The sequence below is a fragment of the Hesperophylax consimilis genome, chromosome 22 (assembly GCF_061612785.1).
Source record: "Hesperophylax consimilis isolate HC1 chromosome 22, BYU_Hcon_1.0, whole genome shotgun sequence".
NCBI classification, from domain to species: Eukaryota; Metazoa; Arthropoda; class Insecta; order Trichoptera; family Limnephilidae; genus Hesperophylax; species Hesperophylax consimilis.
In genome coordinates, this window is record NC_142857.1 from 308171 (window position 1) to 380259 (window position 72089).

Sequence of the window (72089 nt, forward strand, 5' to 3'; positions counted from 1 at the left end):
GATTCTTATCGCAATTCCAAAATTTCAGCTTGTTTGGTTCATAGAGCCTGAGAAAACTGCTTCTAAAGTTCGAACCCAAGTCTGAAATTAGCGTCCATAAAAATCATGATTTTTCTCAAAATCCAACTTAATGGAAATTTTGTGACTGAATTTGATTAGTACCACGATTCTTATCGCAATTCCAAAATTTCAGCCTGTTTGGTTCATAGAGCCTGAGAAAACTGCTTCTAAAGTTCGAACCCAAGTCTGAAATTAGCGTCCATAAAAATCATGATTTTTCTAAGAATCAAACTTTTTGGAGATTTTATGACTGATTTCGATTTAAAGCATGATTCTTATCGCTGTTCCAAAATTTCAGCCCGTATGGTCTTATAGAGCCTGAGAAAACTGCTTCCAAAGTTCGAACCCAAGTCTGAAATTAGCGTCCATAAAAATCATGATTTTTCTAAAAATCCAACTTTATGGAAATTTTGTTACTGAATTTGATTAGTACCAATCGTGGTAAGTAAGAATCGTCTTATCGCTATTCCAAAATTTCAACCCGTTTGGTCCCATAGAGCCTGAGAAAACTGCTTCCAAAGTTCGAACCCAAGTCTGAAATTAGCGTCCATAAAAATCATGATTTTTCTTAAAATCCAACTTTATGGAAATTTTGTGACTGAATTTGATTAGTACCACGATTCTTATCGCAATTTCAAAATTTCAGCCTGTTTGGTTCATAGAGCCTGAGAAAACTGCTTCTAAAGTTCGAACCCAAGTCTGAAATTAGCGTCCATAAAAATCATGATTTTTCTAAGAATCAAACTTTTTGGAGATTTTATGACTGATTTCGATTAAAAGCATGATTCTTATCTCTGTTCCAAAATTTCGGCCCGTATGGTCTTATATAGCCTGAGAAAACTGCTTCCAAAGTTCGAACCCAAGTCTGAAATTAGCGTCAATAAAAATCATGATTTTTCAAAAAATCCAACTTTATGGAAATTTTGTGACTGAATTTGATTTGTACTACGATTCTTACCGCTATTCCGAAATTTCAGCCTGTTTGGTCCCATACAGCCTGAGAAAACTGCTTCCAAAGTTCGAACCCAAGTGTAAAATTAGCGTCCATAAAAATCATGATTTTTCTAAGAATCAAACTTTTTGGAGATTTTATGACTGATTTCTATTTAAAGCATGATTCTTATCCCTGTTCCAAAATTTCAGCCCGTATGGTCTTATAGAGCCTGAGAAAACTGCTTCCAAAGTTCGAACCCAAGTCTGAAATTAGCGTCCATAAAAATCATGATTTTTCTAAAAATCCAACTCTATGGAAATTTTGTGACTGATTTCGATTTTTAAGCATGATTCTAATCGCTGTTCCAAAATTTCAGCCCAAATGGTCTTATAGAGCCTGAGAAAACTGCTTCCAAAGTTCGAACCCAAGTCTGAAATTAGCGTCCATAAAAATCATGATTTTTCTAAAAATCTAACTTTATGGAAATTTTGTGACTGAATTTGATCAGTACCACGATTCTTATCGCAATTCCAAAATTTCAGCCTGTTTGGTTCATAGAGCCTGAGAAAACTGCTTCTAAAGTTCGAACCCAAGTCTGAAATTAACGTCCATAAAAATCATGATTTTTCTAAGAATCAAACTTTTTGGAGATTTTATGACTGATTTCGATTAAAAGCATGATTCTAATCTCTGTTCCAAAATTTCAGCCCGTATGGTCTTATAGAGCCTGAGAAAACTGCTTCCAAAGTTCGAACCCTAGTCTGAAATTAGCGTCCATAAAAATCATGATTTTTCTAAAAATCAAACTTTTTGGAGATTTTATGACTGATTTCGATTAAAAGCATGATTCTTATCTCTCTTCCAAAATTTCAGCCCGTATGGTCTTATAGAGCCTGAGAAAACTGCTTCCAAAGTTCGAACCCAAGTCTGAAATTAGCGTCCATAAAAATCATGATTTTTCTAAAAATCCAACTCTATGGAAATTTTGTGACTGATTTCGATTTTTAAGCATGATTCTAATCGCTGTTCCAAAATTTCAGCCTGTTTGGTCCCATAGAGCCTGAGAAAACTGCTTCCAAAGTTTGAACCCAAAACCGAAATTAGCGTCCATAAAAATCATGATTTTTCTAAGAATAAAGTTCGAACCCAAGTCTGAAATTAGCGTCCTTAAAAATCATGATTTTTCTAAAAATCCAACTTAATGGAGATTTTATGACTGATTTCGATTTAAAGCATGATTCTTATCGCTGTTCCAAAATTTCAGCCCGTATGGTCTTATAGAGCCTGAGAAAACTGCTTCCAAAGTTCGAACCCAAGTCTGAAATTAGCGTCCATAAAAATCATGATTTTTCTAAAAATCCAACTTTATGGAAATTTTGTGACTGAATTTGATTTGTTCCACGATTATTATCGCTATTCAAAAATTTCAGCCCGTTCGGTCCTATAGAGCCTCAGAAAACTGCTTCCAAAGTTCGAACCCAAGTCTGAAATTAGCGTCAATAAAAATCATGATTTTTCAAAAAATCCAACTTTATTGAAATTTTGTGACTGAATTTGATTTGTACTACGATTCTTACCGCTATTCCGAAATTTCAGCCTGTTTGGTCCCATACAGCCTGAGAAAACTGCTTCCAAAGTTCGAACCCAAGTGTAAAATTAGCGTCCATAAAAATCATGATTTTTCTAAGAATTAAACTTTTTGGAGATTTTATGACTGATTTCGATTAAAAGCATGATTCTTATCTCTCTTCCAAAATTTCAGCCCGTATGGTCTTATAGAGCCTGAGAAAACTGCTTCCAAAGTTCGAACCCGAGTCTGAAATTAGCGTCCATAAAAATCATGATTTTTCTAAAAATCCAACTTAATGGAAATTTTGTGACTGAATTTGATTAGTACCACGATTCTTATCGCAATTCCAAAATTTCAGCCTGTTTGGTTCATAGAGCCTGAGAAAACTGCTTCTAAAGTTCGAACCCAAGTCTGAAATTAGCGTCCATAAAAATCATGATTTTTCTAAGAATCAAACTTTTTGGAGATTTTATGACTGATTTCGATTAAAAGCACGATTCTTATCGCTATTCCAAAATTTCAGCCCGTTTGGTCACATAGAGCCTGAGAAAACTGCTTCCAAAGTTAGAACCCAAGTCTGAAATTAGCGTCCATAAAAATCATGATTTATCTAAGAATCAAACTTAAAGGAGATTTTATGACTGATTTCGATTAAAAGCACGATTCTTATCGCTATTCCAAAATTTCAGCCCGTTTGGTCACATAGAGCCTGAGAAAACTGCTTCCAAAGTTAGAACCCAAGTCTGAAATTAGCGTCCATAAAAATCATGATTTATCTAAGAATCAAACTTAAAGGAGATTTTATGACTGATTTCGATTTAAAGCATGATTCTAATCTCTGTTCCAAAATTTCAGCCCGTATGGTCTTATAGAGCCTGAGAAAACTGCTTCCAAAGTTCGAACACAAGTCTGAAATTAGCGTCCATAAAAATCATGATTTTTCAAAAAATCCACATTTATGGAAATTTTGTGACTGAATTTGATTAGTACCACGATTCTCACCGCTATTCCAAAATTTCAGCCTGTTTGGTCCCATAGAGCCTGAGAAAACTGCTTCCAAAGTTTGAACCCAAAACCGAAATTAGCGTCCATAAAAATCATGATTTTTCTAAGAATCAACTTTATGGAGATTTTATGACTGATTTTGATTTAAAACATGATTCTGATCACTGTTCCGAAATTTCAGCCCGTTTGGTCCTATAGAGCCTGAGAAAACTGCTTCCAAAGTTCGAACCCAAGTATAAAATTAGCGTCCATAAAAATCATGATTTTTCAAAAAATCCACATTTATGGAAATTTTGTGACTGAATTTGATTAGTACCACGATTCTTACCGCTATTCCAAAATTTCAGCCTGTTTGGTCCCATAGAGCCTGAGAAAACTGCTTCCAAAGTTTGAACCCAAAACCGAAATTAGCGTCCATAAAAATCATGATTTTTCTAAGAATAAAGTTCGAACCCAAGTCTGAAATTAGCGTCCTTAAAAATCATGATTTTTCTAAAAATCCAACTTTATTTATTTTATTTATTTATTTATTTATTTATTAGATACAAATAATTACACACATATTAAGGAAGCTTTGGCTGTCCAACTAGGAAATTTTCCCGTTTTAGGACAGCCAAATTGCCTGGTTTAGTTAACATTTGTACACGCTGCTGTTATGAATTATATTTCCTTACTTAACATTAATAGTTACGCTAGTAATATAGTCTATACACATATATATACACATATATACACGCTATTCCAAAATTTCAACCCGTTTGGTCCCATAGAGCCTGATAAAACTGCTTCCAAAGTTCGAACCCAAGTCTGAAATTAGCGTCCATAAAAATCATGATTTTTCTTAAAATCCAACTTAATGGAAATTTTGTGACTGAATTTGATTAGTACCACGATTCTTATCGCAATTCCAAAATTTCAGCCTGTTTGGTTCATAGAGCCTGAGAAAACTGCTTCTAAAGTTCGAACCCAAGTCTGAAATTAGCGTCCATAAAAATCATGATTTTTCTAAGAATCAAACTTTTTGGAGATTTTATGACTGATTTCGATTTAAAGCATGATTCTTATCTCTGTTCCAAAATTTCGGCCCGTATGGTCTTATATAGCCTGAGAAAACTGCTTCCAAAGTTCGAACCCAAGTCTGAAATTAGCGTCAATAAAAATCATGATTTTTCAAAAAATCCAACTTTATGGAAATTTTGTGACTGAATTTGATTTGTACCACGATTCTTACCGCTATTCCGAAATTTCAGCCTGTTTGGTCCCATACAGCCTGAGAAAACTGCTTCCAAAGTTCGAACCCAAGTGTAAAATTAGCGTCCATAAAAATCATGATTTTTCTAAGAATCAAACTTTTTGGAGATTTTATGACTGATTTCTATTTAAAGCATGATTCTTATCCCTGTTCCAAAATTTCAGCCCGTATGGTCTTATAGAGCCTGAGAAAACTGCTTCCAAAGTTCGAACCCAAGTCTGAAATTAGCGTCCATAAAAATCATGATTTTTCTAAAAATCCAACTCTATGGAAATTTTGTGACTGAATTTGATTAGTACCACGATTCTTACCGCTATTCCAAAATTTCAGCCTGTTTGGTCCCATAGAGCCTGAGAAAACTGCTTCCAAAGTTTGAACCCAAAACCGAAATTAGCGTCCATAAAAATCATGATTTTTCTAAGAATAAAGTTCGAACCCAAGTCTGAAATTAGCGTCCTTAAAAATCATGATTTTTCTAAAAATCCAACTTTATTTATTTTATTTATTTATTTATTTATTTATTAGATACAAATAATTACACACATATTAAGGAAGCTTTGGCTGTCCAACTAGGAAATTTTCCCGTTTTAGGACAGCCAAATTGCCTGGTTTAGTTAACATTTGTACACGCTGCTGTTATGAATTATATTTCCTTACTTAACATTAATAGTTACGCTAGTAATATAGTCTATACACATATATATACACATATATACACGCTATTCCAAAATTTCAACCCGTTTGGTCCCATAGAGCCTGATAAAACTGCTTCCAAAGTTCGAACCCAAGTCTGAAATTAGCGTCCATAAAAATCATGATTTTTCTTAAAATCCAACTTAATGGAAATTTTGTGACTGAATTTGATTAGTACCACGATTCTTATCGCAATTCCAAAATTTCAGCCTGTTTGGTTCATAGAGCCTGAGAAAACTGCTTCTAAAGTTCGAACCCAAGTCTGAAATTAGCGTCCATAAAAATCATGATTTTTCTAAGAATCAAACTTTTTGGAGATTTTATGACTGATTTCGATTAAAAGCATGATTCTTATCTCTGTTCCAAAATTTCGGCCCGTATGGTCTTATATAGCCTGAGAAAACTGCTTCCAAAGTTCGAACCCAAGTCTGAAATTAGCGTCAATAAAAATCATGATTTTTCAAAAAATCCAACTTTATGGAAATTTTGTGACTGAATTTGATTTGTACCACGATTCTTACCGCTATTCCGAAATTTCAGCCTGTTTGGTCCCATACAGCCTGAGAAAACTGCTTCCAAAGTTCGAACCCAAGTGTAAAATTAGCGTCCATAAAAATCATGATTTTTCTAAGAATCAAACTTTTTGGAGATTTTATGACTGATTTCTATTTAAAGCATGATTCTTATCCCTGTTCCAAAATTTCAGCCCGTATGGTCTTATAGAGCCTGAGAAAACTGCTTCCAAAGTTCGAACCCAAGTCTGAAATTAGCGTCCATAAAAATCATGATTTTTCTAAAAATCCAACTCTATGGAAATTTTGTGACTGAATTTGATTAGTACCACGATTCTTACCGCTATTCCAAAATTTCAGCCTGTTTGGTCCCATAGAGCCTGAGAAAACTGCTTCCAAAGTTTGAACCCAAAACCGAAATTAGCGTCCATAAAAATCATGATTTTTCTAAGAATAAAGTTCGAACCCAAGTCTGAAATTAGCGTCCTTAAAAATCATGATTTTTCTAAAAATCCAACTTAATGGAGATTTTATGACTGATTTCGATTTAAAGCATGATTCTAATCGCTGTTCCAAAATTTCAGCCCGTATGGTCTTATAGAGCCTGAGAAAATTGCTTCCAAAGTTCGAACCCAAGTCTGAAATTAGCGTCCATAAAAATCATGATTTTTCTAAGAATCAAACTTTATGGAGATTTTATGACTGATTTTGATTTAAAACATGATTCTGATCACTGTTCCGAAATTTCAGCCCGTTTGGTCCTATAGAGCCTGAGAAAACTGCTTCCAAAGTTCGAACCCAAGTATAAAATTAGCGTCCATAAAAATCATGATTTTTCAAAAAATCCACATTTATGGAAATTTTGTGACTGAATTTGATTAGTACCACGATTCTTACCGCTATTCCAAAATTTCAGCCTGTTTGGTCCCATAGAGCCTGAGAAAACTGCTTCCAAAGTTTGAACCCAAAACCGAAATTAGCGTCCATAAAAATCATGATTTTTCTAAGAATAAAGTTCGAACCCAAGTCTGAAATTAGCGTCCTTAAAAATCATGATTTTTCTAAAAATCCAACTTAATGGAGATTTTATGACTGATTTCGATTTAAAGCATGATTCTAATCGCTGTTCCAAAATTTCAGCCCGTATGGTCTTATAGAGCCTGAGAAAATTGCTTCCAAAGTTCGAACCCAAGTCTGAAATTAGCGTCCATAAAAATCATGATTTTTCTAAAAATCCAACTTTATGGAAATTTTGTGACTGAATTTGAAAAGTACCAATCGTGGTAAGTAAGAATCGTCTTATCGCTATTCCAAAATTTCAACCCGTTTGGTCCCATAGAGCCTGAGAAAACTGCTTCCAAAGTTCGAACCCAAGTCTGAAATTAGCGTCCATAAAAATCATGATTTTTCTTAAAATCCAACTTTATGGAAATTTTGTGACTGAATTTGATTAGTACCACGATTCTTATCGCAATTCCAAAATTTCAGCCTGTTTGGTTCATAGAGCCTGAGAAAACTGCTTCTAAAGTTCGAACCCAAGTCTGAAATTAGCGTCCATAAAAATCATGATTTTTCTAAGAATCAAACTTTTTGGAGATTTTATGACTGATTTCGATTAAAAGCATGATTCTTATCTCTGTTCCAAAATTTCGGCCCGTATGGTCTTATATAGCCTGAGAAAACTGCTTCCAAAGTTCGAACCCAAGTCTGAAATTAGCGTCCATAAAAATCATGATTTTTCTAAAAATCCAACTTTATGGAAATTTTGTGACTGAATTTGATTAGTACCAATCGTGGTAAGTAAGAATCGTCTTATCGCTATTCCAAAATTTCAACCCGTTTGGTCCCATAGAGCCTGATAAAACTGCTTCCAAAGTTCGAACCCAAGTCTGAAATTAGCGTCCATAAAAATCATGATTTTTCTTAAAATCCAACTTTATGGAAATTTTGTGACTGAATTTGATTAGTACCACGATTCTTATCGCAATTCCAAAATTTCAGCCTGTTTGGTTCATAGAGCCTGAGAAAACTGCTTCTAAAGTTCGAACCCAAGTCTGAAATTAGCGTCCATAAAAATCATGATTTTTCTAAGAATCAAACTTTTTGGAGATTTTATGACTGATTTCGATTAAAAGCATGATTCTTATCTCTGTTCCAAAATTTCGGCCCGTATGGTCTTATATAGCCTGAGAAAACTGCTTCCAAAGTTCGAACCCAAGTCTGAAATTAGCGTCAATAAAAATCATGATTTTTCAAAAAATCCAACTTTATGGAAATTTTGTGACTGAATTTGATTTGTACCACGATTCTTACCGCTATTCCGAAATTTCAGCCTGTTTGGTCCCATACAGCCTGAGAAAACTGCTTCCAAAGTTCGAACCCAAGTGTAAAATTAGCGTCCATAAAAATCATGATTTTTCTAAGAATCAAACTTTTTGGAGATTTTATGACTGATTTCTATTTAAAGCATGATTCTTATCCCTGTTCCAAAATTTCAGCCCGTATGGTCTTATAGAGCCTGAGAAAACTGCTTCCAAAGTTCGAACCCAAGTCTGAAATTAGCGTCCATAAAAATCATGATTTTTCTAAAAATCCAACTCTATGGAAATTTTGTGACTGAATTTGATTAGTACCACGATTCTTACCGCTATTCCAAAATTTCAGCCCGTTTGGTCCCATAGAGCCTGAGAAAACTGCTTCCAAAGTTCGAACCCAAGTCTGAAATTAGCGTCCATAAAAATCATGATTTATCTAAGAATCAAACTTTAAGAAGATTTAATAACTGATTTCTATTATAAGCATGATTCTGATCACTGTTCCAAAATTTCAGCCCGTTTGCTCCCATAGAGCCTGAGACAACTGCCTCCAAAGTTCGAATCCAAGTCTGAAATTAGCGTCCAAAAAAATCATGATTTTTCTAAGAATCAATCTTTTTGGAGATTTTATGACTGATTTTGATTTAAAGCATGATTCTTATCACTGTTCCAAAATTAAAGTCTGTTTGGTTCATAGAGCCTGAGAAAACTGCTTCTAAAGTTCGAACCCAAGTCTGAAATTAGCGTCCATAAAAATCATGATTTTTCTAAGAATCAAACTTTTTGGAGATTTTATGACTGATTTCGATTAAAAGCATGATTCTTATCTCTGTTCCAAAATTTCGGCCCGTATGGTCTTATATAGCCTGAGAAAACTGCTTCCAAAGTTCGAACCCAAGTCTGAAATTAGCGTCCATAAAAATCATGATTTTTCTAAAAATCCAACTTTATGGAAATTTTGTGACTGAATTTGATTAGTACCAATCGTGGTAAGTAAGAATCGTCTTATCGCTATTCCAAAATTTCAACCCGTTTGGTCCCATAGAGCCTGAGAAAACTGCTTCCAAAAATCGAACCCAAGTCTGAAATAAGCGTCCATAAAAATCAAGACTTTTCAAAAAATCCAACTTTATGGAGATTTTGTGACTGAATTTGATTAGTACCACGATTCTTACCGCTATTCCAAAATTTCAGCCCGTTTGGTCCTATAGAGCCTGAGAAAACTGCTTCTAAAGTTCGAACCCAAGTGTAAAATTAGCGTCCAAAAAAATCATGATTTTTCTAAGAATCAATATTTTTGGAGATTTTATGACTGATTTTGATTTAAAGCATGATTCTCATCAATGTTCCAAAATTAAAGCCCGTTTGGTCCCATAGAGCCTGAGAAAACTGCTTCTAAAGTTCGAACCCAAGTGTAAAATTAGCGTCCATAAAAATCATGATTTTTCTAAGAATCAATCTTTATGGAGATTTTATGACTGATTTCGATTTAAAGCATGATTCTTATCACTGTTCCAAAATTTCAGCCCGTATGGTCTTATAGAGCCTGAGAAAACTGCTTCCAAAGTTCGAACCCAAGTCTGAAATAAGCGTCCATAAAAATCAAGATTTTTCAAAAAATCCAACTTTATGGAGATTTTGTGACTGAATTTGATAAGTACCACGATTCTTACCGCTATCCCAAAATTTCAGCCCGTTTGGTCCCATAGATCCTGAGAAAACTGCTTCCAAAGTTCGAACCCAAGTCTGAAATTAGCGTCCATAAAAATCATGATTTATATAAGAATCAAACTTTAAGAAGATTTAATAACTGATTTCTATTATAAGCATGATTCTTATCACTGTTCCAAAATTAAAGCCCGTTTGGTCCCATAGAGCCTGAGAAAACTGCTTCTAAAGTTCGAACCCAAGTGTAAAATTAGCGTCCATAAAAATCATGATTTTTCTAAGAATCAATCTTTATGGAGATTTTATGACTGATTTCGATTTAAAGCATGATTCTTATCACTGTTCCAAAATTTCAGCCCGTATGGTCTTATAGAGCCTGAGAAAACTGCTTCCAAAGTTCGAACCCAAGTCTGAAATAAGCGTCCATAAAAATCAAGACTTTTCAAAAAATCCAACTTTATGGAGATTTTGTGACTGAATTTGATTAGTACCACGATTCTTACCGCTATTCCAAAATTTCAGCCCGTTTGGTCCTATAGAGCCTCAGAAAACTGCTTCCAAAGTTCGAACCCAAGTCTGAAATTAGCGTCCATAAAAATCATGATTTTTCTAAAAATCCAACTTTATGGAAATTTTGTGACTGAATTTGATTTGTACCACGATTCTTATCGCTATTCAAAAATTTCAGCCGTTTGGTCCTATAGAGCCTCAGAAAACTGCTTCCAAAGTTCGAACCCAAGTCTGAAATTAGCGTCCATAAAAATCATGATTTTTCTTAAAATCCAACTTTATGGAAATTTTGTGACTGAATTTGATTAGTACCACGATTCTTATCGCAATTCCAAAATTTCAGCCTGTTTGGTTCATAGAGCCTGAGAAAACTGCTTCTAAAGTTCGAACCCAAGTCTGAAATTAGCGTCCATAAAAATCATGATTTTTCTAAGAATCAAACTTTTTGGAGATTTTATGACTGATTTCGATTTAAAGCATGATTCTAATCGCTGTTCCAAAATTTCAGCCCGTATGGTCTTATAGAGCCTGAGAAAATTGCTTCCAAAGTTCGAACCCAAGTCTGAAATTAGCGTCCATAAAAATCATGATTTTTCTAAAAATCCAACTTTATGGAAATTTTGTGACTGGTTTCGATTTAAAGCATGATTCTAATCGCTGTTCCAAAATTTCAGCCCAAATGGTCTTATAGAGCCTGAGAAAACTGCTTCCAAAGTTCGAACCCAAGTCTGAAATTAGCGTCCATAAAAATCATGATTTTTCTAAAAATCTAACTTTATGGAAATTTTGTGACTGAATTTGATTAGTACCACGATTCTTATCGCAATTCCAAAATTTCAGCCTGTTTGGTTCATAGAGCCTGAGAAAACTGCTTCTAAAGTTCGAACCCAAGTCTGAAATTAGCGTCCATAAAAATCATGATTTTTCTAAGAATCAAACGTTTTGGAGATTTTATGACTGATTTCGATTAAAAGCATGATTCTAATCTCTGTTCCAAAATTTCAGCCCGTATGGTCTTATAGAGCCTGAGAAAACTGCTTCCAAAGTTCGAACCCAAGTCTGAAATTAGCGTCCATAAAAATCATGATTATTCAAAAAATCCAACTTTATGGAAATTTTGTGACTGAATTTGATTAGTACCACGATTCTTATCGCTATTCCAAAATTTCAGCCCGTTTTGTCACATAGAGCCTGAGAAAACTGCTTCCAAATTCGAAACCAAGTCTGAAATCAGCGTCCATAAAAATCATAATTTTTCTAAGAATCAAACTTTTTGGAGATTTTTGACTGATTTATTGTTGTTGTTATACGCCCATAGGGGCTTTTACATAGATTATAAATAAGTTTTACATAAGTTATCGAGTTAGAATTTATACTAAGAGTTATAAAAGTGAAGAATTTTAAAAAAATATACAAGTAGTTTTTGAAGAATATGGCGTAAAGAAACATTTTAAACAACATAATATTTAACAATAACAAAGAACAAAATATAATATAAAACATTACAATAACATATCTAATCGTTAAATCTATTACAATAATTTGTATGATTCCACAAAGTGTTGGTTTAATTTGAATTTAAGATTATAAAGGGAATCATGGAATATATCTATAATACCACCAAACTTGTTGCCCAAATCATGCATCCTATTGGTAAGTGAGTTTGACTGATAGTTGGTTTTATATGTGTCGCAAAAGAATGTTGTATTTTGTCTAGTATTTCTTGTCGGTACATAGAGTTTAATAGCAGCAACGATGGCAGGGCTGTCAATAAGGTTGTTCATGACTCTGTATAATAAAATTAGGTCTGAAATGGTTCTTCTGTCAGACAGCGTAATTAAATTAAGTCCATTCATCAAATTTACATAATTAATGTATTCTATTGGAATTTTAAGCTTGAAATTTAAGTACCTAAGAAATTTGTGTTGAACCCGTTCTAATTTGTTAGAGTGTACTTTATAGAAAGGAGACCAAATAGGTGAATTATATTCCACTTGGCTTCTAACTAGTGAAATGTAGAGTGTTTTCATGCAATCCAATGACTTAAAATCAGTTAGGGTTCTACAAAGGAAGCCAAGAATCTTTAAAGCCTTATTAGTTATATCATCTATATGCGCTGTGAATGTTAAGTTTGATTCGAATATAACTCCCAAGTCACGAATTTGTGATACTGGTGTTAATTTAACATTATTTAAATTATATTCATGTAAGATATGAGAATGAGTTCTGGAAAATCGTATTACTTGACATTTCTCAATGTTCAAAAATAACATATTTTGTTCGCACCATTTAAAAAATTTATCTAAATTAGCTTGTAAAATTAGGCAATCATATATATTTCGTATTCTTTTAAACAATTTTAGATCATCTGCAAAAAGTAGGACTTGTACATCTTTAAATATGTTTACAATGTCATTAATGAATATTAAGAATAATATTGGGCCAAGGTGGGACCCTTGCGGGACACCACTTGTGGCCTCGAATACATAGGATTCTATAAAATTAATCCTGACACAAAGAACTCTATTACTGAGGTAACTAATAATCCATGTCAATAAACTACATTTGATGCCTAACAGTCGGAGTTTGGATATAAGAATATGATGTCGAACCTTATCAAATGCTTTACTGAAATCGGTGTATATAGAATCCACTTGTTGTTTCAGACTGAGCGATTCAGATATGTAATTATTGTAGATAGTTAAATTACTTAAGGTAGATCGACCTCTGATAAAGCCATGTTGGTTAGGAACAATAATATTGTTGATAGGTTTTACAATGGTATCTAATACTAATGACTCGAAAAGTTTGGGTAAAGCAGACATAATACAAATAGGTCTGTAGTTAGATATATCGCTTTTGTCGCCTTTTTTATGAATGGGCGTTAAATAACTCTTTTTCCACAGAGCCGGAAAACAGCCAGACGCTAAGGATTTGTTAAAAAGTTTATGTAAGGGATATATCAAACTATCAATGCAAGTTATTAAAAATATGGGAGGAATACCATCCGGTCCAGCAGATTTATTACTATCTAGTGCTTTTATGCTTCTTTCTATGGAATCTAATTTTATGAAACATTGACTTAGGTTTAATGACTCTTCCACTGACGTACTGGAGACTGCTTTGATGGGAATATCTTTGTCGTAGACACTTTTAAATGAGTCAGCAAAAAGATTAACTATACCCTCAATACTGTCGGCACATTTTTCTTTAAAGAACATGCTATTAGGATATCCACAGTTGTCTTTTCGTTGAGATTTAAAGCATGATTCTCATCCCTGTTCCAAAATTTCAGTCCGTATGGTCTTATAGAGCCTGAGAAAACTGCTTCCAAAGTTCGAACCCAAGTCTGAAATAAGCGTCCATAAAAATCATGATTTCTACAATTTTTGGGGTAAAACGACGAATAAACACATAATTTCGGTTTTCATACAACTTTTGAGGATTTATGACGTTTTCACACATTTTTCATGGTTTTTCAATAAATTTCTGTGTTTTACGACGATTTACGATGTTTTAGACAAATTCTCATGTTTTGCGGTATTTAAACACAAAAATAAGGTTTTTCGACAATTTTTCAGGTGAAACGACGACTGTTCACATAATTTCGGTTTTTCTACAATTTTTGAGGTAAAACGACTAATAAACGCATAATTTCGGTTTTCATTCAACTTTTGAGGTTTTTATACGTTTTCACAAATTTTGCATGTTTTTCAATGAATTTCTGTGTTTTACGACGTTTTACGATGTTTTACACAATTTCTCATGTTTTGCGGTATTTTAACACATAAATAAGGTTTTTCGACAATTTTTCATGTGAAACGACGATTGTACACATAATTTCGGTTTTTCTACAATTTTTGGGGTAAAACGTCGAATAAACACATAATTTCGGTTTTCATACAACTTTTGAGGATTTATGACGTTTTCACACATTTTGCATGGTTTTTCAATAAATTTCTGTGTTTTTCGACGATCTACGATGTTTTAGACAAATTCTCATGTTTTTCGGCAGTTTAACACAAAAATAAGGTTTTTCGACAATCTTTCAGGTAAAACGACGATTATACACATAATTTCGTTTTTTCTACAATTTTTGAGGTTAAATGACGTTTTTACACATAATGCATGGTTTTTCAATGAATTTCTGTGTTTCACGACGTTTTACGATGTTTTAAACAATTTCTCATGCTTTGCGGTATTTCAACACAAAAATTAGATTTTTCGACAATTTTTCAGGTGAAACGACGATTGTACACATAATTTCGGTTTTTCTACAATTTTTGAGGTAAAACGACGATTGTACACATAATTTCGGTTTTTCTACAATTTTTGAGGTAAAACGACGAATAAACGCATAATTTCGGTTTTCATTCAACTTTTGAGGTTTTATGACGTTTTCACACATTTTGCATGGTTTTTCAATAAATTTCTGTGTTTTACGACGATTTACGATGTTTTAGACAAATTCTCATGTTTTGCGGTATTTAAACACAAAAATAAGGTTTTTCGACAATTTTTCAGGTGAAACGACGACTGTTCACATAATTTCGGTTTTTCTACAATTTTTGAGGTAAAACGACTAATAAACGCATAATTTCGGTTTTCATTCAACTTTTGAGGTTTTTATACGTTTTCACACATTTTGCATGTTTTTCAATGAATTTCTGTGTTTTACGACGTTTTACGATGTTTTACACAATTTCTCATGTTTTGCGGTATTTTAACACATAAATAAGGTTTTTCGACAATTTTTCATGTGAAACGACGATTGTACACATAATTTCGGTTTTTCTACAATTTTTGGGGTAAAACGTCGAATAAACACATAATTTCGGTTTTCATACAACTTTTGAGGATTTATGACGTTTTCACACATTTTGCATGGTTTTTCAATAAATTTCTGTGTTTTTCGACGATCTACGATGTTTTAGACAAATTCTCATGTTTTTCGGCAGTTTAACACAAAAATAAGGTTTTTCGACAATCTTTCAGGTAAAACGACGATTATACACATAATTTCGTTTTTTCTACAATTTTTGAGGTTAAATGACGTTTTTACACATAATGCATGGTTTTTCAATGAATTTCTGTGTTTCACGACGTTTTACGATGTTTTAAACAATTTCTCATGCTTTGCGGTATTTCAACACAAAAATTAGATTTTTCGACAATTTTTCAGGTGAAACGACGATTGTACACATAATTTCGGTTTTTCTACAATTTTTGAGGTAAAACGACGATTGTACACATAATTTCGGTTTTTCTACAATTTTTGAGGTAAAACGACGAATAAACGCATAATTTCGGTTTTCATTCAACTTTTGAGGTTTTATGACGTTTTCACACATTTTGCATGGTTTTTCAATAAATTTCTGTGTTTTACGACGATTTACGATGTTTTAGACAAATTCTCATGTTTTGCGGTATTTAAACACAAAAATAAGGTTTTTCGACAATTTTTCAGGTGAAACGACGACTGTTCACATAATTTCGGTTTTTCTACAATTTTTGAGGTAAAACGACTAATAAACGCATAATTTCGGTTTTCATTCAACTTTTGAGGTTTTTATACGTTTTCACACATTTTGCATGTTTTTCAATGAATTTCTGTGTTTTACGACGTTTTACGATGTTTTAAACAATTTCTCATGTTTTGCGGTATTTTAAAACATAAATAAGGTTTTTCGACAATTTTTCATGTGAAACGACGATTGTACACATAATTTCGGTTTTTCTACAATTTTTGGGGTAAAACGTCGAATAAACACATAATTTCGGTTTTTATACATTTTTTGAGGTTTTATGACGTTTTCACACATTTTGCATGGTTGTTCAATAAATTTTCGGTGTTTTACGACGTTTTACGATGTTTTAGAAAAATTCTCATGTTTTGCGGCAGTTAAACACTAGAATAAGGTTTTTCTACAATTTTTGAGGGAAAAAGACGATTAAACACATTATATCGGTTCTCATACAACTTTTGAGGTTTAATGACGTTTTTACACATAAAGCATGGTTTTTCAATGAATTTCTATGTTTTACGACGTTTTACAATGTTTTAGACAATTTTTCATGTATTGCGGTATTTAAACACAAAAATAAGGTTTTTCGACAATTTTTCAAGTTAAACGACGATTATACACATAATTTAGTTTTTTCTACAATTTTTGTGGTTTAATGACGTTTTTACACAGTAAGCATGGTTTTTCAATAAATTTCTGTGTTTTACGACGATTTACGATGTTTTAGACAAATTCTTTTGTTTTGCGGCAGTTTAACACAAAAAGAAGGTTTTTCGACAATTTTTCAGGTAAACTCACGATTATACACATAATTTCGGTTTTTCTACAATTTTTGAGGTTTAATGACGTTTTTACACATTTTGCATGTTTTTTTAATGAATTTCTGTGTTTTACGACGTTTTACGATGTTTTAAACAATTTCTCATGTTTTGCGGTATTTAAACACAAAAATAAGGTTTTGCGACAATTTTTCAGGTAAAACGACGATTAAACACATTTTTTTTTATTTTTATTATTTTAATATACATCATATGGGTTACATTAATACATACATATTTTGCAAAATATAATATTAAGGTTCATATATGGTCATGTATACCTTATCAGAAAAGAGGAGCTCTTGTGCCTGATAAGGAAGCCACGATTCTTACTTAGATTCATAATTCATAATGAGATATAATAATAATAATATAATAATATATATTATAATAATTATATATATATATATTTTTTTTTCTATTTTTGTTTAATATAAGTTTTTTTGGAAAAAAAGTTTGATTTTTGATTTTTGGGGTAAAACGACGAATAAACACATAATTTCGGTTTTCATACAACTTTTGAGGATTTATGACGTTTTCACACATTTTTCATGGTTTTTCAATAAATTTCTGTGTTTTACGACGATTTACGATGTTTTAGACAAATTCTCATGTTTTGCGGTATTTAAACACAAAAATAAGGTTTTTCGACAATTTTTCAGGTGAAACGACGACTGTTCACATAATTTCGGTTTTTCTACAATTTTTGAGGTAAAACGACTAATAAACGCATAATTTCGGTTTTCATTCAACTTTTGAGGTTTTTATACGTTTTCACACATTTTGCATGTTTTTCAATGAATTTCTGTGTTTTACGACGTTTTACGATGTTTTACACAATTTCTCATGTTTTGCGGTATTTTAACACATAAATAAGGTTTTTCGACAATTTTTCATGTGAAACGACGATTGTACACATAATTTCGGTTTTTCTACAATTTTTGGGGTAAAACGTCGAATAAACACATAATTTCGGTTTTCATACAACTTTTGAGGATTTATGACGTTTTCACACATTTTGCATGGTTTTTCAATAAATTTCTGTGTTTTTCGACGATCTACGATGTTTTAGACAAATTCTCATGTTTTTCGGCAGTTTAACACAAAAATAAGGTTTTTCGACAATCTTTCAGGTAAAACGACGATTATACACATAATTTCGTTTTTTCTACAATTTTTGAGGTTAAATGACGTTTTTACACATAATGCATGGTTTTTCAATGAATTTCTGTGTTTCACGACGTTTTACGATGTTTTAAACAATTTCTCATGCTTTGCGGTATTTCAACACAAAAATTAGATTTTTCGACAATTTTTCAGGTGAAACGACGATTGTACACATAATTTCGGTTTTTCTACAATTTTTGAGGTAAAACGACGATTGTACACATAATTTCGGTTTTTCTACAATTTTTGAGGTAAAACGACGAATAAACGCATAATTTCGGTTTTCATTCAACTTTTGAGGTTTTATGACGTTTTCACACATTTTGCATGGTTTTTCAATAAATTTCTGTGTTTTACGACGATTTACGATGTTTTAGACAAATTCTCATGTTTTGCGGTATTTAAACACAAAAATAAGGTTTTTCGACAATTTTTCAGGTGAAACGACGACTGTTCACATAATTTCGGTTTTTCTACAATTTTTGAGGTAAAACGACTAATAAACGCATAATTTCGGTTTTCATTCAACTTTTGAGGTTTTTATACGTTTTCACACATTTTGCATGTTTTTCAATGAATTTCTGTGTTTTACGACGTTTTACGATGTTTTACACAATTTCTCATGTTTTGCGGTATTTTAACACATAAATAAGGTTTTTCGACAATTTTTCATGTGAAACGACGATTGTACACATAATTTCGGTTTTTCTACAATTTTTGGGGTAAAACGTCGAATAAACACATAATTTCGGTTTTCATACAACTTTTGAGGATTTATGACGTTTTCACACATTTTGCATGGTTTTTCAATAAATTTCTGTGTTTTTCGACGATCTACGATGTTTTAGACAAATTCTCATGTTTTTCGGCAGTTTAACACAAAAATAAGGTTTTTCGACAATCTTTCAGGTAAAACGACGATTATACACATAATTTCGTTTTTTCTACAATTTTTGAGGTTAAATGACGTTTTTACACATAATGCATGGTTTTTCAATGAATTTCTGTGTTTCACGACGTTTTACGATGTTTTAAACAATTTCTCATGCTTTGCGGTATTTCAACACAAAAATTAGATTTTTCGACAATTTTTCAGGTGAAACGACGATTGTACACATAATTTCGGTTTTTCTACAATTTTTGAGGTAAAACGACGATTGTACACATAATTTCGGTTTTTCTACAATTTTTGAGGTAAAACGACGAATAAACGCATAATTTCGGTTTTCATTCAACTTTTGAGGTTTTATGACGTTTTCACACATTTTGCATGGTTTTTCAATAAATTTCTGTGTTTTACGACGATTTACGATGTTTTAGACAAATTCTCATGTTTTGCGGTATTTAAACACAAAAATAAGGTTTTTCGACAATTTTTCAGGTGAAACGACGACTGTTCACATAATTTCGGTTTTTCTACAATTTTTGAGGTAAAACGACTAATAAACGCATAATTTCGGTTTTCATTCAACTTTTGAGGTTTTTATACGTTTTCACACATTTTGCATGTTTTTCAATGAATTTCTGTGTTTTACGACGTTTTACGATGTTTTAAACAATTTCTCATGTTTTGCGGTATTTTAAAACATAAATAAGGTTTTTCGACAATTTTTCATGTGAAACGACGATTGTACACATAATTTCGGTTTTTCTACAATTTTTGGGGTAAAACGTCGAATAAACACATAATTTCGGTTTTTATACATTTTTTGAGGTTTTATGACGTTTTCACACATTTTGCATGGTTGTTCAATAAATTTTCGGTGTTTTACGACGTTTTACGATGTTTTAGAAAAATTCTCATGTTTTGCGGCAGTTAAACACTAGAATAAGGTTTTTCTACAATTTTTGAGGGAAAAAGACGATTAAACACATTATATCGGTTCTCATACAACTTTTGAGGTTTAATGACGTTTTTACACATAAAGCATGGTTTTTCAATGAATTTCTATGTTTTACGACGTTTTACAATGTTTTAGACAATTTTTCATGTATTGCGGTATTTAAACACAAAAATAAGGTTTTTCGACAATTTTTCAAGTTAAACGACGATTATACACATAATTTAGTTTTTTCTACAATTTTTGTGGTTTAATGACGTTTTTACACAGTAAGCATGGTTTTTCAATAAATTTCTGTGTTTTACGACGATTTACGATGTTTTAGACAAATTCTTTTGTTTTGCGGCAGTTTAACACAAAAAGAAGGTTTTTCGACAATTTTTCAGGTAAACTCACGATTATACACATAATTTCGGTTTTTCTACAATTTTTGAGGTTTAATGACGTTTTTACACATTTTGCATGTTTTTTTAATGAATTTCTGTGTTTTACGACGTTTTACGATGTTTTAAACAATTTCTCATGTTTTGCGGTATTTAAACACAAAAATAAGGTTTTGCGACAATTTTTCAGGTAAAACGACGATTAAACACATTTTTTTTTATTTTTATTATTTTAATATACATCATATGGGTTACATTAATACATACATATTTTGCAAAATATAATATTAAGGTTCATATATGGTCATGTATACCTTATCAGAAAAGAGGAGCTCTTGTGCCTGATAAGGAAGCCACGATTCTTACTTAGATTCATAATTCATAATGAGATATAATAATAATAATATAATAATATATATTATAATAATTATATATATATATATTTTTTTTTTCTATTTTTGTTTAATATAAGTTTTTTTTGGAAAAAAAGTTTGATTTTATTTATTTGTTCTTGTTGGTTCGTAATACAGCGCAATTCGGAAGGGAGATTATTGTAGTTTTTTATGGCTTGGTAAATATAATGGTTTTGCATTTGAGTTGTTTTAAAGATTGGCGTAATAAATTGATTTCCATTTCTCATGAGTTTATAAAATTCTTGATATTCTGTGTTATTTTTTTCTTTACACATTTTTATAATGGAAGTTTGCTTAAATATATCATCAATATTTGGTACTGGAAACAATTCAAAAAGCAATTTTGTTGGGAAGGTAGAGTTTTTTTTAAGTATTACTTTTATAATAATTTTTTGCGAGACTTTTACTGAGTTTAGGTTGTTTTTATAAGATCCTCCCCAACCTATGATTCCGTAAATAAGCAGGGAGTGGACAAGAGCATAATATACATTTTTCAGTATTTTCACATTTAAAATATTTCTTAACCTAACAAATATATATATACATTTCCTTATTCTCTTTACTAACTCCCTAATATGGCTTTTCCATTTCAGATTTTCATCGATGATCACACCAAGATATTTGATTTCAGAAGAAGAGTTGATTACAGTACACATAGGATTAAGTAGTTCACAGTTGATATTGTCACAATTTTTATCATGGATTATGATATTTACTTCGTGTTTAGGTATTTTTTGTAGTGAAAATAATACATATGTTGTTTTTTAGCATTAAGTGTGAGTAGGTTATTATCAAACCATGATTTTAAGATATTAATACATTCATTTGCAAGTTTGTTAACTAGTTCCCATGTTTGACCTTTTATTAATAAAACAGTATCATCAGCATAAGAGATTAATTCACCTTTGATTTTCTGTTGGAAAATGTCATTTACACACATTAAAAATAGTAATGGTCCGAGGACCGTGCCTTGAGGAATGCCAAATGTACTTGTTAGTGGTGTACTAAAAGTTTGGTTTAATTTTACAATTTGAGGTCTCTCTGTTAAGTAGCTTTCTATCCATTTAAGGGCTAAGTGGTCAATGCCATTTTCTTTTAATTTTAATATAAGTTTTTCATGGGAAATGCTGTCAAATGCTTTCTTTAAGTCAATAAAAATTCCTATACATTTATTTGATTTGTCCAGGGTACTCTGAATACTAGATGAAATTTTTGCAATGGCATCTTGGGTACTTTTTCCCTCTGTGAAACCGAATTGATTTTCATTTATAATTTTGTTTTTATTTAAGAATGCAGTTTGTCTTTTTTTAGCAATTTTTTCAAAAATTTTCGATATATTAGATAAGAGTGAAATGGGTCTATTATTAGAAATGTCCTCCGGGCTACCGGACTTAAATATTGGAGAGATTATGGTTTTCTTATACGTGCTCGGGAAAACTCCTGTCTTAAAGCTATTGTTTATAATATGAGAGATTGGTGTAGAAACATAATTTTTAATGATTTTTAGTGTTTTTACGGTGAGACCGTCAAATCCCGGAGCAGAACCACCTCGCATTTTTGATATAATTTGTACAATTTCAGACGGATTGGTTGGTTCGAAGAGTTCAAGTTTAGTTTCTATATTCGGAATATTTTCAATATACATATTATTTATTTTTTTCACGGTAATTTTTTCTGCTAGACTCTTTCCTATATTTGCAAAGAAATCATTAAAAGCGTTTGCTCCTTTTTTAGGTTCTTCAATACAGTTAATTATGTTATTGTTTTGTATTACACTCTTAATAGTATTACTTCTGGTTTTTTGTTTATTTTCCATGATTTCATTGATTATATTCCAAACTTTCTTACTGTCATTTTCAGAATCATCAAGTTTGTTTTTATAATAAATTTCTTTCGTGTTTTTTATGAGCGTGGTTAATTTATTTTTGTATTCTCTAAAATGAACATTTAATTTAATGTCTAGTGGTTTTTTTTTTGTTTCTTTATAAAGCCATTCTTTGTGTCTTATGGACACAACAAGCCCATGTGTTATCCACGGTTTGATTTTACGAAATTTTGCTGTATTTCCTTTTGGAATAATTTTTTTTGAATCATTTATAAAGTTTGTTAATCTATTTTCAAATATTTTACAGCACTCGTTGACGTTTTCACTTCGGAGAATATCTAACCATAATTCCGATGACAATTTATTTTTCAAAGATTCGATATTAACAATAGATATTTCTTTCTTATTATTAGCAGTTTGTCCGCAATGTTGGTTTATCGCCTGAGGTATTATTGAACTGTAATGTAGCAAAGTCATGTAATGGTCGGTAATTGAGGTTTTTATAATTCCCGAGTTTAAATTATTTATATCCTTGATATTTGTGAAAATGTGATCAATGCATGATGGACGTTGCCCATTGACGTTTCTGGTGTAAGAGTTAATACACGACACATAATTCAATTCCGCCATCATATTTAAGTAATTATCTTTATCGTTCGATGTATAATCGTGCGATATATTTAAATTAATGTCACCTAAAACTATTGTATTCGCGTTTCTGTAGTTTAATAACACATGTCTTAATTCTTCTATAAACAAACCTACAGTAGACGAGTGCGTTCTGTATAGAGAGATAATATCAATTTTTTGTTATAACACTTCATTTGTACATGTAAGCAGTTTGTTCCATTCACATTAATTTCTTCCTCGCACAATATGTCACAATTATTTTGTAGGAACATAACGATTCCACTGTTTTTGTTAATTCGGTTTGTAGTAGATACACAGGTATATCCCGGTATATAGTACGCCACTTCGCCACTTGAATGTGTTTCCGTTAACACAATGCAAGCGGGCTTCCTGAGATCATTATTTACTGTTGTCAAAAATTCATCCATGTTTCGTTCCAAACTTCTTATATTCATGTGTAGAATTAAAGGACTGAGATTGAGATCGTTTTGGTGGGTACGATATTCTTGATAGCTGCTATATGTTTTTTCGTCAATATTATTTTTTTCGTCTAGTGCGTTATATAAAAATTCTGTCATTTTTCTTCGAAGTCTATTCTGTCTCTTGCTACTTTCAGCATTTTATTTTTGTAGGGACATAAGTTACTGAAAGCTGTGTGGTCTGTTTTATTTTTCTCGCCATATTTCTTATTTTGCGATGTGCAATTTGCACAAACCGGTGTTTTTTCTCTTTCAGGGCATTTAGCAAAAGTATTTATTCATATTTTCGGTTTTCATACAACTTTTGAGGTTTAGTGACGTTTCCACACATTTTGCATGGTTTTTCAATAAATTTCTGTGTTTTACGACGATCTACTATGTTTTAGACAAATTCTCATGTTTTGCAGTTTTTAAACACAAAAATAAGGTTTTTCGACAATTTTTCAGGTAAAACGACGATTAAAAACATATTTTCGGTTTTCATAAAACTTTTGAGGTTTAATGACGTTTTCACACATTTTGCAAGGTTTTTCAATAAATTTCTGTGTTTTACGACGATTTACGATGTTTTAGACAAATTCTCATTTTTTTCGGCAGTTTAACACGAAAATAATCTTTTTCGACAATTTTTCAGGTAAAACGACGATTATACACATAATTTAGTTTTTTCTACAATTTTTGTGGTTTAATGACGTTTTTACACAGTAAGCATGGTCTTTCAATAAATTTCTGTGTTTTACGACGATCTACTATGTTTTAGACGAATTCTCATGTTTTGCGGTTTTTAAACACAAAAATAAGGTTTTTCGACAATTTTTGAGGGAAAACGACGATTTTTTTTTTTTTTTTTTTTTTTTTTATTTCCTTTATTTTTTCCCAATTTACATATTTCACAATACAAGTTTTTTAATAATATGAAAGGGAACCCACTAAGGCGCAGCCTGTGCGTGGGTAATATAATTTAATACATTAGATTTTTGTACCTAAAAATATATAGCAGTAAAAATAAAATAAAAAACAGTAAGCATAATAAAGAAAAACGGTAGGATTATAATTAAAGTTATTCTAAAAGATTGTGCAAGAGGAGCATATTAAAAATAAATCAAAGTAAAAATAAAGATTGTAAGATAATATATATGATTTAAAAGAACACAAAATAAAATAATAATAACTATACAGAAACAAAATAGAAAAAAGTAAAAATTAAATGAATAATGCTTCAACATTTGCATTGTACAGCCACAACTTTAATTCTTTTTGGTATTGCGCTAGTTTAGTTGTTACTTGAATTTTTTTTGGTAGTAGATTAAAAGTGCGAGGTCCAATAAAGCTACTATGAGTTTGCATTAGTTTGGTATTGGTTTGTGGGGTATAAAATACATGATTTCTTCTAAAGTTGATTTTGGGTTCATATTTTTGAAATTTATTTTGGTTTTTCATGACGTATTTCAGGCTTTGAAGTAAAAATAGTTTACGGAGATTGAATAGTTGAGATTCCTTGTACAATTGATCAGTCGAAAATGTCCTCTTTTTATTATATATAACCTTGATAATATGATTTTGTACTATTTGTAGTGGTTTTATAAATGTATCTAGTGCGCCACCCCATCCTAATATACCGTACATAATTGAGGATTGCACTAGAGAAAAATAAATCATTTTCAATTTGTCAACATCGAGTACTTCTTTAAGTCTATAAAATATGTACGTCAGATATCTTAATTTAGAAACGGTGTTATTAATTTGTGGTTGCCAGCTTAAATTTGTGTCAATATATATACCCAAATATTTGATCTTTTCAATTTTTCCAATTTCAAAGCAAGAGGTGCATGTTACTTTATTACAGTTAGCATTATGTAGTCTAATTTTAAGGTTATTGGGAGGTTTGTTTTTACTGTTTTTATAAAAAGTTAGGTAAAATGTTTTACTATAGTTTAAGAAAAGTCTATTACAAGTTAGCCATGATAAGACATATGAAATACATTTTGTTGCATTTAAAAAAGTTTCAGGCCAGGATTTTCCATTTACTATTATTGCTGTATCATCAGCGTAAGATACAATTTTACCAGGGATTACAACATTACATAAATCATTAATATATATTAGAAACAGAATTGGGCCAAGCACAGTCCCCTGTGGTACTCCATTTTTTATCACTGTTTCTGTGCTATAAAAGTTCCCTATTTTTGTTTTTTGTAATCTGTCTTTGAGATAGTGAGTGAGAATTTTTAGTGCATCTTTTTTGAAACCTATTTGATTAATTTTCTTTATGAGTAGATTGTGATTTACAGTATCAAACGCTTTTCTTAAGTCTAAAAATATAGCTAGACTTTTTTTATTTTGATCAACAGATGTGTATAAATTTTTTGTCAGATCGAATATTGCATCTTCAGTGCTTAATTTATTTCTGAAGCCATATTGATTTTCGGACAGAATATTGTTTTGTTCTAGGTATTTCATAACTCTATTTTTGATACATTTTTCAAATATTTTTGAAAGGTTTGAAACTAAGGAGATAGGTCTGTAATTGTCTAATATGTGCGTGTCACCCGATTTGTGAACTGGTATTATAGTGGAGATTTTAAATTGTTCTGGGAAATACCCTTCTTTTAGGGATATATTATAAATATTATTAAATTAAATACATATTTTCGGTTTTCATAAAACTTTTGAGGTTTAATGACGTTTTCACACATTTTGCAAGGTTTTTCAATAAATTTCTGTGTTTTACGACGATTTACGATGTTTTAGACAAATTCTCATTTTTTTCGGCAGTTTAACACGAAAATAATCTTTTTCGACAATTTTTCAGGTAAAACGACGATTATACACATAATTTAGTTTTTTCTACAATTTTTGTGGTTTAATGACGTTTTTACACAGTAAGCATGGTCTTTCAATAAATTTCTGTGTTTTACGACGATCTACGATGTTTAAGACAATTTCTAATGTTTTGCGGTATTTTAACACATAAATAAGGTTTTTCGACAATTTTTCAGGTGAAACGACGATTGTACACAAAATTTCGGTTTTTCTACAATTTTTGAGGTTAAATGACGTTTAGCATGGATTTTCAATGAATTTCTGTGTTTTACGACCTTTTACAATGTTTTAGACAATTTCTCATGTTTTGCGGTATTTGAACACAAAAATTAGGTTTTTCGACAATTTTTCAGGTAAAACGACGATAAAACGAAAAATTTCGGTTTTTCATACAACTTTTGAGGTTTTATGACGTTTTGACACATTTTGCATGATTTTTCAATAAATTTCTGTGTTTTACGATGTTTTAGACAATTTCTCATGTTTTGCGGAATTTAAAACACAAAAATAAGGTTTTTCGACAATTTTTCAGGTGAAACGACGATTGTACACATAATTTCGGTTTTTCTACAATTTTTGAGGTAAAACGACGAATAATTTTAAACGAATAATTTTAAACGACGAACACAATATTTCGGTTTTCATACAACTTTTGAGGTTTTATGACGTTTTGACACATTTTGCATGTTTTTTCAATAAATTTCTGTGTTTGACGACGATTTACGATATTTAAGACAAATTCTCATGTTTTGCGGCAGTTTAACACAAATATAAGGTTTTTCGACAATTTTTCAGGTTAAACGACGATTATACACATAATTTCGTTTTTTTCTTCAATTTTTGAGGTAAAATGACGTTTTTACACATAAAGCATGGTTTTTCAATGAATTTCTGGGTTTTACGACGTTTTACGATGTATTAGACAAATTCTTATGTTAAGCGGTATTTAAACACAAAAAAGAGGTGTTTCGACAATTTTTCAGGTAAAACCATGTGACGAATCAAATTTCGTCACAAATAAATTTGAACGTTAAACTAAGTATGTCCCGCAGTGTGCTCCCAAAGACAAAGAAAGTGTTGACAGACGGGGGTTGTAAAGAAAGAAGTGAGAAGTGGGGGGTAGGGCGACAGGTCCTACGAGCTCAAGAAAGAGAGACAGTCAAGATCGAGGCGGGAGAGAGAGGAGATCGAGACAGGAGTGGTGGTGAAGTATGCGCTCCCCGCCCAGCGGTTTGATGCTGGGCGGTGGATGAAGAAGTTACAGTCGAGTTAGAGAAAGTGATTTTCAAGATATGTTATCCTCCGCCCAGCCACGTAATGCTGGGCGTGAGGCGAAGAAATTTCGGTGATCAGACGTAGCCGGGAGGCGAAGAAAGTGTGGTGGCAGGACGCGGCCGGGAGGCGAAGAAAGTGCGGTGACCAGACGCCGCCGGGAGGCCTGAGTTGCAGAACTGCAGAAGCTGCCATCTAGGACTTCGGCCTTACTAAAGCCAACAAACAAAATCAATTCAGTGACAACAGTGTAACTACAGTGAACAATGACAATGCGAATAGTGAAGAAGTAATCCGAACCATATGACAACTAGTTAAGTTATAGATGTAAGTAGATCTAAGGATAATTTAGATTTAGTATTAACACTTGACAAACCCTATTAAAATCGAGACTTATAATTATTAGATGTTCTTAATTAAATTCACCTCCCTAGTCCCCACCCAAGCAACCCGAATTGGTGAGAAGGCAGAACATACGACTGAAGAGGTAAGTATAAAAATGCAATATATTTAAGTATTATTCTGAGCTAGATGCCGGAGGAGATGTTAACGTGATATTGTCACAATGGCGCCCAATGTGAAGCGGTTTTAGATATTTTACTATATCTATCACTAATGTTATTGACATTCCTAAAACCCATCCCTGAAAACAAGGTAAATATTTGCATGTTCTTATTATATTTAATCTTCTGCACTGTTTCTCGCTCTTGTCATCTTTTGTCTCGAGTTACATACCGTTGTTTGGGTGTTTCGTTTTTTTGTATTGTGTAAACAAATGTACTGTGACAAAGTCAGATGCGTAATATGCGTCTCATGTCAAGTGCTATTTTTTGTCGGAGGGCAGTTAAATCATTCTCAAATTCGGCGTTTTGACACATTTGGGACTGTGTTAAAATTAACCATTTATCGGAGTAATATTTTCAACACAAGTAAGGCGAGTGATGTTAAGTGGCTATTTTTGAAGTGAAACTTCTTTAGGCGCGTAATGGATTTTCGATGGACGGAGTAAAACCGAGTCAGGATCGACACGAAAATGCGGGTACCCCCACCACCGCTCACCGTTCACTGTCCCTCTCTCACCATATGCGCTTGTTGAGGTGGGGGAGCCGCTCACGAACGTTCTCTCTCTTCTCTTCTTTCCTCTCTCTCAGACACCAGCGAACTGCGCCACGCCAAGCATCAGCTGCTTGGTTAGTATACTGCGTCGTGAGTGTAATACGAGTGAAATACGTAATTGATTGTGGTTCATACGGTTTAACAAAAGAAGTTTCACTTCTGTCTTGCGTAGGCTTGACACACCCACTTTTTTTTTATTTGTTAAAATGTATTAAGGATAGTGATTTTAAGGTACCCATTGGAGTTTATTTTTGTTGCGTTTTAGGCAGGGGTGTTTGACCCTGAGTAAGGATTATATATTTGTCCCGTTGACAAAGGTCATCAAATCAAAGATTGTGGTGAGCTGAGTCAGCAAATGTAAATTTGCTGTGTATGAACGGCATAAGAATAACAATGTATTTTCTATATGTCATTCGGAGAAATTCATTTTCATACCACAATTTCGATCAATTTTATGTGTTCGGTAAAAATCCGATAATTAAAAATTGATGGCGGAAGGCGACCGATAGAGAGGGGAGAGAAAGGGTTAGGCGCATTCACTTAACGCGATTTGAGAAAAACAAATATCTTCGTTAGGCGAAACCGTACATTATCTTGTATCTAAAGTCTCGCAATGTTTCGGATAGTAGTCTGCGCAGATGAGAAAATAAAAGGGCGCGTGCGAATGTGATGACGAACTGCGATAGTTACGAATTGGAACACTTACCACCGACACGATTTGTGAGGTACAAATACTTACGTTTGATGAACTTAGTATGAGAGTACCTAAATGTCTCCATATCTAAAAAGTAATCTGCGTGCGTGATAAAAGACCGGTGTTGGTAGAGGTGCGTCCACAAGTTAAAAAATGTGAAATACGAACGGAAACGTAAAGGAGCACTGAACGTTCCACGATTTGAGTGGTACAAATATGTATGTTTGACGAAATTACTATGAGAGTACCTAAATGTCTCCATATCTGAATAGTCTGCATACGTGATAAAAGACCGGTAGTTGTAGAAATGCGTCCACAAGCGAAAATGCGAAAACGAAAGCGAGCACTGAACGTTCCATGATTTGAGTGGAACAAATACGCGCGTTCGTTAAAATTAGTATGTGTGTACCTAAACGTCTCCATATCTGAAAAGAATTCTGCGCGCGTGATAAAAGACCGTAAAATATGTAAAAGTGCAAAAAATTTAAATAAAATGGGATGATGCATTGAAGCATTGGCCAGCAGGAATGATAAAATGAGACATGTTGAGGTTGCATCTTAAAAGCGGTTGAATGAGAGACAGAGTATCCGGTTTTGGTGGTTTCTCCGCGTAATAGAAACTACCTGGCGCTCAATTTCCATTGTGTATCACCTCGGGAGATACACTACAACTCTGTTACCATATATTGTTTAGTTTTTTATCATTCATTTCATTTCAGATGTACTATGTATGTACACCAGATTTCTTGTTTTTGTTATCGAAGATGTAGGCGTTAATAATAGATTAAGGTAAATGAGGAGTGAATAAAGATTAGTAACGGCCTCTTTTGCAAAGTACAACTAAGGTTTAGGTTTAAGTGATCAACGTGTATTGATAAGGAGTTATGCGTATGTAAGTATGGAATTCTATTATACTTCAGACATGCCAGCAGAACTGAGGGGAGATTAAACTGAAGTGGTAGGTATGAATTCCCAACTCCTTCCCTATCCTGATTCTTTGAAAATTTTATGTTGTCTTTAATAATATTGTCATTAAAAATATTGTCATTAATAATGTTGTCATTTCATGTTGTCATTTAAAATCTTGTCATTAGTTTTTGGTCACATGCTAGGGAAGAAATTTGTAAACAAAAATTGAAAGGTTTATATCCTCAAGTGTCTGGAGAGGATTAAATCGCTTGGTTAAAATAAAAAGTGTTTATGTTAGTCGAGGTGTTAGTATTCATCGTTGATTTTAATGTGTTTTATTGTCACTTTTATTGTTTTCATGTTATTTTATATTGATAGGCTAAATGTTTTGACTTGAGTTTTGTTGTGGGTTTGAAAGAGCGTATAGCGAAAAGGATTGTCGTTGAAAATGAGATATGATGAAAAAGAAAAAAATGATGAGGATAAGTAATGATAAGAAATGTTAAATTTAGAATATTGCATTGTTTATAGTTCAAGATTACCATGTTTAGAGTTAAGAAGGTTGTCATATGGGAAAAGGGAAACAGAAAATTATGTTTGTAGGAAACCATAATTTTCTTTTGTAACGAAGGGGGTGTTGTGACGAATCAAATTTAGTCACAAATAAATTTGAACGTTAAACTAAGTATGTCACGCAGTGTGCTCCCAAAGACAAAGAAAGTGTTGACAGACGGGGGTTGTAAAGAAAGAAGTGAGAAGTGGGGGGTAGGGCGACAGGTCCTACGAGCTCAAGAAAGAGAGACAGTCAAGATCGAGGCGGGAGAGAGAGGAGATCGAGACAGGAGTGGTGGTGAAGTATGCGCTCCCCGCCCAGCGGTGTGATGCTGGGCGGTGGATGAAGAAGTTACAGTCGAGTTAGAGAAAGTGATTTTCAAGATATGTTATCCTCCGCCCAGCCACGTAATGCTGGGCGTGAGGCGAAGAAAGTTCGGTGATCAGACGTAGCCGGGAGGCGAAGAAAGTGTGGTGGCAGGACGCGGCCGGGAGGCGAAGAAAGTGCGGTGACCAGACGCCGCCGGGAGGCCTGAGTTGCAGAACTGCAGAAGCTGCCATCTAGGACTTCGGCCTTACTAAAGCCAACAAACAAAATCAATTCAGTGACAACAGTGTAACTACAGTGAACAATGACAATGCGAATAGTGAAGAAGTAATCCGAACCATATGACAACTAGTTAAGTTATAGATGTAAGTAGATCTAAGGATAATTTAGATTTAGTATTAACACTTGACAAACCCTATTAAAATCGAGACTTATAATTATTAGATATTCTTAATTAAATTCACCTCCCTAGTCCCCACCCAAGCAACCCGAATTGGTGAGAAGGCAAAACATACGACTGAAGAGGTAAGTATAAAAATGCAATATATTTAAGTATTATTCTGAGCTAGATGCCGGAGGAGATGTTAACGTGATATTGTCAAATTTCGTCACAACCACGATAAAACACATAATTTCGGTTTTTATACAACTTTTGAGGTTTTATGACGTTTTGACACAATTTGCATGTTTTTTCAATAAATTTCTGTGTTTTACGACGTTTTACGATGTTTTACACAATTTCTCATGTTTTGCGGTATTTTAACATAAAAATAAGGTTTTTCGACAATTTTTCAGGTGAAACGACGATTGTACACATAAATTCGGTTTTTCTACAATTTTTGAGGTAAAACAACGAACAAACACATAATTTCGGTTTTCATACAACTTTTGAGGTTTTATGACGTTTTCACACATTTTGCATGGTTTTTCAATAAATTTCTGTGTTTTACGACGTTTTACGATGTTTTACACAATTTCTCATGTTTTGCGGTATTTTAACACAAAAATAAGGTTTTTCGACGATTTTTCAGGTGAAACGACGATTGTACACATAAATTCGGTTTTTCTACAATTTTTGAGGTAAAACAACGAACAAACACATAATTTCGGTTTTCATTCAACTTTTGAGGTTTTATGACGTTTTCACACATTTTGCATGTTTTTCAATGAATTTCTGTGTTTTACGACGTTTTACGATGTTTTAAACAATTTCTAATGTTTTGCGGTATTTTAACACATAAATAAGGTTTTTCGACAATTTTTCAGGTGAAACGACCATTGTACACATAATTTCTGTTTTTCTACAATTTTTGAGGTAAAACGTTGAATAAACACATAATTTCAGTTTTCATACAACTTTTAACGTTTTATGACGTTTTCACACATTTTGCATGGTTTTTCAATAAATTTCTGTGTTTTAAGACGATTTACGATGTCTGAGACAAATTCTCATGTTTTGCGGTATTTAAATACAAAAATAAGGTTTTTGACAATTTTTCAAGCAAAACGACGATCAAACACATTATTTCGGTTTTCATACAAATTTTGAGGTTTTATGACGTTTTTACACATTTTGCATGTTTTTTCAATGAATTTCTGTGTTTTACAACGTTTTACGATGTTTTAAACAATTTCTCATGTTTTTAGGTATTTAAACACAAAAATTAGGTTTTTCGACAATTTTTCAGGTGAAACGACGATTGTACACATAAATTCGGTTTTTCTACAATTTTTGAGGTAAAACGACGAATAAACACATCATTTCGGTTTTCATACAACTTTTGAGGTTTTATGACGTTTTCACACATTTTGCATGGATTTTCAATAAATTTCTGTGTTTCACGACGATTTACGATGTTTTAGACAATTTCTCATGTTTTGCGGTATTTAAACCCAAACATAAGGTTTTTCGACAATTTTTCAGGTAACACGACGATTATACACATTATTTCTGTTTTTCTACAATTTTTGAGGTTAAACGACGATTAAACACATTATTTCGGTTTTCATACAACTTTTGAGGTTTTATGACGTTTGCACACATTTTTCATGGTTTTTCAATTAATTTCTGTGTTTCACGACGATTTACGATGTTTTAGACAAATTCTCATGTTTTGCGGTATTTAAACACAAAAATAAGGTTTTTCTTCAATTTTTCAGGTAAAACAACGATCAAACACATAATTTCGGTTTTCATACAAATTTTGAGGTTTTATGACGTTTTTACACATTTAGCATGGTTTTTCAATGAATTTCTGTGTTTTACGACGATTAACGATGTTTTAGAAAAATTCTCATGTTTTGCGGCAGTTAAACACTAAAATACGCTTTTTCTACAATTTTTGAGGGAAAAAGACGATTAAACACATTATATCGGTTCTCATACAACTTTTGAGGTTTTATGACGTTTTCACACATTTTGCATGGTTTTTCAATAAATTTCTCTGTTTTACGACGATTTACGATGTTTTAGACAAATTCTCATGTTTTGCTGCAGTTTAACACAAAAATAAGGTTTTCCGACAAGTTTTCAGGTTAAACGACGATTATACACATCATTTCGTTTTTTCTACAATTTTTGAGGTTTAATGACGTTTTTACACATAAAGCAGGGTTTTTTAATAAATTTCTGTGTTTTACGCCGATTTACGATGTTTTAGACGAATTCTTATGTAAAGCGGTATTGAAACACAAAAAAGAGGTGTTTCGACAATTTTTCAGGTAAAACGACGATAAAACACATAATTTCGGTTTTTATACAACTTTTGAGGTTTTATGACGTTTTGACACAATTTGCATGTTTTTTCAATAAATTTCTGTGTTTTACGTCGTTTTACGATGTTTTACACAATTTCTCATGTTTTGCGGTATTTTAACACAAAAATAAGGTTTTTCGACGATTTTTCAGGTGAAACGACGATTGTACACATAAATTCGGTTTTTCTACAATTTTTGAGGTAAGACAACGAACAAACACATAATTTCGGTATTGATACAACTTTTGAGGTTTTATGACGTTTTCACACATTTTGCATGGGTTTTCAATAAATTTCTGTGTTTTTCGACGATCTACGATGTTTTAGACAAATTCTCATGTTTTGCGGTTGTAAAACACAAAAATAAGGTTTTTCGACTATTTTTCAGGTGAAACGACGATTGTAGGTACACATAATTTCTGTTTTTCTACAATTTTTGAGGTCAAACGACGAATAAACACATAATTTCAGTTTTCATACAACTTTTAACGTTTTATGACGTTTTCACACATTTTGCATGGTTTTTCAATAGATGTTTGTGTTTTACGATGTTTGACGATGTTTTAAACAATTTCTCATGTTTTGCGGTATTTTAACACAAAAATAAGGTTTTTCAACAATTTTTCAGGTGAAACGACGATTGTACACATAATGTCGGTTTTTCTATAATTTTTGAGGTAAAACGACGATTAAACACATTATTTCGGTTTTCATACAACTTTCGAGGTTTTATGACGTTTACACACATTTTGCATGTTTTTTCAATAAATTTCTGTTTTAAAAAGTGTTTTACGACTTTTTATTATGTTTTAGACAATTTTTCATGTTTTGCGGTATTTAAACACAAAAATTAGGTTTTTCGACAAATTTTCAGAAAAAACGACGATTAAACACAAAATATTGGTTTTAAAACAAATTTTGAGGTTTTATGACGTTTTCACACATTTTGCATGGTTTTTTTATGAATTTTTGTGTTTTTCGACGTTTTACGATGTTTTAGACAATTTCTCATGTTTTGCGGTATTAACACAAAAATAAGGGTTTTCGACAATTTTTCAAGTTAAACGACGATCAATTACATTATTTCGGTTTTCATACAAATTTTGAGGTTTTATGACGTTTTTACACATTTTGCATGGTTTTTCAATAAATTTCTGTGTTTTACGACGATTAACGATATTTAAAACAAATTCTCATGTTTTGCGGCAGTTTAACTCAAAAATAAGGTTTTTCTTCAATTATTCAGGTAAAACAACGTTCAAACACATATTTCGGTTTTCATACAAATTTTGAGGTTTTTTGACGTTTTTACACATAAAGAATGGTTTTTCAATGAATTTCTGTGTTTTTCGACGATTTACGATGTTTTAGAAAAATTTTCATGTTTTGCGGCAGTTAAACACTAAAATAAGGTTTTTCTACAATTTTTGAGGCAAAAAGACGATTAAACACATTATATCTTTTTTCATACATATTTCGAGGTTTTATGACGTTTTCACACATTTTGCATGGTTTTTTTATGAATTTTTGTGTTTTTCGACGTTTTACGATGTTTTAGACAATTTCTCATGTTTTGCGGTATTAACACAAAAATAAGGGTTCTCGACAATTTTTCAAGTAAAACGACGATCAATTACATTATTTTGGTTTTCATACAAATTTTGAGGTTTTATGACGTTTTTAAACATTTTGCATGGTTTTTCAATATATTTCTGTGTTTTACGACGATTTACGATATTTAAGACGAATTCTCATGTTTTGCGGCAGGTTAACACAAAAATAAGGTTTTTCGACAATTTTTCAGGTTAAACGACGATTATACACATAATTTCGTTTTTTTCTACAATTTTTGATGTTTAATGACGTTTTTACACATAAGCATGGTTTTTCAATGAATTTCTGTGTTTTACGACGATCTTTGATGTTTTAGTCAAATTCTCATGTTTTGCGGTTTTTGAACACAAAAATAAGGTTTTTCGACAATTTTTCAGGTAAAACGACGAATAAACACATTATTTCGGTTTTCATACAAATTTTGAGGTTTTATCACGTTTTCACACATTTTGCATGGTTTTACTATGAATTTTTGTGTTTTTCGACGTTCTACGATGTTTGAGACAATTTCTCATGTTTAGCGGTATTTAAACACAAAAATAAGGTTTTTCGACAATTTTTCAGGTAAAACGACGGTTCAACACATTATTTCGGTTTTCATACAAATTTTGAGGTTTGATGACGTTTTTACACATTTTTCATGTTTTTTCAATGAATTTCTGTGTTTAACGATGTTTTACGATGTTTTAGTCAAATTCTCAAGTTTTGCGGTATTTAAACACAAAAATAAGGTTTTTCGACAATTTTTCAGGTGAAACGACGATTGTACACATAATTTCGGTTTTCTACAATTTTTGAGGTAAAACGACGAATAAACACATCATTTCGTTTTTCATACAACTTTCGAGGTTTTATGACGTTTTCACACATTTTGCATGGGTTTTCAATAAATTTCTGTGTTTCACGACGATTTACGATATTTAAGACAAATTCTCATGTTTTGCGGCAGTTTAACACAAAATTAAGGTTTTTCGACAATTTTTCAGGTTAAACGACGATTATACACATAAGTTCGTTTTTTTCTACAATTTTTGAGATAAAACGACGAATAAACACATCATTTCGGTTTTCATACAACTTTTGAGGTTTTATGACGTTTTTACACATTTCGCATGGTTTATCAATGAATTTTTGTGTTTTACGACGAACTTCGATGTTTTAGTCAAATTCTCATGTTTTGCGGTATTTAAACACAAAAATAAGGTTTTTCGACAATTTTTCAAGTAAAACGACGATCAAACACATTATTTCGGTTTTCATACAAATTTTGAGGTTTGATGACGTTTTTACACATTTTGCATGTTTTTTCAATGAATTTCTGTGTTTTACGACGTTTTAAGACGTTTTACGATGTTTTAAACAATTTCTCATGTTTTGAGGTATTTAAACACAAAAATTAGGTTTTTCGCCAATTTTTCAGGTGAAACGACGATTGTACACATAATTTCGGTTTTTCTACAATTTATGAGAATTTATGACGGTTTTTCAATGAATTTCTGTGTTTTACGACGTTTAACGATGTTTTAGAAAATATTTCATGTTTTGCGGTATTTGAACAAAAAAATAATGTTTTTCGACAATTTTTCAGGTTAAAAGACGATTAAACACAAAATTTCGGTTTTCATACAATTTTTGAGGTTTAATGACGTTTTCACACATTTTGCATGGTTTTTCAATGAATTTTTTGCTTTACGACGTTTTACGATGTTTTTGACAATTTCTCACGTTTTGCGGTATTTCAAGACAAAACTTTGGTTTGTCGACAATTTTTCAGGTGAAACGACGATTATACACATAATTTCGGTTTTCATACAACTTTTGAGGTTTAATGACGTTTTCACACATTTTGCATGGTTTTTAAATAAATTTCTGTGTTTTACGACGATTAACGATGTTTTAGACAATTTCTCATGTTTTGCGGTATTTTAACACAAAAATAAGGTTTTTCTTCAATTTTTCAGGTAAAACAACGATCAAACACATTATTTCGGTTTTCATACAAATTTTGAGGTTTTATGACGTTTTTACACATTTAGCATGGTTTTTAATGAATTTCTGTGTTTTACGACGATTTACGATGTTTTAGAAAAATTCTCATGTTTTGCGGCAATTAAACACTAAAATAAGGTTTTTCTACAATTTTTGAGGGAAAAGACGATTAAACACATTATATCGGTTTTCATACAAATTTTGAGGTTTTATGACGTTTTTACACATTTAGCATGGTTTTTAATGAATTTCTGTGTTTTACGACGATTTACGATGTTTTAGAAAAATTCTCATGTTTTGCGGCAGAAAAACACTAAAATAAGGTTTTTCTACAATTTTTGAGGGAAAAAGACGATTAAACACATTATATCGGTTCTCATACAACTTTTGAGGTTTTATGACGTTTTCACACATTTTGCATGGTTTTTCAATAAATTTCTCTGTTTTACGACGATTTACGATGTTTTAGACAAATTCTCATGTTTTGCGGCAGTTTAACACAAAAATAAAGTTTTCCGACAAGTTTTCAGGTGAAACGACGATTGTACACATAATTTCGGTTTTTCTACAATTTTTGAGGTAAAACGACGAATAAACACATCATTTCGTTTTTCATACAACTTTCGAGGTTTTATGACGTTTTCACACATTTTGCATGGTTTTTCAATAAATTTCTGTGTTTCACGACGATTTACGATATTTAAGACAAATTCTCATGTTTTGCGGCAGTTTAACACAAAATTAAGGTTTTTCGACAATTTTTCAGGTTAAACGACGATTATACACATAAGTTCGTTTTTTTCTACAATTTTTGAGATAAAACGACGAATAAACACATCATTTCGGTTTTCATACAACTTTTGAGGTTTTATGACGTTTTTACACATTTCGCATGGTTTATCAATGAATTTTTGTGTTTTACGACGATCTTCGATGTTTTAGTCAAATTCTCATGTTTTGCGGTTTTTGAAAACAAAAATAAGGTTTTTCGACAATTTTTCAGGTAAAACGACGAATAAACACATTATTCCGGTTTTCATACAAATTTTGAGGTTTTATGACGTTTTTACACATTTTGCATGGTTTATCTATGAATTTTTGTGTTTTACGACGATCTTCGATGTTTTAGTCAAATTCTCATGTTTTGCGGTATTTAAACACAAAAATAAGGTTTTTCGACAATTTTTCAAGTGAAATGACGATCAAACACTTTATTTCGTTTTTCATACAAATTTTGAGGTTTTATGACGTTTTTACACATTTTGCATATTTTTTCCATGAATTTCTGTGTTTTACGACGTTTTACGATGTTTTACACAATTTCTCATGTTTTGAGGTATTTAAACACAAAAGCAGGTTTTTCGACAATTTTTCAGGTTAACCGACGATTATACACAAAATTTCGGTTTTTCTACAATTTTTGAGAATTTATGACGGTTTTTCAATGAATTTCTGTGTTTTACGACGTTTAACGATGTTTTAGAAAATATTTCATGTTTTGCGGTATTTGAACAAAAAAATAATGTTTTTCGACAATTTTTCAGGTTATAAGACGATTAAACACAAAATTTCGGTTTTCATACAATTTTTGAGGTTTAATGACGTTTTCACACATTTTGCATGGTTTTTCAATGAATTTTTTGCTTTACGACGTTTTACGATGTTTTTGACAATTTCTCACGTTTTGCGGTATTTCAAGACAAAACTTTGGTTTTTCGACAATTTTTCAGGTGAAACGACGATTATACACATAATATCGGTTTTCATACAACTTTTGAGGTTTTATGACGTTTTCACACATTTTGCATGGTTTTTAAATAAATTTCTGTGTTTTACGACGATTTACGATGTTTTAGACAATTTCTCATGTTTTGCGGTATTTAAACCCAAACATAAGGTTTTTCGACAATTTTTCAGGTAAGACGACGATTATACACATTATTTCAGTTTTTCTACAATTTTTGAGGTTAAACGACGATTAAACACATTATTTCGGTTTTCATACAACTTTTGAGGTTTTATGACGTTTTCACACATTTTTCATGGTTTTTCAATAAATTTCTGTGTTTCACGACGATTTACGATGTTTTAGACAAATTCTCATGTTTTGCGGTATTTAAACACAAAAATAAGGTTTTTCTTCAATTTTTCAGGTAAAACAACGATCAAACACATAATTTCGGTTTTCATACAAATTTTGAGGTTTTATGACGTTTTTACACATTTAGCATGGTTTTTCAATGAATTTCTGTGTTTTACGACGATTAACGATGTTTTAGAAAAATTCTCATGTTTTGCGGCAGTTAAACACTAAAATACGCTTTTTCTACAATTTTTGAGGGAAAAAGACGATTAAACACATTATATCGGTTCTCATACAACTTTTGAGGTTTTATGACGTTTTCACACATTTCGCATGGTTTTACTATGAATTTTTGTGTTTTTCGACGTTCTACGATGTTTGACACAATTTCTCATGTTTAGCGGTATTTAAACACAAAAATAAGGTTTTTCGACAATTTTTCAGGTAAAACGACGGTTAAACACATTATTTCGGTTTTCATACAAATTTTGAGGTTTTATGACGTTTTTACACATTTTGCATGTTTTATCAATAAATTTCTGTGTTTTACGTCGTTTTACGATGTTTTACACTTTTTCTACAATTTTTGAGGGAAAAAGACGATTAAACACATTATATCGGTTCTCATACAACTTTTGAGGTTTTATGACGTTTTCACACATTTTGCATGGTTTTTCAATAAATTTCTCTGTTTTACGACGATTTACGATGTTTTAGACAAATTCTCATGTTTTGCGGCAGTTTAACACAAAAATAAGGTTTTCCGACAAGTTTTCAGGTTAAACGACGATTATACACATCATTTCGTTTTTTCTACAATTTTTGAGGTTTAATGACGTTTTTACACATAAAGCAGGGTTTTTTAATAAATTTCTGTGTTTTACGACGATTTACGATGTTTTAGACAAATTCTTATGTAAAGCGGTATTTAAACACAAAAAGAGGTGTTTCGACAATTTTTCAGGTAAAACGACGATAAAACACATAATTTCGGTTTTTATACAACTTTTGAGGTTTTATGACGTTTTGACACAATTTGCATGTTTTATCAATAAATTTCTGTGTTTTACGTCGTTTTACGATGTTTTACACAATTTCTCATGTTTTGCGGTATTTTAACACAAAAATAAGGTTTTTCGACGATTTTTCAGGTGAAACGACGATTGTACACATAAATTCGGTTTTTCTACAATTTTTGAGGTAAGACAACAAACAAACACATAATTTCGGTTTTCATACATTTTTTGAGGTTTTATGACGTTTTCACACATTTTGCATGGTTTTTCAATAAATTTCTGTGTTTTTCGACGATCTACGATGTTTTAGACAAATTCTCATGTTTTGCGGTTGTTAAACACAAAAATAAGGTTTTTCGACTATTTTTCAGGTGAAACGACGATTGTAGGTACACATAATTTCTGTTTTTCTACAATTTTTGAGGTCAAACGACGAATAAACACATAATTTCAGTTTTCATACAACTTTTAACGTTTTATGACGTTTTCACACATTTTGCATGGTTTTTCAATGAATGTTTGTGTTTTACGATGTTTGACGATGTTTTAAACAATTTCTCATGTTTTGCGGTATTTTAACACAAAAATAAGGTTTTTCAACAATTTTTCAGGTGAAACGACGATTGTACACATAATGTCGGTTTTTCTATAATTTTTGAGGTAAAACGACGATTAAACACATTATTTTGGTTTTCATACAACTTTCGAGGTTTTATGACGTTTACACACATTTTGCATGTTTTTTCAAAAAATTTCTGTGTTTTACGACTTTTTATTATGTTTTAGACAATTTTTCATGTTTTGCGGTATTTAAACACAAAAATTAGGTTTTTCGACAATTTTTCAGAAAAAACGACGATTAAACACAAAATTTTGGTTTTCAAACAAATTTTGAGGTTTTATGACGTTTTCACACATTTTGCATGGTTTTTTTATGAATTTTTGTGTTTTTCGACGTTTTACGATGTTTTAGACAATTTCTCATGTTTTGCGGTATTAACACAAAAATAAGGGTTTTCGACAATTTTTCAAGTTAAACGACGATCAATTACATTATTTCGGTTTTCATACAAATTTTGAGGTTTTATGACGTTTTTACACATTTTGCATGGTTTTTCAATAAATTTCTGTGTTTTACGACGATTTACGATATTTAAGACAAATTCTCATGTTTTGCGGCAGTTTAACTCAAAAATAAGGTTTTTCTTCAATTATTCAGGTAAAACAACGTTCAAACACATAATTTCGGTTTTCATACAAATTTTGAGGTTTTATGACGTTTTTACACATAAAGCATGGTTTTTCAATGAATTTCTGTGTTTTTCGACGATTTACGATGTTTTAGAAAAATTCTCATGTTTTGCGGCAGTTAAACACTAAAATAAGGTTTTTCTACAATTCAAAAAGACGATTAAACACATTATATCTTTTTTCATACATATTTCGAGGTTTAATGACGTTTTCACACATTTTGCATGGTTTTTTTATGAATTTTTGTGTTTTTCGACGTTTTACGATGTTTGAGACAATTTCTCATGTTTTGCGGTATTAACACAAAAATAAGGGTTTTCGACAATTTTTCAAGTAAAACGACGATCAATTACATTATTTTGGTTTTCATACAAATTTTGAGGTTTGATGACGTTTTTACACATTTTGCATGGTTTTTCAATAAATTTCTGTGTTTTACGACGATTTACGATATTTAAGACAAATTCTCATGTTTTGCGGCAGGTTAACACAAAAATAAGGTTTTTCGACAATTTTTCAGGTTAAACGACGATTATACACATAATTTCGTTTTTTTCTACAATTTTTGATGTTTAATGACGTTTTCACACATTTCGCATGGTTTTACTATGAATTTTTGTGTTTTTCGACGTTCTACGATGTTTGAGACAATTTCTCATGTTAAGCGGTATTTAAACACAAAAATAAGGTTTTTCGACAATTTTTCAGGTAAAACGACGGTTAAACACATTATTTCGGTTTTCATACAAATTTTGAGGTTTTATGACGTTTTTACACATTTTGCATGTTTTTTCAATGAATTTCTGTGTTTAACGATGTTTTACGATGTTTTAGTCAAATTCTCAAGTTTTGCGGTATTTAAACACAAAAATAAGGTTTTTCGACAATTTTTCAGGTTAAACGACGATTATACACATAAGTTCGTTTTTTTCTACAATTTTTGAGATAAAACGACGAATAAACACATCTTTTCGGTTTTCATACAACTTTTGAGGTTTTATGACGTTTTAGCACATTTCGCATGGTTTATCAATGAATTTTTGTGTTTTACGACGATCTTCGATGTTTTAGTCAAATTCTCATGTTTTGCGGTTTTTGAAAACAAAAATAAGGTTTTTCGACAATTTTTCAGGTAAAACGACGGTTAAACACATTATTCCGGTTTTCATACAAATTTTGAGGTTTTATGACGTTTTTACACATTTTGCATGGTTTATCTATGAATTTTTGTGTTTTACGACGATCTTCGATGTTTTAGTCAAATTCTCATGTTTTGCGGTATTTAAACACAAAAATAAGATTTTTCGACAATTTTTCAAGTAAAACGACGATCAAACACATTATTTCGGTTTTCATACAAATTTTGAGGTTTTATGACGTTTTTACACATTTAGCATGGTTTGTAATGAATTTCTGTGTTTTACGACGATTTACGATGTTTTAGAAAAATTCTCATGTTTTGCGGCAGTTAAACACTAAAATAAGGTTTTTCTACAATTTTTGAGGGAAAAAGACGATTAAACACATTATTTCGGTTTTCATACAAATTTTGAGGTTTTATGACGTTTTTACACATTTAGCATGGTTTTTAATGAATTTCTGTGTTTTACGACGATTTACGATGTTTTAGAAAAATTCTCATGTTTTGCGGCAGTTAAACACTAAAATAAGGTTTTTCTACAATTTTTGAGGGAAAAAGACGATTAAACACATTATATCGGTTTTCATACAAATTTTGAGGTTTTATGACGTTTTTACACATTTAGCATGGTTTTTAATGAATTTCTGTGTTTTACGACGATTTACGATGTTTTAGAAAAATTCTCATGTTTTGCGGCAGTTAAACACTAAAATAAGGTTTTTCTACAATTTTTGAGGGAAAAAGACGATTAAACACATTATATCGGTTTTCATACAAATTTTGAGGTTTTATGACGTTTTTACAAATTTAGCATGGTTTTTAATGAATTTCTGTGTTTTACGACGATTTACGATGTTTTAGAAAAATTCTCATGTTTTGCGGCAGTTAAACACTAAAATAAGGTTTTTCTACAATTTTTGAGGGAAAAAGACGATTAAACACATTATATCGGTTCTCATACAACTTTTGAGGTTTTATGACGTTTTCACACATTTTGCATGGTTTTTCAATAAATTTCTGTGTTTCACGACGATTTACGATATTTAAGACAAATTCTCATGTTTTGCGGCAGTTTAACACAAAATTAAGGTTTTTCGACAATTTTTCAGGTTAAACGACGATTATACACATAAGTTCGTTTTTTTCTACAATTTTTGAGATAAAACGACGAATAAACACATCATTTCGGTTTTCATACAACTTTTGAGGTTTTATGACGTTTTAGCACATTTCGCATGGTTTATCAATGAATTTTTGTGTTTTACGACGATCTTCGATGTTTTAGTCAAATTCTCATGTTTTGCGGTTTTTGAAAACAAAAATAAGGTTTTTCGACAATTTTTCAGGTTAAACGACGGTTAAACACATTATTCCGGTTTTCATACAAATTTTTAGGTTTTATGACGTTTTTACACATTTAGCATGGTTTTTCAATGAATTTCTGTGTTTTACGACGATTAACGATGTTTTAGAAAAATTCTCATGTTTTGCGGCAGTTAAACACTAAAATACGCTTTTTCTACAATTTTTGAGGGAAAAAGACGATTAAACACATTATATCGGTTCTCATACAACTTTTGAGGTTTTATGACGTTTTCACACATTTCGCATGGTTTTACTATGAATTTTTGTGTTTTTCGACGTTCTACGATGTTTGAGACAATTTCTCATGTTTAGCGGTATTTAAACACAAAAATAAGGTTTTTCGACAATTTTTCAGGTAAAACGACGGTTAAACACATTATTTCGGTTTTCATACAAATTTTGAGGTTTTATGACGTTTTTACACATTTTGCATGTTTTATCAATAAATTTCTGTGTTTTACGTCGTTTTACGATGTTTTACACTTTTTCTACAATTTTTGAGGGAAAAAGACGATTAAACACATTATATCGGTTCTCATACAACTTTTGAGGTTTTATGACGTTTTCACACATTTTGCATGGTTTTTCAATAAATTTCTCTGTTTTACGACGATTTACGATGTTTTAGACAAATTCTCATGTTTTGCGGCAGTTTAACACAAAAATAAGGTTTTCCGACAAGTTTTCAGGTTAAACGACGATTATACACATCATTTCGTTTTTTCTACAATTTTTGAGGTTTAATGACGTTTTTACACATAAAGCAGGGTTTTTTAATAAATTTCTGTGTTTTACGACGATTTACGATGTTTTAGACAAATTCTTATGTAAAGCGGTATTTAAACACAAAAAGAGGTGTTTCGACAATTTTTCAGGTAAAACGACGATAAAACACATAATTTCGGTTTTTATACAACTTTTGAGGTTTTATGACGTTTTGACACAATTTGCATGTTTTATCAATAAATTTCTGTGTTTTACGTCGTTTTACGATGTTTTACACAATTTCTCATGTTTTGCGGTATTTTAACACAAAAATAAGGTTTTTCGACGATTTTTCAGGTGAAACGACGATTGTACACATAAATTCGGTTTTTCTACAATTTTTGAGGTAAGACAACAAACAAACACATAATTTCGGTTTTCATACAACTTTTGAGGTTTTATGACGTTTTCACACATTTTGCATGGTTTTTCAATAAATTTCTGTGTTTTTCGACGATCTACGATGTTTTAGACAAATTCTCATGTTTTGCGGTTGTTAAACACAAAAATAAGGTTTTTCGACTATTTTTCAGGTGAAACGACGATTGTAGGTACACATAATTTCTGTTTTTCTACAATTTTTGAGGTCAAACGACGAATAAACACATAATTTCAGTTTTCATACAACTTTTAACGTTTTATGACGTTTTCACACATTTTGCATGGTTTTTCAATGAATGTTTGTGTTTTACGATGTTTGACGATGTTTTAAACAATTTCTCATGTTTTGCGGTATTTTAACACAAAAATAAGGTTTTTCAACAATTTTTCAGGTGAAACGACGATTGTACACATAATGTCGGTTTTTCTATAATTTTTGAGGTAAAACGACGATTAAACACATTATTTTGGTTTTCATACAACTTTTGAGGTTTTATGACGTTTTCACACATTTTTCATGGTTTTTCAATAAATTTCTGTGTTTCACGACGATTTACGATGTTTTAGACAAATTCTCATGTTTTGCGGTATTTAAACACAAAAATAAGGTTTTTCTTCAATTTTTCAGGTAAAACAACGATCAAACACATAATTTCGGTTTTCATACAAATTTTGAGGTTTTATGACGTTTTTACACATTTAGCATGGTTTTTCAATGAATTTCTGTGTTTTTCGACGATTTACGATGTTTTAGAAAAATTCTCATGTTTTGCGGCAGTTAAACACTAAAATAAGGTTTTTCTACAATTTTTGAGGCAAAAAGACGATTAAACACATTATATCTTTTTTCATACATATTTCGAGGTTTAATGACGTTTTCACACATTTTGCATGGTTTTTTTATGAATTTTTGTGTTTTTCGACGTTTTACGATGTTTTAGACAATTTCTCATGTTTTGCGGTATTAACACAAAAATAAGGGTTTTCGACAATTTTTCAAGTAAAACGACGATCAATTACATTATTTTGGTTTTCATACAAATTTTGAGGTTTGATGACGTTTTTACACATTTTGCATGGTTTTTAAATAAATTTCTGTGTTTTACGACGATTTACGATATTTAAGACAAATTCTCATGTTTTGCGGCAGGTTAACACAAAAATAAGGTTTTTCGACAATTTTTCAGGTTAAACGACGATTATACACATAATTTCGTTTTTTTCTACAATTTTTGATGTTTAATGACGTTTTCACACATTTCGCATGATGAATTTTTGTGTTTTTCGACGTTCTACGATGTTTGAGACAATTTCTCATGTTAAGCGGTATTTAAACACAAAAATAAGGTTTTTCGACAATTTTTCAGGTAAAACGACGGTTAAACACATTATTTCGGTTTTCATACAAATTTTGAGGTTTTATGACGTTTTTACACATTTTGCATGTTTTTTCAATGAATTTCTGTGTTTAACGATGTTTTACGATGTTTGAGTCAAATTCTCAAGTTTTGCGGTATTTAAACACAAAAATAAGGTTTTTCGACAATTTTTCAGGTTAAACGACGATTATACACATAAGTTCGTTTTTTTCTACAATTTTTGAGATAAAACGACGAATAAACACATCTTTTCGGTTTTCATACAACTTTTGAGGTTTTATGACGTTTTAACACATTTCGCATGGTTTATCAATGAATTTTTGTGTTTTACGACGATCTTCGATGTTTTAGTCAAATTCTCATGTTTTGCGGTTTTTGAAAACAAAAATAAGGTTTTTCGACAATTTTTCAGGTAAAACGACGGTTAAACACATTATTCCGGTTTTCATACAAATTTTGAGGTTTTTTGACGTTTTTACACATTTTGCATGGTTTATCTATGAATTTTTGTGTTTTACGACGATCTTCGATGTTTTAGTCAAATTCTCATGTTTTGCGGTATTTAAACACAAAAATAAGGTTTTTCGACAATTTTTCAAGTAAAACGACGATCATACACATTATTTCGGTGTTCATACAAATTTTGAGGTTTGATGACGTTTTAACACATTTTGCATGTTTTTTCAATGAATTTCTGTGTTTTACGACGTTTTACGACGTTTTACGATGTTTTAAACAATTTCTCATGTTTTGAGGTATTTAAACACAAAAATTAGGTTTTTCGCCAATTTTTCAGGTGAAACGACGATTGTACACATAATTTCGGTTTTTCTACAATTTTTGAGAATTTATGACGGTTTTTCAATGAATTTCTGTGTTTTTCGACGTTTAACGATGTTTTAGAAAATATTTCATGTTTTGCGGTATTTGAACAAAAAAATAATGTTTTTCGACAATTTTTCAGGTTAAAAGACGATTAAACACAAAATTTCGGTTTTCATACAATTTTTGAGGTTTAATGACGTTTTCACACATTTTGCATGGTTTTTCAATGAATTTTTTGCTTTACGACGTTTTACGATGTTTTTGATAATTTCTCACGTTTTGCGGTATTTCAAGACAAAACTTTGGTTTGTCGACAATTTTTCAGGTGAAACGACGATTATACACATAATTTCGGTTTTCATACAACTTTTGAGGTTTTATGACGTTTTCACACATTTTGCATGGTTTTTAAATAAATTTCTGTGTTTTACGACGATTTACGATGTTTTAGACAATTTCTCATGTTTTGCGGTATTTAAACACAAAAATAAGGTTTTTCTTCAATTTCTCAGGATAAACAACGATCAAACACATTATTTCGGTTTTCATACAAATTTTGAGGTTTTATGACGTTTTTACACATTTAGCATGGTTTTTAATGAATTTCTGTGTTTTACGACGATTTACGATGTTTTAGAAAAATTCTCATGTTTTGCGGCAGTTAAACACTAAAATAAGGTTTTTCTACAATTTTTGAGGGAAAAAGACGATTAAACACATTATATCGGTTCTCATACAACTTTTGAGGTTTTATGACGTTTTCACACATTTCGCATGGTTTTACTATGAATTTTTGTGTTTTTCGACGTTCTACGATGTTTGAGACAATTTCTCATGTTTAGCGGTATTTAAACACAAAAATAAGGTTTTTCGACAATTTTTCAGGTAAAACGACGGTTAAACACATTATTTCGGTTTTCATACAAATTTTGAGTTTTTATGACGTTTTTACACATTTTGCATGTTTTTTCAATGAATTTCTGTGTTAAACGATGTTTTACGATGTTTAAGTCAAATTCTCAAGTTTTGCGGTATTTAAACACAAAAATAAGGTTTTTCGACAATTTTTCAGGTGAAACGACGATTGTACACATAATTTTGGTTTTTCTACAATTTTTGAGGTAAAACGACGAATAAACACATCATTTCGTTTTTCATACATCTTTCGAGGTTTTATGACGTTTTCACACATTTTGCATGGTTTTTCAATAAATTTCTGTGTTTCACGACGATTTACGATATTTAAGACAAATTCTCATGTTTTGCGGCAGTTTAACACAAAATTAAGGTTTTTCGACAATTTTTCAGGTTAAACGACGATTATACACATAAGTTCGTTTTTTTCTACAATTTTTGAGATAAAACGACGAATAAACACATCATTTCGGTTTTCATACAACTTTTGAGGTTTTATGACGTTTTAGCACATTTCGCATGGTTTATCAATGAATTTTTGTGTTTTACGACGATCTTCGATGTTTTAGTCAAATTCTCATGTTTTGCGGTTTTTGAAAACAAAAAAAAGGTTTTTCGACAATTTTTCAGGTAAAACGACGGTTAAACACATTATTCCGGTTTTCATACAAATTTTGAGGTTTTATGACGTTTTTACACATTTTGCATGGTTTATCTATGAATTTTTGTGTTTTACGACGATCTTCGATGTTTTAGTCAAATTCTCATGTTTTGCGGTTTTTGAAAACAAAAAAAAAGGTTTTTCGACAATTTTTCAGGTAAAACGACGGTTAAACACATTATTCCGGTTTTCATACAAATTTTGAGGTTTGATGACGTTTTTACACATTTTGCATGTTTTTTCAATGAATTTCTGTGTTTTACGACGTTTTACGACGTTTTACGATGTTTTAAACAATTTCTCATGTTTTGAGGTAATTAAACACAAAAATTAGGTTTTTCGCCAAATTTTCAGGTGAAACGACGATTGTACACATAATTTCGGTTTTTCTACAATTTTTGAGAATTTATGACGGTTTTTCAATGAATTTCTGTGTTTTACGACGTTTAACGATGTTTTAGAAAATATTTCATGTTTTGCGGTATTTGAACAAAAAAATAATGTTTTTCGACAATTTTTCAGGTTAAAAGACGATTAAACACAAAATTTCGGTTTTCATACAATTTTTGAGGTTTAATGACGTTTTCACACATTTTGCATGGTTTTTCAATGAATTTTTTGCTTTACGACGTTTTACGATGTTTTTGACAATTTCTCATGTTTTGCGGTATTAAAACCCAAACATAAGGTTTTTCGACAATTTTTCAGGTTAAACGACGATTAAACACATTATTTCGGTTTTCATACAACTTTTGAGGTTTTATGACGTTTTCACACATTTTTCATGGTTTTTCAATAAATTTCTGTGTTTCACTACGATTTACGATGTTTTAGACAAATTCTCACGTTTTGCGGTATTTCAAGACAAAACTTTGGTTTGTCGACAATTTTTCAGGTGAAACGACGATTATACACATAATTTCGGTTTTCATACAATTTTTGAGGTTTTATGACGTTTTCACACATTTTGCATGGTTTTTAAATAAATTTCTGTGTTTTACGACGATTTACGATGTTTTAGACAATTTCTCATGTTTTGCGGTATTAAAACCCAAACATAAGGTTTTTCGACAATTTTTCAGGTTAAACGACGATTAAACACATTATTTCGGTTTTCATACAACTTTTGAGGTTTTATGACGTTTTCACACATTTTTCATGGTTTTTCAATAAATTTCTGTGTTTCACGACGATTTACGATGTTTTAGACAAATTCTCATGTTTTGCGGCAGTTAAACACAAAATTAAGGTTTTTCGACAATTTTTCAGGTTAAACGACGATTATACACATAATTTCGTTTTTTTCTACAATTTTTGAGATAAAACGACGAATAAACACATCATTTCGGTTTTCATACAACTTTTGAGGTTTTATGACGTTTTTACACATTTCGCATGGTTTATCAATGAATTTTTGTGTTTAACGACGATCTTCGATGTTTTAGTCAAATTCTCATGTTTTGCGGTTTTTGAAAACAAAAATAAGGTTTTTCGACAATTTTTCAGGTAAAACGACGGTTAAACACATTATTCCGGTTTTCATACAAATTTTGAGGTTTTATGACGTTTTTACACATTTTGCATGGTTTATCTATGAATTTTTGTGTTTTACGACGATCTTCGATATTTTAGTCAAATTCTCATGTTGTGCGGTATTTAAACACAAAAATAAGGTTTTTCGACAATTTTTCAAGTAAAACGACGGTCAAACACATTATTTCGGTTTTCATACAAATTTTGAGGTTTTATGACGTTCTTACACATTTTGCATATTTTTTCAATGAATTTCTGTGTTTTACGACGTTTTACGATGTTTTACACAATTTCTCATGTTTTGAGGTATTTAAACACAAAAGAAGGTTTTTCGACAATTTTTCAGGTTAACCGACGATTATACACATAATTTTGGTTTTTCTACAATTTTTGAGAATTAATGACGGTTTTTCAATGAATTTCTGTGTTTTACGACGTTTAACGATGTTTTAGAAAATATTTCATGTTTTGCGGTATTTGAACAAAAAAATAATGTTTTTCGACAATTTTTCAGGTTAAAAGACGATTTAACACAAAATTTCGGTTTTCATACAATTTTTGAGGTTTAATGACGTTTTCACACATTTTGCATGGTTTTTCAATGAATTTTTTGCTTTACGACGTTTTACGATGTTTTTGACAATTTTTCACGTTTTGCGGTATTTCAAGACAAAACATTGGTTTTTCGACAATTTTTCAGGTGAAACGACGATTATACGCATAATTTCGGTCTTCATACAACTTTTGAGGTTTTATGACGTTTTCACCCATTTTGCATGGTTTTTAAATAAATTTCTGTGTTTTACGACGATTTACGATGTTTTAGACAATTTCTCATGTTTTGCGGTATTTAAACCCAAACATAAGGTTTTTCGACAATTTTTCAGGTAAAACGACGATTATACACATAATTTCGTTTTTTTCTACAATTTTTGAGGTTTAATGACGTTTTAAAACATAAAGCATGGTTTTTCAATGAATTTATGTGTTTTACGACGTTTTACGATGTTTTAGACAATTTTTCATGTTTTGCGGTATTTAAGCACAAAAATAAGATTTTTCGACAATTTTTTGAGGTGAAACTACGATTGTAAACATAATTTCGGTTTTTCTCCAATTTTTGAGATAAAACGACGAATAAACACATAATTTCGGTTTTCATACAACTTTTGAGGTGTGATGACGTTTTTACACATTTTCCATGGTATATCTATGAATTTTTGTGTTTAACGACGATCTTTGATGTTTAAGTCAAATTTTCATGTTTTGCGGTTTTTGAACACAAAAGAAGGTTTTTCGACAATTTTTCAGGTTAAACTACGATTGTTCACAAAATTTCGGTTTTTCTACAATTTTTGAGAATTTATGACGGTTTTTCAATGAATTTCTGTGTTTTACGACGTTGAACGATGTTTTAGAAAATATTTCATGTTTTGCGGTATTTGAACAAAAAAATAATGTTTTTCGACAATTTTTCAGGTTAAAAGACGATTAAACACAAAATTTCGGTTTTCATACAATTTTTGAGGTTTAATGACGTTTTCACAAATTTTGCATGGTTTTTCAATTAATTTTTTGCTTTACGACGTTTTACGATGTTTTTGACAATTTCTCACGTTTTGCGGTATTTCAAGACAAAACTTTGGTTTTTCGACAATTTTTCAGGTGAAACGACGATTATACACATAATATCGGTTTTCATACAACTTTTGAGGTTTTATGACGTTTTCACACATTTTGCATGGTTTTTAAATAAATTTCTGTGTTTTACGACGATTTACGATGTTTTAGACAATTTCTCATGTTTTGCGGTATTTAAACCCAAACATAAGGTTTTTCGACAATTTTTCAGGTAAAACGACGATTATACACATTATTTCTGTTTTTCTACAATTTTTTAGGTTAAACGACGATTAAACACATTATTTCGGTTTTCATACAACTTTTGAGGTTTTATGACGTTTTCACACATTTTTCATGGTTTTTCAATAAATTTCTGTGTTTCACGACGATTTACGATATTTAAGACAAATTCTCATGTTTTGCGGCAGGTTAACACAAAAATAAGGTTTTTCGACAATTTTTCAGGTTAAACGACGATTATACACATAATTTCGTTGTTTTCTACAATTTTTGATGTTTAATGACGTTTTTACACATAAGCATGGTTTTTCAATGAATTTCTGTGTTTTACGACGATCTTTGATGTTTTAGTCAAATTCTCATGTTTTGCGGTTTTTGAACACAAAAATAAGGTTTTTCGACAATTTTTCAGGTAAAACGACGATTAAACACATTATTTCGGTTTTCATACAAATTTTGAGGTTTTATCACGTTTTCACAAATTTCGCATGGTTTTACTATGAATTTTTGTGTTTTTCGACGTTCTACGATGTTTGAGACAATTTCTCATGTTAAGCGGTATTTAAACACAAAAATAAGGTTTTTCGACAATTTTTCAGGTAAAACGACGGTTAAACACATTATTTCGGTTTTCATACAAATTTTGAGGTTTTATGACGTTTTTACACATTTTGCATGTTTTTTCAATGAATTTCTGTGTTTAACGATGTTTTACGATGTTTTAGTCAAATTCTCAAGTTTTGCGGTATTTAAACACAAAAATAAGGTTTTTCGACAATTTTTCAGGTGAAACGACGATTGTACACATAATTTCGGTTTTTCTACAATTTTTGAGGTTAAACGACGAATAAACACATCATTTCGTTTTTCATACAACTTTTGAGGTTTTATGACGTTTTCACACATTTTGCATGGTTTTTCAATAAATTTCTGTGTTTCACGACGATTTACGATATTTAAGACAAATTCTCATGTTTTGCGGCAGTTTAACACAAAATTAAGGTTTTTCGACAATTTTTCAGGTTAAACGACGATTATACACATAAGTTCGTTTTTTTCTACAATTTTTGAGATAAAACGACGAATAAACACATCATTTCGGTTTTCATACAACTTTTGAGGTTTTATGACGTTTTAGCACATTTCGCATGGTTTATCAATGAATTTTTGTGTTTTACGACGATCTTCGATGTTTTAGTCAAATTCTCATGTTTTGCGGTTTTTGAAAAAAAAAATAAGGTTTTTCGACAATTTTTCAGGTAAAACGACGGTTAAACACATTATTCCGGTTTTCATACAAATTTTGAGGTTTTATGACGTTTTTACACATTTTGCATGGTTTATCTATGAATTTTTGTGTTTTACGACGATCTTCGATGTTTTAGTCAAATTCTCATGTTTTGCGGTATTTAAACACAAAAATAAGGTTTTTCGACAATTTTTCAAGTAAAACGACGATCAAACACATTATTTCTGTGTTTTACGACGTTTTACGACGTTTTACGATGTTTTAAACAATTTCTCATGTTTTGAGGTAATTAAACACAAAAATTAGGTTTTTCGCCAAATTTTCAGGTGAAACGACGATTGTACACATAATTTCGGTTTTTCTACAATTTTTGAGAATTTATGACGGTTTTTCAATGAATTTCTGTGTTTTACGACGTTTAACGATGTTTAAGAAAATATTTCATGTTTTGCGGTATTTGAACAAAAAAATAATGTTTTTCGACAATTTTTCAGGTTAAAAGACGATTAAACACAAAATTTCGGTTTTCATACAATTTTTGAGGTTTAATGACGTTTTCACACATTTTGCATGGTTTTTCAATGAATTTTTTGCTTTACGACGTTTTACGATGTCTTTGACAATTTCTCAGGTTTTGCGGTATTTCAAGACAAAACTTTGGTTTGTCGACAATTTTTCAGGTGAAACGACGATTATACACATAATTTCGGTTTTCATACAACTTTTGAGGTTTGATGACGTTTTCACACATTTTGCATGGTTTTTAAATAAATTTCTGTGTTTTACGACGATTTACGATGTTTTAGACAATTTCTCATGTTTTGCGGTATTTAAACACAAAAATAAGGTTTTTCTTCAATTTTTCAGGTTAAACAACGATCAAACACATTATTTCGGTTTTCATACAAATTTTGAGGTTTTATGACGTTTTCACACATTTTGCATGGTTTTTCAATAAATTTCTCTGTTTTACGACGATTTACGATGTTTTAGACAAATTCTCATGTTTTGCGGCAGTTTAACACAAAAATAAAGTTTTCCGACAAGTTTTCAGGTTAAACGACGATTATTTACATCATTTCGTTTTTTCTTTAATTTGTGAGGTTTAATGACGTTTTTACACATAAAGCATGGTTTTTTAATAAATTTCTGTGTTTTACGACGATTTACGATGTTTTAGACAAATTCTTATGTTTAGCGGTATTGAAACACATAAAAGAGGTTTTTCGACAATTTTTCAGGTTAAACGACGATTATTCACATAATTTCGTTTTTTTCTACAATTTTTGAGGTTTAATGACGTTTTTTCACATTAAGCATGGTTTTTCAATGAATTTCTGTGTTTTACGACGTTTTACGATGTTTTAGAAAATATTTCATGTTTTGCGGTATTTGAACAAAAAAATAATGTTTTTCGACAATTTTTCAGGTTAAACGACGATTAAACACAAAATTTCGGTTTTCATACAATTTTTGAGGTTTAATGACGTTTTTACACATTTTGCATGGTTTTTCAATGAATTTTTTGCTTTACGACGTTTTACGGTGTTTTTGACAATTTCTCACGTTTTGCGGTATTTCAAGACAAAACTTAGGTTTTTCGACAATTTTTCAGGTGAAACGACGATTATACACATTATTTCGGTTTTCATACAACTTTTGCAGTTTTATGACGTTTTCACACATTTTTCATGGTTTTTCAATAAATTTCTGTGTTTCACGACGATTTACGATGTTTTAGACAAATTCTCATGTTTTGCGGCAGTTAAACACAAAATTAAGGTTTTTCGACAATTTTTCAGGTTAAACGACGATGATACACATAATTTCGTTTTTTTCTACAATTTTTGAGATAAAACGACGAATAAACACATCATTTCGGTTTTCATACAACTTTTGAGGTTTTATGACGTTTTTACACATTTCGCATGGTTTATCAATGAATTTTTGTGTTTAACGACGATCTTCGATGTTTTAGTCAAATTCTCATGTTTTGCGGTTTTTGAAAACAAAAATAAGGTTTTTCGACAATTTTTCAGGTAAAACGACGGTTAAACACATTATTCCGGTTTTCATACAAATTTTGAGGTTTTATGACGTTTTTACACATTTTGCATGGTTTATCTATGAATTTTTGTGTTTTACGACGATCTTCGATGTTTTAGTCAAATTCTCATGTTGTGCGGTATTTAAACACAAAAATAAGGTTTTTCGACAATTTTTCAAGTAAAACGACGATCAAACACATTATTTCGGTTTTCATACAAATTTTGAGGTTTTATGACGTTTTTACACATTTTGCATATTTTTTCAATGAATTTCTGTGTTTTACGACGTTTTACGATGTTTTACACAATTTCTCATGTTTTGAGGTATTTAAACACAAAAGAAGGTTTTTCGACAATTTTTCAGGTTAACCGCAGTTATACACATAATTTTGGTTTTTCTACAATTTTTGAGAATTAATGACGGTTTTTCAATGAATTTCTGTGTTTTACGACGTTTAACGATGTTTTAGAAAATATTTCATGTTTTGCGGTATTTGAACAAAAAAATAATGTTTTTCGACAATTTTTCAGGTTAAAAGACGATTTAACACAAAATTTCGGTTTTCATACAATTTTTGAGGTTTAATGACGTTTTCACACATTTTGCATGGTTTTTCAATGAATTTTTTGCTTTACGACGTTTTACGATGTTTTTGACAATTTTTCACGTTTTGCGGTATTTCAAGACAAAACATTGGTTTTTCGACAATTTTTCAGGTGAAACGACGATTATACGCATAATTTCGGTTTTCATACAATTTTTGAGGTTTAATGACGTTTTCACACATTTTGCATGGTTTTTAAATAAATTTCTGTGTTTTACGACGATTTACGATGTTTTAGACAATTTCTCATGTTTTGCGGTATTTAAACCCAAACATAAGGTTTTTCGACAATTTTTCAGGTAAAACGACGATTATACACATAATTTCGTTTTTTTCTACAATTTTTGAGGTTTAATGACGTTTTAAAACATAAAGCATGGTTTTTCAATGAATTTCTGTGTTTTACGACGATTTACGATGTTTTAGAAAAATTCTCATGTTTTGCGGCAGTTAAACACTAAAATAAGGTTTTTCTACAATTTTTGAGGGAAAAAGACGATTAAACACATTATATCGGTTTTCATACAAATTTTGAGGTTTTATGACGTTTTTACACATTTAGCATGGTTTTTAATGAATTTCTGTGTTTTACGACGATTTACGATGTTTTAGAAAAATTCTCATGTTTTGCGGCAGTTAAACACTAAAATAAGGTTTTTCTACAATTTTTGAGGGAAAAAGACGATTAAACACATTATATCGGTTTTCATACAAATTTTGAGGTTTTATGACGTTTTTACACATTTTGCATATTTTTTCAATGAATTTCTGTGTTTTACGACGTTTTACGATGTTTTACACAATTTCTCATGTTTTGAGGTATTTAAACACAAAAGAAGGTTTTTCGACAATTTTTCAGGTTAACCGCAGTTATACACATAATTTTGGTTTTTCTACAATTTTTGAGAATTAATGACGGTTTTTCAATGAATTTCTGTGTTTTACGACGTTTAACGATGTTTTAGAAAATATTTCATGTTTTGCGGTATTTGAACAAAAAAATAATGTTTTTCGACAATTTTTCAGGTTAAAAGACGATTTAACACAAAATTTCGGTTTTCATACAATTTTTGAGGTTTAATGACGTTTTCACACATTTTGCATGGTTTTTCAATGAATTTTTTGCTTTACGACGTTTTACGATGTTTTTGACAATTTTTCACGTTTTGCGGTATTTCAAGACAAAACATTGGTTTTTCGACAATTTTTCAGGTGAAACGACGATTATACGCATAGTTTCGGTTTTCATACAATTTTTGAGGTTTAATGACGTTTTCACACATTTTGCATGGTTTTTAAATAAATTTCTGTGTTTTACGACGATTTACGATGTTTTAGACAATTTCTCATGTTTTGCGGTATTTAAACCCAAACATAAGGTTTTTCGACAATTTTTCAGGTAAAACGACGATTATACACATAATTTCGTTTTTTTCTACAATTTTTGAGGTTTAATGACGTTTTAAAACATAAAGCATGGTTTTTCAATGAATTTCTGTGTTTTACGACGATTTACGATGTTTTAGAAAAATTCTCATGTTTTGCGGCAGTTAAACACTAAAATAAGGTTTTTCTACAATTTTTGAGGGAAAAAGACGATTAAACACATTATATCGGTTTTCATACAAATTTTGAGGTTTTATGACGTTTTTACACATTTAGCATGGTTTTTAATGAATTTCTGTGTTTTACGACGATTTACGATGTTTTAGAAAAATTCTCATGTTTTGCGGCAGTTAAACACTAAAATAAGGTTTTTCTACAATTTTTGAGGGAAAAAGACGATTAAACACATTATATCGGTTTTCATACAAATTTTGAGGTTTTATGACGTTTTTACACATTTAGCATGGTTTTTAATGAATTTCTGTGTTTTACGACGATTTACGATGTTTTAGAAAAATTCTCATGTTTTGCGGCAGTTAAACACTAAAATAAGGTTTTTCTACAATTTTTGAGGGAAAAAGACGATTAAACACATTATATCGGTTCTCATACAACTTTTGAGGTTTTATGACGTTTTCACACATTTTGCATGGTTTTTCAATAAATTTCTGTGTTTCACGACGATTTACGATATTTAAGACAAATTCTCATGTTTTGCGGCAGTTTAACACAAAATTAAGGTTTTTCGACAATTTTTCAGGTTAAACGACGATTATACACATAAGTTCGTTTTTTTCTACAATTTTTGAGATAAAACGACGAATAAACACATCATTTCGGTTTTCATACAACTTTTGAGGTTTTATGACGTTTTAGCACATTTCGCATGGTTTATCAATGAATTTTTGTGTTTTACGACGATCTTCGATGTTTTAGTCAAATTCTCATGTTTTGCGGTTTTTGAAAACAAAAATAAGGTTTTTCGACAATTTTTCAGGTAAAACGACGGTTAAACACATTATTCCGGTTTTCATACAAATTTTGAGGTTTTATAACGTTTTTACACATTTTGCATGGTTTATCTATGAATTTTTGTGTTTTACGACGATCTTCGATGTTTTAGTCAAATTCTCATGTTTTGCGGTATTTAAACACAAAAATAAGGTTTTTCGACAATTTTTCAAGTAAAACGACGATCAAACACATTATTTCGGTTTTCATACAAATTTTGAGGTTTGATGACGTTTTTACACATTTTGCATGTTTTTTCAATGAATTTCTGTGTTTTACGACGTTTTACGACGTTTTACGATGTTTTAAACAATTTCTCATGTTTTGAGGTAATTAAACACAAAAATTAGGTTTTTCGCCAAATTTTCAGGTGAAACGACGATTGTACACATAATTTCGGTTTTTCTACAATTTTTGAGAATTTATGACGGTTTTTCAATGAATTTCTGTGTTTTACGACGTTTAACGATGTTTAAGAAAATATTTCATGTTTTGCGGTATTTGAACAAAAAAATAATGTTTTTCGACAATTTTTCAGGTTAAAAGACGATTAAACACAAAATTTCGGTTTTCATACAATTTTTGAGGTTTAATGACGTTTTCACACATTTTGCATGGTTTTTCAATGAATTTTTTGCTTTACGACGTTTTACGATGTTTTTGACAATTTCTCACGTTTTGCGGTATTTCAAGACAAAACTTTGGTTTGTCGACAATTTTTCAGGTGAAACGACGATTATACACATAATTTCGGTTTTCATACAACTTTTGAGGTTTGATGACGTTTTCACACATTTTGCATGGTTTTTAAATAAATTTCTGTGTTTTACGACGATTTACGATGTTTTAGACAATTTCTCATGTTTTGCGGTATTTAAACACAAAAATAAGGTTTTTCTTCAATTTTTCAGGTTAAACAACGATCAAACACATTATTTCGGTTTTCATACAAATTTTGAGGTTTTATGACGTTTTCACACATTTTGCATGGTTTTTCAATAAATTTCTCTGTTTTACGACGATTTACGATGTTTTAGACAAATTCTCATGTTTTGCGGCAGTTTAACACAAAAATAAAGTTTTCCGACAAGTTTTCAGGTTAAACGACGATTATTTACATCATTTCGTTTTTTCTACAATTTGTGAGGTTTAATGACGTTTTTACACATAAAGCATGGTTTTTTAATAAATTTCTGTGTTTTACGACGATTTACGATGTTTTAGACAAATTCTTATGTTTAGCGGTATTGAAACACATAAAAGAGGTTTTTCGACAATTTTTCAGGTTAAACGACGATTATTCACATAATTTCGTTTTTTTCTACAATTTTTGAGGTTTAATGACGTTTTTTCACATTAAGCATGGTTTTTCAATGAATTTCTGTGTTTTACGACGTTTTACGATGTTTTAGAAAATATTTCATGTTTTGCGGTATTTGAACAAAAAAATAATGTTTTTCGACAATTTTTCAGGTTAAACGACGATTAAACACAAAATTTCGGTTTTCATACAATTTTTGAGGTTTAATGACGTTTTTACACATTTTGCATGGTTTTTCAATGAATTTTTTGCTTTACGACGTTTTACGGTGTTTTTGACAATTTCTCACGTTTTGCGGTATTTCAAGACAAAACTTAGGTTTTTCGACAATTTTTCAGGTGAAACGACGATTATACACATTATTTCGGTTTTCATACAACTTTTGCAGTTTTATGACGTTTTCACACATTTTTCATGGTTTTTCAATAAATTTCTGTGTTTCACGACGATTTACGATGTTTTAGACAAATTCTCATGTTTTGCGGCAGTTAAACACAAAATTTAGGTTTTTCGACAATTTTTCAGGTTAAACGACGATTATACACATAATTTCGTTTTTTTCTACAATTTTTGAGATAAAACGACGAATAAACACATCATTTCGGTTTTCATACAACTTTTGAGGTTTTATGACGTTTTTACACATTTCGCATGGTTTATCAATGAATTTTTGTGTTTAACGACGATCTTCGATGTTTTAGTCAAATTCTCATGTTTTGCGGTTTTTGAAAACAAAAATAAGGTTTTTCGACAATTTTTCAGGTAAAACGACGGTTAAACACATTATTCCGGTTTTCATACAAATTTTGAGGTTTTATGACGTTTTTACACATTTTGCATGGTTTATCTATGAATTTTTGTGTTTTACGACGATCTTCGATGTTTTAGTCAAATTCTCATGTTGTGCGGTATTTAAACACAAAAATAAGGTTTTTCGACAATTTTTCAAGTAAAACGACGATCAAACACATTATTTCGGTTTTCATACAAATTTTGAGGTTTTATGACGTTTTTACACATTTTGCATATTTTTTCAATGAATTTCTGTGTTTTACGACGTTTTACGATGTTTTACACAATTTCTCATGTTTTGAGGTATTTAAACACAAAAGAAGGTTTTTCGACAATTTTTCAGGTTAACCGCAGTTATACACATAATTTTGGTTTTTCTACAATTTTTGAGAATTAATGACGGTTTTTCAATGAATTTCTGTGTTTTACGACGTTTAACGATGTTTTAGAAATTATTTCATGTTTTGCGGTATTTGAACAAAAAAATAATGTTTTTCGACAATTTTTCAGGTTAAAAGACGATTTAACACAAAATTTCGGTTTTCATACAATTTTTGAGGTTTAATGACGTTTTCACACATTTTGCATGGTTTTTCAATGAATTTTTTGCTTTACGACGTTTTACGATGTTTTTGACAATTTTTCACGTTTTGCGGTATTTCAAGACAAAACATTGGTTTTTCGACAATTTTTCAGGTGAAACGACGATTATACGCATAATTTCGGTTTTCATACAATTTTTGAGGTTTAATGACGTTTTCACACATTTTGCATGGTTTTAAAATAAATTTTTGTGTTTTACGACGATTTACGATGTTTTAGACAATTTCTCATGTTTTGCGGTATTTAAACCCAAACATAAGGTTTTTCGACAATTTTTCAGGTAAAACGACGATTATACACATAATTTCGTTTTTTTCTACAATTTTTGAGGTTTAATGACGTTTTAAAACATAAAGCATGGTTTGTAATGAATTTCTGTGTTTTACGACGATTTACGATGTTTTAGAAAAATTCTCATGTTTTGCGGCAGTTAAACACTAAAATAAGGTTTTTCTACAATTTTTGAGGGAAAAAGACGATTAAACACATTATTTCGGTTTTCATACAAATTTTGAGGTTTTATGACGTTTTTACACATTTAGCATGGTTTTTAATGAATTTCTGTGTTTTACGACGATTTACGATGTTTTAGAAAAATTCTCATGTTTTGCGGCAGTTAAACACTAAAATAAGGTTTTTCTACAATTTTTGAGGGAAAAAGACGATTAAACACATTATATCGGTTTTCATACAAATTTTGAGGTTTTATGACGTTTTTACACATTTAGCATGGTTTTTAATGAATTTCTGTGTTTTACGACGATTTACGATGTTTTAGAAAAATTCTCATGTTTTGCGGCAGTTAAACACTAAAATAAGGTTTTTCTACAATTTTTGAGGGAAAAAGACGATTAAACACATTATATCGGTTTTCATACAAATTTTGAGGTTTTATGACGTTTTTACACATTTAGCATGGTTTTTAATGAATTTCTGTGTTTTACGACGATTTACGATGTTTTAGAAAAATTCTCATGTTTTGCGGCAGTTAAACACTAAAATAAGGTTTTTCTACAATTTTTGAGGGAAAAAGACGATTAAACACATTATATCGGTTTTCATACAAATTTTGAGGTTTTATGACGTTTTTACACATTTAGCATGGTTTTTAATGAATTTCTGTGTTTTACGACGATTTACGATGTTTTAGAAAAATTCTCATGTTTTGCGGCAGTTAAACACTAAAATAAGGTTTTTCTACAATTTTTGAGGGAAAAAGACGATTAAACACATTATATCGGTTCTCATACAACTTTTGAGGTTTTATGACGTTTTCACACATTTTGCATGGTTTTTCAATAAATTTCTGTGTTTCACGACGATTTACGATATTTAAGACAAATTCTCATGTTTTGCGGCAGTTTAACACAAAATTAAGGTTTTTCGACAATTTTTCAGGTTAAACGACGATTATACACATAAGTTCGTTTTTTTCTACAATTTTTGAGATAAAACGACGAATAAACACATCATTTCGGTTTTCATACAACTTTTGAGGTTTTATGACGTTTTAGCACATTTCGCATGGTTTATCAATGAATTTTTGTGTTTTACGACGATCTTCGATGTTTTAGTCAAATTCTCATGTTTTGCGGTTTTTGAAAACAAAAATAAGGTTTTTCGACAATTTTTCAGGTAAAACGACGGTTAAACACATTATTCCGGTTTTCATACAAATTTTGAGGTTTTATGACGTTTTTACACATTTTGCATGGTTTATCTATGAATTTTTGTGTTTTACGACGATCTTCGATGTTTTAGTCAAATTCTCATGTTTTGCGGTATTTAAACACAAAAATAAGGTTTTTCGACAATTTTTCAAGTAAAACGACGATCAAACACATTATTTCGGTTTTCATACAAATTTTGAGGTTTGATGACGTTTTTACACATTTTGCATGTTTTTTCAATGAATTTCTGTGTTTTACGACGTTTTACGACGTTTTACGATGTTTTAAACAATTTCTCATGTTTTGAGGTAATTAAACACAAAAATTAGGTTTTTCGCCAAATTTTCAGGTGAAACGACGATTGTACACATAATTTCGGTTTTTCTACAATTTTTGAGAATTTATGACGGTTTTTCAATGAATTTCTGTGTTTTACGACGTCTAACGATGTTTAAGAAAATATTTCATGTTTTGCGGTATTTGAACAAAAAAATAATGTTTTTCGACAATTTTTCAGGTTAAAAGACGATTAAACACAAAATTTCGGTTTTCATACAATTTTTGAGGTTTAATGACGTTTTCACACATTTTGCATGGTTTTTCAATGAATTTTTTGCTTTACGACGTTTTACGATGTTTTTGACAATTTCTCACGTTTTGCGGTATTTCAAGACAAAACTTTGGTTTGTCGACAATTTTTCAGGTGAAACGACGATTATACACATAATTTCGGTTTTCATACAACTTTTGAGGTTTGATGACGTTTTCACACATTTTGCATGGTTTTTAAATAAATTTCTGTGTTTTACGACGATTTACGATGTTTTAGACAATTTCTCATGTTTTGCGGTATTTAAACACAAAAATAAGGTTTTTCTTCAATTTTTCAGGTTAAACAACGATCAAACACATTATTTCGGTTTTCATACAAATTTTGAGGTTTTATGACGTTTTCACACATTTTGCATGGTTTTTCAATAAATTTCTCTGTTTTACGACGATTTACGATGTTTTAGACAAATTCTCATGTTTTGCGGCAGTTTAACACAAAAATAAAGTTTTCCGACAAGTTTTCAGGTTAAACGACGATTATTTACATCATTTCGTTTTTTCTACAATTTGTGAGGTTTAATGACGTTTTTACACATAAAGCATGGTTTTTTAATAAATTTCTGTGTTTTACGACGATTTACGATTTTTTAGACAAATTCTTATGTTTAGCGGTATTGAAACACATAAAAGAGGTTTTTCGACAATTTTTCAGGTTAAACGACGATTATTCACATAATTTCGTTTTTTTCTACAATTTTTGAGGTTTAATGACGTTTTTTCACATTAAGCATGGTTTTTCAATGAATTTCTGTGTTTTACGACGTTTTACGATGTTTTAGAAAATATTTCATGTTTTGCGGTATTTGAACAAAAAAATAATGTTTTTCGACAATTTTTCAGGTTAAACGACGATTAAACACAAAATTTCGGTTTTCATACAATTTTTGAGGTTAAATGACGTTTTTACACATTTTGCATGGTTTTTCAATGAATTTTTTGCTTTACGACGTTTTACGGTGTTTTTGACAATTTCTCACGTTTTGCGGTATTTCAAGACAAAACTTAGGTTTTTCGACAATTTTTCAGGTGAAACGACGATTATACACATTATTTCGGTTTTCATACAACTTTTGCAGTTTTATGACGTTTTCACACATTTTTCATGGTTTTTCAATAAATTTCTGTGTTTCACGACGATTTACGATGTTTTAGACAAATTCTCATGTTTTGCGGCAGTTAAACACAAAATTAAGGTTTTTCGACAATTTTTCAGGTTAAACGACGATTATACACATAATTTCGTTTTTTTCTACAATTTTTGAGATAAAACGACGAATAAACACATCATTTCGGTTTTCATACAACTTTTGAGGTTTTATGACGTTTTTACACATTTCGCATGGTATATCAATGAATTTTTGTGTTTAACGACGATCTTCGATGTTTTAGTCAAATTCTCATGTTTTGCGGTTTTTGAAAACAAAAATAAGGTTTTTCGACAATTTTTCAGGTAAAACGACGGTTAAACACATTATTCCGGTTTTCATACAAATTTTGAGGTTTTATGACGTTTTTACACATTTTGCATGGTTTATCTATGAATTTTTGTGTTTTACGACGATCTTCGATGTTTTAGTCAAATTCTCATGTTGTGCGGTATTTAAACACAAAAATAAGGTTTTTCGACAATTTTTCACGTAAAACGACGATCAAACACATTATTTCGGTTTTCATACAAATTTTGAGGTTTTATGACGTTTTTACACATTTTGCATATTTTTTCAATGAATTTCTGTGTTTTACGACGTTTTACGATGTTTTACACAATTTCTCATGTTTTGAGGTATTTAAACACAAAAGAAGGTTTTTCGACAATTTTTCAGGTTAACCGCAGTTATACACATAATTTTGGTTTTTCTACAATTTTTGAGAATTAATGACGGTTTTTCAATGAATTTCTGTGTTTTACGACGTTTAACGATGTTTTAGAAAATATTTCATGTTTTGCGGTATTTGAACAAAAAAATAATGTTTTTCGACAATTTTTCAGGTTAAAAGACGATTTAACACAAAATTTCGGTTTTCATACAATTTTTGAGGTTTAATGACGTTTTCACACATTTTGCATGGTTTTTCAATGAATTTTTTGCTTTACGACGTTTTACGATGTTTTTGACAATTTTTCACGTTTTGCGGTATTTCAAGACAAAACATTGGTTTTTCGACAATTTTTCAGGTGAAACGACGATTATACGCATAATTTCGGTTTTCATACAATTTTTGAGGTTTAATGACGTTTTCACACATTTTGCATGGTTTTTAAATAAATTTCTGTGTTTTACGACGATTTACGATGTTTTAGACAATTTCTCATGTTTTGCGGTATTTAAACCCAAACATAAGGTTTTTTGACAATTTTTCAGGTAAAACGACGATTATACACATAATTTCGTTTTTTTCTACAATTTTTGAGGTTTAATGACGTTTTAAAACATAAAGCATGGTTTTTCAATGAATTTCTGTGTTTTACGACGATTTACGATGTTTTAGAAAAATTCTCATGTTTTGCGGCAGTTAAACACTAAAATAAGGTTTTTCTACAATTTTTGAGGGAAAAAGACGATTAAACACATTATATCGGTTTTCATACAAATTTTGAGGTTTTATGACGTTTTTACACATTTAGCATGGTTTTTAATGAATTTCTGTGTTTTACGACGATTTACGATGTTTTAGAAAAATTCTCATGTTTTGCGGCAGTTAAACACTAAAATAAGGTTTTTCTACAATTTTTGAGGGAAAAAGACGATTAAACACATTATATCGGTTTTCATACAAATTTTGAGGTTTTATGACGTTTTTACACATTTAGCATGGTTTTTAATGAATTTCTGTGTTTTACGACGATTTACGATGTTTTAGAAAAATTCTCATGTTTTGCGGCAGTTAAACACTAAAATAAGGTTTTTCTACAATTTTTGAGGGAAAAAGACGATTAAACACATTATATCGGTTCTCATACAACTTTTGAGGTTTTATGACGTTTTCACACATTTTGCATGGTTTTTCAATAAATTTCTGTGTTTCACGACGATTTACGATATTTAAGACAAATTCTCATGTTTTGCGGCAGTTTAACACAAAATTAAGGTTTTTCGACAATTTTTCAGGTTAAACGACGATTATACACATAAGTTCGTTTTTTTCTACAATTTTTGAGATAAAACGACGAATAAACACATCATTTCGGTTTTCATACAACTTTTGAGGTTTTATGACATTTTAGCACATTTCGCATGGTTTATCAATGAATTTTTGTGTTTTACGACGATCTTCGATGTTTTAGTCAAATTCTCATGTTTTGCGGTTTTTGAAAACAAAAATAAGGTTTTTCGACAATTTTTCAGGTAAAACGACGGTTAAACACATTATTCCGGTTTTCATACAAATTTTGAGGTTTTATGACGTTTTTACACATTTTGCATGGTTTATCTATGAATTTTTGTGTTTTACGACGATCTTCGATGTTTTAGTCAAATTCTCATGTTGTGCGGTATTTAAACACAAAAATAAGGTTTTTCGACAATTTTTCAAGTAAAACGACGATCAAACACATTATTTCGGTTTTCATACAAATTTTGAGGTTTGATGACGTTTTTACACATTTTGCATGTTTTTTCAATGAATTTCTGTGTTTTACGACGTTTTACGACGTTTTACGATGTTTTAAACAATTTCTCATGTTTTGAGGTAATTAAACACAAAAATTAGGTTTTTCGCCAAATTTTCAGGTGAAACGACGATTGTACACATAATTTCGGTTTTTCTACAATTTTTGAGAATTTATGACGGTTTTTCAATGAATTTCTGTGTTTTACGACGTTTAACGATGTTTAAGAAAATATTTCATGTTTTGCGGTATTTGAACAAAAAAATAATGTTTTTCGACAATTTTTCAGGTTAAAAGACGATTAAACACAAAATTTCGGTTTTCATACAATTTTTGAGGTTTAATGACGTTTTCACACATTTTGCATGGTTTTTCAATGAATTTTTTGCTTTACGACGTTTTACGATGTTTTTGACAATTTCTCACGTTTTGCGGTATTTCAAGACAAAACTTTGGTTTGTCGACAATTTTTCAGGTGAAACGACGATTATACACATAATTTCGGTTTTCATACAACTTTTGAGGTTTGATGACGTTTTCACACATTTTGCATGGTTTTTAAATAAATTTCTGTGTTTTACGACGATTTACGATGTTTTAGACAATTTCTCATGTTTTGCGGTATTTAAACACAAAAATAAGGTTTTTCTTCAATTTTTCAGGTTAAACAACGATCAAACACATTATTTCGGTTTTCATACAAATTTTGAGGTTTTATGACGTTTTCACACATTTTGCATGGTTTTTCAATAAATTTCTCTGTTTTACGACGATTTACGATGTTTTAGACAAATTCTCATGTTTTGCGGCAGTTTAACACAAAAATAAAGTTTTCCGACAAGTTTTCAGGTTAAACGACGATTATTTACATCATTTCGTTTTTTCTACAATTTGTGAGGTTTAATGACGTTTTTACACATAAAGCATGGTTTTTTAATAAATTTCTGTGTTTTACGACGATTTACGATGTTTTAGACAAATTCTTATGTTTAGCGGTATTGAAACACATAAAAGAGGTTTTTCGACAATTTTTCAGGTTAAACGACGATTATTCACATAATTTCGTTTTTTTCTACAATTTTTGAGGTTTAATGACGTTTTTTCACATTAAGCATGGTTTTTCAATGAATTTCTGTGTTTTACGACGTTTTACGATGTTTTAGAAAATATTTCATGTTTTGCGGTATTTGAACAAAAAAATAATGTTTTTCGACAATTTTTCAGGTGAAACGACGATTATACGCATAATTTCGGTTTTCATACAATTTTTGAGGTTTAATGACGTTTTCACACATTTTGCATGGTTTTTAAATAAATTTCTGTGTTTTACGACGATTTACGATGTTTTTGACAATTTCTCATGTTTTGCGGTATTTAAACCCAAACATAAGGTTTTTCGACAATTTTTCAGGTAAAACGACGATTATACACATAATTTCGTTTTTTTCTACAATTTTTGAGGTTTAATGACGTTTTAAAACATAAAGCATGGTTTTTCAATGAATTTCTGTGTTTTACGACGTTTTACGATGTTTTAGACAATTTTTCATGTTTTGCGGTATTTAAGCACAAAAATAAGATTTATCGACAATTTTTTGAGGTGAAACTACGATTGTAAACATAATTTCGGTTTTTCTACAATTTTTGAGATAAAACGACGAATAAACACATAATTTCGGTTTTCATACAACTTTTGAGGTTTGATGACGTTTTTACACATTTTCCATGGTATATCTATGAATTTTTGTGTTTAACGACGATCTTTGATGTTTTAGTCAAATTTTCATGTTTTGCGGTTTTTGAACACAAAAGAAGGTTTCTCGACAATTTTTCAGGTTAAACGACGATTGTACACAAAATTTCGGTTTTTCTACAATTTTTGAGAATTTATGACGGTTTTTCAATGAATTTCTGTGTTTTACGACGTTTAACGATGTTTTAGAAAATATTTCATGTTTTGCGGTATTTGAACAAAAAAATAATGTTTTTCGACAATTTTTCAGGTTAAAAGACGATTAAACACAAAATTTCGGTTTTCATACAATTTTTGAGGTTTAATGACGTTTTCACACATTTTGCATGGTTTTTCAATGAATTTTTTGCTTTACGACGTTTTACGATGTTTTTGACAATTTCTCACGTTTTGCGGTATTTCAAGACAAAACTTTGGTTTGTCGGCAATTTTTCAGGTGAAACGACGATTATACACATAATTTCGTTTTTTCTACAATTTTTGAGGTTTAATGACGTTTTAACACATTTTGCATATTTTTTCAATGAATTTCTGTGTTTTACGACGTTTTACAATGTTTTACACAATTTCTCATGTTTTGAGGTATTTAAACACAAAAGAAGGTTTTTCGACAATTTTTCAGGTTAACCGACGATTATACACATAATTTCGGTTTTTCTACAATTTTTGAGAATTTATGACGGTTTTTCAATGAATTTCTTTGTTTTACGACGGTTAACGATGTTTTAGAAAATATTTCATGTTTTGCGGTATTTGAACAAAAAAATAATGTTTTTCGACAATTTTTCAGGTTAAAAGACGATTAAACACAAAATTTCGGTTTTCATACAATTTTTGAGGTTTAATGACGTTTTTACACATTTTGCATGGTTTTTCAATGAATTTTTTGCTTTACGACGTTTTACGATGTTTTTGACAATTTCTCACGTTTTGCGGTATTTCAAGACAAAACTTTGGTTTTTCGACAATTTTTCAGGTGAAACGACGATTATACACATAATATCGGTTTTCATACAACTTTTGAGGTTTTATGACGTTTTCACACATTTTGCATGGTTTTTAAATAAATTTCTGTGTTTTACGCCTTTTTTTGATGTTTTAGACAATTTCTCATGTTTTGCGGTATTTAAACCCAAACATAAGGTTTTTCGACAATTTTTCAGGTAAGACGACGATTATACACATTATTTCTGTTTTTCTACAATTTTTGAGGTTAAACGACGATTAAACACATTATTTCGGTTTTCATACAATTTTTGAGGTTTTATGACGTTTTCACACATTTTTCATGGTTTTTCAATAAATTTCTGTGTTTCACGACGATTTACGATGTTTTAGACAAATTATCATGTTTTGCGGCAGTTAAACACTGAAATAAGCTTTTTCTACAATTTTTGAGGGAAAAAGACGATTAAACACATTATATCGGTTCTCATACAAATTTTGAGGTTTTATAACGTTTTTACACATTTTGCATGGTTTTTCAATAAATTTCTGTGTTTTACGACGATTTACGATATTTAAGACAAATTCTCATGTTTTGCGGCAGGTTAACACAAAAATAAGGTTTTTCGACAATTTTTCAGGTTAAACGACGATTATACACATAATTTCGTTGTTTTCTACAATTTTTGATGTTTAATGACGTTTTTACACATAAGCATGGTTTTTCAATGAATTTCTGTGTTTTACGACGATCTTTGATGTTTTAGTCAAATTCTCAAGTTTTGCGGTATTTAAACACAAAAATAAGGTTTTTCGACAATTTTTCAGGTGAAACGACGATTGTACACATAATTTCGGTTTTTCTACAATTTTTGAGGTTAAACGACGAATAAACACATCATTTCGTTTTTCATACAACTTTTGAGGTTTTATGACGTTTTCACACATTTTGCATGGTTTTTCAATAAATTTCTGTGTTTCACGACGATTTACGATATTTAAGACAAATTCTCATGTTTTGCGGCAGTTTAACACAAAATTAAGGTTTTTCGACAATTTTTCAGGTTAAACGACGATTATACATTATTAATTGCTTTTTTTCTACAATTTTTGAGATAAAACGACGAATAAACACATCAATTCGGTTTTCATACAACTTTTGAGGTTTTATGACGTTTTTACACATTTCGCATGGTTTATCAATGAATTTTTGTGTTTTACGACGATCTTCGATGTTTTAGTCAAATTCTCATGTTTTGCGGTTTTTGAAAACAAAAATAAGGTTTTTCGACAATTTTTCAGGTAAAACGACGGTTAAACACATTATTCCGGTTTTCATACAAATTTTGAGGTTTTATGACGTTTTTACACATTTTGCATGGTTTATCTATGAATTTTTGTGTTTTACGACGATCTTCGATGTTTTAGTCAAATTCTCATGTTTTGCGGTATTTAAACACAAAAGTAAGGTTTTTCGACAATTTTTCAAGTAAAACGACGATCAAACACATTATTTCGGTTTTCATACAAATTTTGAGGTTTGATGACGTTTTTACACATTTTGCATGTTTTTTCAATGAATTTCTGTGTTTTACGACGTTTTACGACGTTTTACGATGTTTTAAACAATTTCTCATGTTTTGAGGTAATTAA